The 72,089-nt window shown below is 33.5% G+C and overlaps 4 protein-coding genes and 2 long non-coding RNA genes across 6 annotated transcripts in view; 4 read left to right on the forward strand and 2 right to left on the reverse strand.

Annotated features, from left to right (window-relative positions):
- The first annotated feature begins 5,503 nt into the window (after positions 1 to 5,503).
- On the forward strand, positions 5,504 to 6,972 carry LOC108226687 (uncharacterized). Its single transcript, XM_017401682.2, has 6 exons — positions 5,504 to 5,561; positions 5,693 to 5,797; positions 5,944 to 6,018; positions 6,113 to 6,206; positions 6,536 to 6,604; positions 6,699 to 6,972. Exons 1-5 carry the CDS (start codon positions 5,508 to 5,510, stop codon positions 6,550 to 6,552), a joined length of 345 nt encoding a protein of 114 aa, XP_017257171.1. The 5' UTR covers positions 5,504 to 5,507; the 3' UTR covers positions 6,553 to 6,604; positions 6,699 to 6,972.
- An 18,730-nt stretch (positions 6,973 to 25,702) lies between these two features.
- On the forward strand, positions 25,703 to 33,093 carry LOC108225038 (auxilin-like protein 1). The gene is made up of 7 exons (XM_017399838.2): positions 25,703 to 26,061; positions 27,679 to 30,640; positions 30,749 to 30,838; positions 30,943 to 31,008; positions 31,098 to 31,187; positions 31,716 to 31,892; positions 32,579 to 33,093. Exons 1-7 carry the CDS (start codon positions 25,853 to 25,855, stop codon positions 32,612 to 32,614), a joined length of 3,630 nt encoding a protein of 1,209 aa, XP_017255327.1. The 5' UTR covers positions 25,703 to 25,852; the 3' UTR covers positions 32,615 to 33,093.
- A 193-nt stretch (positions 33,094 to 33,286) lies between these two features.
- LOC108228187 (ornithine transcarbamylase, chloroplastic) lies at positions 33,287 to 37,296 on the reverse strand. Its single transcript, XM_017403703.2, has 5 exons — positions 36,936 to 37,296; positions 35,708 to 36,042; positions 34,398 to 34,529; positions 34,029 to 34,304; positions 33,287 to 33,719 (listed from the first exon to the last, which is right to left on the reverse strand). Exons 1-5 carry the CDS (start codon positions 37,147 to 37,149, stop codon positions 33,537 to 33,539), a joined length of 1,140 nt encoding a protein of 379 aa, XP_017259192.1. The 5' UTR covers positions 37,150 to 37,296; the 3' UTR covers positions 33,287 to 33,536.
- A 12,219-nt stretch (positions 37,297 to 49,515) lies between these two features.
- On the reverse strand, positions 49,516 to 53,503 carry LOC135147011 (uncharacterized). Its single transcript, XR_010284289.1, has 2 exons — positions 52,634 to 53,503; positions 49,516 to 49,938 (listed from the first exon to the last, which is right to left on the reverse strand). It is a non-coding gene; the product is annotated as an uncharacterized LOC135147011 (long non-coding RNA).
- An 8,415-nt stretch (positions 53,504 to 61,918) lies between these two features.
- LOC108224581 (mannan endo-1,4-beta-mannosidase 7) lies at positions 61,919 to 63,938 on the forward strand. Its single transcript, XM_017399251.2, has 5 exons — positions 61,919 to 62,304; positions 62,423 to 62,617; positions 62,757 to 62,879; positions 62,968 to 63,170; positions 63,267 to 63,938. The coding sequence occupies exons 1-5, from the start codon at positions 61,975 to 61,977 to the stop codon at positions 63,724 to 63,726; spliced, it is 1,311 nt and encodes a 436-aa protein (XP_017254740.1). The 5' UTR covers positions 61,919 to 61,974; the 3' UTR covers positions 63,727 to 63,938.
- A 625-nt stretch (positions 63,939 to 64,563) lies between these two features.
- LOC135147156 (uncharacterized) overlaps positions 64,564 to 72,089 on the forward strand; it is a 16,666-nt gene continuing 9,140 nt past the window's right edge. Inside the window, exon 1 of the long non-coding RNA XR_010284692.1 lies at positions 64,564 to 64,955. This is a non-coding gene — a long non-coding RNA (uncharacterized LOC135147156). The remainder of the gene's footprint in view (positions 64,956 to 72,089) is intronic.

The raw sequence follows: 72,089 nt of genomic DNA on the forward strand, positions 1-72,089 counted from the left end.
CCAACATAAGATCCAAACTGCATCAAGACTCTCCACTGGCTGCCTCTATTGATGCTCTAGATAAGAGAGTGTCAGATGTTGAGTGTCAACTTAATCAGGTTCTCATCAATCAAAACACTCAACAGAGATTACTTCTCACTCTCCTCCAAGCTCAGAACATTCGTATTCCTAGTGATGTGCTTGCTGATTCCAAAAAAGGGGAGAAGTCTTCAAGAGCTACTAATACTGTTGCCACTACTTCTGCACAAGTCTCTACTGCACAAGTCTCTACTGTCTCTACTACACCACCATCATCAGCTCCATCTACATCTATCACTGCCACCTCTTCAGCTCTACCATCATCCATCTCTGAAACTCCTCCTGCAACTCTTTCTCTACCTTTCAGAGAACAAATGCCTGCATCTGAGGGGGAGTCACTATCTAAGGGGGAGCAACTTGCTCTTGTCTCAAAATCCAAAGCTCCTCCAGCTGCAAAGAAGAAAAGGCCACCAAAGAAAGCTAAGACTGTTACAGTCAAGAGCATAAAGTGTCAAGGTGAATCCTCTTCAGTAAATGAATTCAAGCCATGCCTGATTGATCCTCCATCCCCAATAAAGCCACATGGTAAGAACAAGTTGGCTATAGATTTCCCTATGCCAAAATCAGATAAATCTAAGCTACTTGGTCTTGCCATTCATATGGGTAAATTTGGCAAGAAGTGGGATGAGACTGAGGAAGAAAAGAGAGAGAGAGAGAGAGAAGGCTGATAAGGAAAGAGCTGAGCAAGAAGCCAAAGATCTTGCAGAAGGGAAGCCTCTCAAGCCAAAGCTAGTTGTTGGCAAATCAGATCAAGATTTTGTGTGGAGATCTGAATTTGCCTACATTACAAGAAACAATGAAGTTATATGTGTACCTCCTGGACACCCCTTGTATGCTAAGGCCAAAGAGGAACAAGAAAGAACCCAAGGGCCTTCTGTAAATGAAGATGCAGACATTGAAAGATTTGCTGCAGAATTGCTGCAAGAACTTGGTGATTTGGCTGATGAGTCCAACATTGCTATTCAGCAACAAATCCTGGATGAAGCCAAGAAGAATATGGAAAAGAAGGCTAGAAAGAAGACTAGGGCTGGTGTGAAGAAAAATGTACCAAATCTTACTGTGGTACATGAAGAAGAAAAAGTCAAGTCTCCAAGACAAGATCCACCTCCTACTTCTACTGCTCAATCAGAACCATTCATCAATCCAGAAGAGCTGAAAGAAGAGCCTGTAGAGTTTGACATCTCATCCATGAACTTCCCAAAAATCTTTGTAACTAAAGAAGATGAGCTGGCAGATTCTCTAAGGCCAAAGAAAACTGGAGGCAAAGCCAAACATGTGCCTGCTAATATCAAAAAGAAAGGAGGAAATCCTAGAAGGCATGATCCAGTTGGGCCTGTTCAAGTTAAGTCTCCCTCAAGAGAAGTGGTGATTCCTCCTGTTCCAGAAATTGTCAAGGTCCCTAAATCTACTTATGCTTATGCATTTCATATCAGTGAACAGCCCCCAATCAATCTGTATCTGAATGAATTGCTAAGTGTAAAGGCCTTGACAAGGACTAAGAAGCTTCCAGAAAGGTTGGAATTCCACTACTCATCTCAGGCAAGAATTGTATGGCCACTAGAAAGGATCTTAGATCAAGACTACAATGATTTGAAGACAGTGTACCTGAAGCTGGACAACAGAACTTCATACTCACAGGGAATCAGAAGTGAAATTCTTAAAAGAATTGAAGATATAAGGAAGAAATGGAATGAACCTTCTGATCTCCCCTTAAGATTGTCCCTTCCTAATACTGGTAGCTGCATTCACAATCATCCCTCAAGACTGATGACTTTTAGAGATGATCAAGGCATTAAAAGATTTTTCAGATTAAAGGATCATGCTAAAAATGCTGATATAGACATCTTGAGGGCAATGCAGAACAAACTCAATCCTAAGATCACAGAAGAGGCCAAGTTCATTGAAGATCTAGAGAGGGAGATAAACAAGAAATTGTCCAGACAGAAGAAAAGGAAACAATGAATATCTGCTCAGTCTAGAGGAGCAAAAATCCAATCTTTGTAAAACTCTTATCTTTCAGCAATTTAAATTCTTCTCTTTAATGCAAAGATATTTGTTTTTCTTTATTTTCTGTTTTGTAATCATCAAGCACCTCAAATTTATATCTGAAATTCCTACAGATATAAATAGGGGGAGACTGTTAGGAATATGTGATGCTTGATGATACAAAGTATTTTATTCTTACTTAGAATAAAATTGCATGTAGCTGATCAATTGATGGCATGCCAAGGCGGTATCAATTGATCAGATTGACCCATCAACGGCTGATGAGGTACTGTAACAAAACTGGAGTATTTTTGCAGTTGATGTAAAAATAATGTGTACTTTTAGATTAGCAGTTGATCTATCAATGGATATTTAGATAGGGTGACATAATTGTAAATATGAGAAGTCATGTAATCTATCCAAGTGAAGTGTAGATTGATCGGTAATTTTAAAGTATCAATGGCTATTTGGAAGGAAGACTATCAACCGCTATATCAACATCATCATTATCCCATAACTCAAAGAAGACTATCAACTGCTATTTCAGTATATCATCAATTGATGATATTAGCAATTGATTATCAGCAATTGACAGCTACAAGTCAGGTAAAAGACAAAGTTCACATGGGTTGATGTGACAGATGCTACACCAGCTTTGGAAGCTAAACCAAAGGGAGTTTAGTCAAATATTGAGAACCTCGAAGCCTACCATTTCTGGCAAAGCAACAAGAATTTCAAGCTGCCAAATGCAGTATCAAGTCCAAGAAATTCTATATTTGTACTAGCTAGAAAGTGAGTAGGAAAATACTTTTACAGACTAGTTTTGTTTGTAGTATATATTCACTTTGTAATTTACATTTCAAAGTATCAAACACCAAGAACTGAAGAGCAAAGCACTAGAGAAAGTTAGCAAGAAATTGTAAGCTTCTGCTCTTCATTCTTTTGTAAGCAGCCAAGTATTTTTACTTGGAAGGTTCTTGATATAAAAATCTCTCAGGTGGATCAAACAATCCACCTGAAATTTTTAAGATCCTTGTTCTTTAAATTTCTATTTTAGTTTTTATGTTCTCTTGTAATTTGAATATAATCTGCTGTGCAAAAGTTGTTCAAATTTTTGTAGATTGTATTCAACCCCCTCTTCTACAATCTAACTTATTGTTTGCATTGTCTAAATAACACCAACATCAGATTTATTAAGAATGTTATTTGTTGTTATGTAGGAGATAATGTATGCGTAAAAATGATGTGGTTTTTTTAGGTGGAGTAGTATTTGTGAACATTTTTTTAACTCATTGTAACTAGTATAAATGGTTATTAGCCCAACATGGTCACATGGATATCTCACTTTATTATTTCAATTTTATTTTTTATAGTATTTTTGGAAATTAATCTATATTTTTTTTGGAGATTTATTTTTGGTTTTTTTAGGCCTTACACCCAACCTTTTCCTTTTATGTATATACGTATCTTTTACTTGTCTCCACATGGTTAACAATTGTTCACCAATGTCCCTTTTCGTGGTATTCTAACAATTGTTCACCAATGTCCCTTTTCGTGGTATTCTAAATCCATGGCTATAATTATACTACTCCCTCCGTCCCACTCATTTCTATACAGTTTCCTTTTTGGGACGTCTCATCATTTCTATACATTCCAAATATAGTAACTTTTTATAATATAAAACACTACTACACCCACTACATTCTTCCACTATCTCCATTCTATAATAATATAAACACTATTCCACCCACTATTTTCCCCCACTATCTCAAATCTATCATTAAATATAAATGGGTCCCACCACTTTACTCACTTTTCATCTCAATTTACTCACTTTTTACACTTTTTCTTGATTTCCGTGTCCAAACCAAACGTATATAATCTATCTGGACGGAGGGAGTAACATTTTATTTGACCGATCAGAATCCAACTATTGGCTTACTTGCGGTAGTTGCTTGAAATTGCATTTTTATATTAATTGTGTCGCATCAATCATAAAATTTACGGTCAGCTAGCTATGCGATTGATTTGCATTTACTTTTCCCAAGTCTTAAAGACCCTACAGGGTGTGTTGAATGACCCCTTGCAGTTTCGACTAGGCCTGGCAATTTGACACGTAACACGCTAACATGAAACGAAACGGCACGAAAAAAATGGATACGAGTTTTGATTTTCGATACACGAAACACGAAAGTACACGGACACGAAATTACACGATAGATTTCGTGTCGGATATGGGTTTTCATTTGGGGTACACGAAATACACGAAAGTACACGAAATATTTGTAGATTATATTTATTATATATATGTAATGATAAATTAAATATATAATTGAGTATAAAGTATATATCTATATGTATGTGTGGATATATATTGTAGATACATTAACAAATTTATAAAGAATTGTATACATGTATAATATATATCATTCACATTTAATAAATTTATAAAGGAAAATATATATTAAATCCATTTTTTGATTAAAAAATATATTAATATTTTTATATATAATATACACGAAAAGTACACGAAATATACACGAAACGATTCGAAACGGATACGGGTTTCAAATTAGGTACACGAAATTAATAACGGGCGGATACGGGTTTCACCTTCGAGTACACGAAACACGAAAATACACGAAATGAAAGTATACGAAACGAAACGATTGCCACCCCTAGTTTCGACCTTCAACATCTCTGCTTGTAGACACATTCCCCTGATCATGAAGCTTAACTTCCTACTGAAATACTCCCTCCATCCCAAAATTAGATGGCTCCGTTGATTTTGGGCACACAATTTAAGGTTCATTGACTGCATAGATACGTGACTTATTTTTAAAATTTTATTTTTGCAAATAAAAATTAAAATATGAAATTTTCATTTATAAAAAAAAAATAAAAAAATAAATTTCGAAAGTAGACGGTCAATGCACCTAAAGTTACGTGCCCAAAGTCAACGGGGGCATCTAATTTGAGATGGAGGTAGTATTTTTTTATGAATACATTTATGTGAACTATCATTCTCTCTCTCCCCCAACTGCTCTCCCCACTCTCTTTTAGACTTTATAATTGCTTTGCGTATATATGATATCAAACCTAACAGTAATTTACTTTTTGTGTGCCCTTTTGTTGGATTTCAACTACAAGTCTCAATTTATGAAGAATGCATCAAATTTTTCGAACCCGATACCTACCTCTACTTATTACTTGCAGTTACTTGTTATTTTTCGAATTTTCGAACACCAAATATATTAAAAATGTTATTTGCAGTTACGTAGGAGATAATATATGTGTAAATGGTGATGTGGTTAGGTGGAGTAGTATCTGTGAACATAATTTTCTTAAAACTCATTGTAACTAGTTTAAATGAATAGTTTGCCCACGTGCCCAGCATCGACCCATGGATATCTCACTTCATTATTTCAAATTAATTCGAAGATATGGGTCGGCCGAATCGTGCAAAGGACAAGGACGGTGATCCTCTTCGTACCCAGGTATGCAATAGACTGATAGTTACATTCTATACAAGGACACACCCTTCCTGACAAAGTTTGAATCTCCAACGTCCCGTGATAGTTTTTCATCTTAGTTTTACTTCTCATCCTCTAAATTTTTGTTTATTCAGAATGGAAAAAGATTGGATTGTCAAAAGTCAATATCAGATCGTAAGAAGGCAAATTTAGATCGTCTAAAAGTTTCAATGCAACGCGCAAAGGCTTTGGGTGGTGAGGTAATTTACTATACTCCTCTTGTTCTTCTTTAATTCGTACTTAAGAAAAAGTTATGCATGGAGACTATAATGTTTCATCGTAGATTGCTGCATTATTCTTTTTTTATCATTATTCTTTTCTTTATCTGATCTTTTTTAATCATCAGATTCCAATATTAAATAGTCTATCCCTTCAAATCCCAACTTCTGATTCTCAATTTCGGATATATCGAAGAACACCGGTAAACTACACACTAAAACTATATTATATATTGATTTATTGTTATTGATTTTTTATTATTTAAATGGATTCAGAATATTATTTTGTTCCTTCAGAGTCTCAGTGAAAGCCAAAGATCAATAGTTGCGGATGCATTGTCTGTTTTTCCACAGAGCCCACAAGTACCTTGGGTAATTTTTTTAAAAAAAGGTAAGTAAGGAATTAATTTACTTTTTGCTAACTCACTTGCCATGATTCCTATTCTCCAGGTAGGATTTACCGCTTATTTCCTCTTTGAATTTACTATATAATTTCAGTTTCTTTTCAAATGTTTATCATTTCCGGAATGTGGGAGGTGCTTCTTTTCTTGTATATGTAATGCTCTATAGTCTATCATCATCTCATGTATAGTTCATTTTTAACTCTTTGTTTTGGAGCTTTTGGTCATTCCATCTGCACTATATAGTTAGGTATTCTGGTATATTATCTTTATATTCTCTCTACATAGTTGTGATTTTAGTTCCTATGTTGTTCATCAGGTACATACTATTACTAGTAATGTTAGTTACTATCTTTGAGCTGGTGGGCATTACTTGGTCTACACACGGGTTTGTTTCTGAACTATAATATTTATCAAGTACACTGCAAAGTAATAAAGTTTTTTGAACTTTATTTCAAATGTTGATCTTTTGTGAATTATAGGCAAGCAACATCTATTCAACTACTCGAGGTAAAGATCCATTTGCTCACCACCATCGACGGAAGGAGTTTACACCAATTGAAGCAGTCATGTTGGAACCGATTGACAGAGAATATGCAATGGCTGTTGGTGGTTTCCGTATGCCGGAAGAATAGATTTACAATCACAATTGTGTTTTCGGGAACTTTCTTTGAAACTTTGGTTTTCATTCCTTTCTTTTAACGAAATGAAGCTTGCATTCTGGGAACAAAGTTATATTTCTTTTTCCCTGTGTTCTTTTTGTGATTCACTCATTTTATCCATATCCTGTGTTTGTAACTCACTATCATGGCAAGTATTAGATTCATCGGAATAGTTTGTGAAATAGTAAATCAACCCACAAAATCTCATGGATTATGATGGGATTTCAAAAACCATAAAATACATTTAACAATCGCACAAATCATTTTATGAATTCCAAAAAAATCCATCATCATATGAACACTATCAGATTTTAATGAATTTTAAATAATTTCAGTTGAATATTATCAAAATTTTAAGCATAATTTAAATTTCTGATGGAATACCACTAGATACCATAAAATTTTAATACATTTATTAAAATTTAGTTGAATACACCAATATTTCATATATGAGAAAAATTTCTTTATAATCCCATTTCAATACACCCATTAACAAGTAACAAACCAGGGTTCGAATACCAAGGTAACAAATTTATTAAAACTTTATATTATTATTTATAAATAATATATGTCATTAATGATAAATTGAAATATACAAGTTTAATTAATGTAAATTATTTATATTAACTTTATTTTGAAAACTAATTAATAGAATTCGAATATACATCAAATTATACATATACTCCCTCCATCCCAAATTAGATGGCCCCGTTGACTTTAGGCACACAATTTAAGGTTCATTGACTGCATGGATACGTGACTTATTTTTAAAATTTTATTTTTGCAAATAAAAATTAAAATATGAAATTTTCATTTATAAAAGAAAAAATAAAAAAATAAATTTTGGAAGTGGACGGTCAATGCACCTAAAGTTACGTGCCCAAAGTCAACGGGGACATCTAATTTGGGATGGAGGTAGTATTATTTTTAACTAATTATAATTTCTATTTTTATTAATTATCTTCAATTTAATATTTAATTTCAATAATTAAATATCAATAAATGTGAATATCAATTTTCTCTCCTAGGCTCTTGACAATAATCTGGTTAGTCTAACTGTGCAAGATGGTATTATAAATAAGAATATGGTTTTAATTGCTTTCCAGTTATGGTTTTGCTCTAAATTCTAGGCTATCAACTGTATTTACAATTTTCTATGAAATTAAAGTCGATTATTATATGCCAAATCTTAAAAAAATTTCAAAGTGGTTTGCTTATGTTTGGTTCTCTTTCTAAAATATCTGTTGTATCTCTTTATTTCGCAAAATAAGATTATGTGCCGACCGTGTTTGACAATTTCAGTGCAAATGTGGTTGTCAATACTCAATGGGGCCACTGTTTTTTTTTTTTTGAAATGCAAGCAACAGATTTCATTAGATAAAAGGAAGTACAGCCCCTGAGAATCAACAGACCATGTCCCGGTCTTTCTTGCTTCTAAACAAAAGAAACCCCTACCGAAGACTTAGAAGCTTAGGTCTACAACTAGAAACTTAAAACTGATTCAACAAAGACCAGGACATACAGGGCTAAATACTGACTAAACACCGTAACCCATCAGGAGCAGAACTTGCTCGATGGTCATGAAATCAGGGTCCATTGCAGGGACAACAACAGGAGCAATCACATGCATGGTATCCGACAGTGCATGGCGAAGCACATCTCTAGCGAGCAGTCCATTCCCCACTGAAGCATTCAGGTCAACCACATCTTTAGTGCACACCTTCGAAGTAGTTGCCAAAGACTTATCTTCCAGCAATCTTATAGCTTGAGAAGAAAGGGGGACCTTGACATGCGTCCCACTGTCATCTAGCATTTTGGCTTTGCCCTTGTCCACACGGGCTAGAGAGAGAGAAGTGGAAGGGCCAGCATGATTTGCAGGTGCAGCTGCCACACTGGGAACGACACAGGGTTCAAAAATCCGCACTCCATGCATTTCAGATGATGTCCCAAGCTTCTGCCTCTTAGAAGGACGAGGGGGGGATGCATCCTCCACTTCGCCATTTCCCAAGTCTGGAATCAGATCGAGGAAGGGCAATGGGAGGGTCCTTCCCATGTCCCTCTCCAAGTAGAAGTGAAGGTCCCCAACCATTTTCGTGGTCTCAGTGAACACCTTCACATTATTTAAGCCATAAGATGACAAATATTGAGCTGCACTGTTCATGTGTGGTGGAATGCATGCAATCTTTCTCTGAGTAGAGCTAGCCTTGAAGTTGTTGACATGGATGGTATTGAACATACCGTAGAACTCTAGTTGATTATCATCCAAAAAGATTTCCTCTTGAAAGCGAATGGTCTCATACACCTGATGGTTCTCAGTTTCAATATGCGATATATCAAGATCCTGTTTGAGTGCTTCAATGCATGCCGCCTGGATGGCCGTAAGGATGGCTTGTTCTTCAGTGCGACCAGTCAATGGGCCAAAAGCCTTCCAGAGATCCTTACCCGTATCATTCCTGATGATTGCTGCCACACTGTTAGTATTACCATTGGCCAAGGGCTCATCAACCGATACAAAGTGGACATTGATCTTAGCATAACCATCTTTGGGAGCCTCCCAAATGACTTCCATGGGTGAGAGGCAAATACAGTAAGATAAATGAGGTGAAAGAGAGACTCTGCGAAGAGAGTTTATATAGAAAGTGTAAGTTGAGCACCGTTGAGACTTACTAGAGCAACAGTTCAAATTTTAAATCTCTTGCATTGAGAACAGCTGGCCAAATCTGAAAAAGATTTACTCTGGAAACCACAAAATAAAACCAATGTCCATCAGGTGCTGTAAGACTTTTGACAAGATAGACAATTTAGGTCTGCTTGTAGCCAGGAAACTCTGTAAACTCAGCCCATCCCCTATAGTACTTTGGCAGTGGCAACCGTACTTTTATTATAGATAGCTGGCCCTTGGGGGGCCAATATTCAGACATAGCAGTTCTATGTAGTCCTGAGCTTGCCAAAGAAATAGCACTCGAATTTAATTCTTCAGGGACAAACTGAATGAAAATATTGGAGTGAATACATCTCTGTGCACCTTCAGGAAGAGATAAATGAGGGAATTCTACATGGACTCCATGATTAACAGCATTTACCGCTCTGATCGAATCTGAACATATTACACTTCGCTTTGAATGCCCATGATTGGAAACTGTTAGGTCCAAAGTATCGTAGAAGGGGGGGTTGAATACGATACTCACTACAATTTAAAATTCTTTCGAATCTTGCGGATAAACAAATTGCAGACCTGTAATGGGTTTCGTGTTCCGGATATTTATTGGGTCAGTTTCTGAGGATATAAAAAAATATTAAACCAACACACAATATTTTCCAAGGTATATCTGTATATTGATAAATACCTCGAAGGGTGCTATAAATCCAAACCCGAAGGTTGGCTACAATGGCTACTACTACTTTCACTCACAAACCCTAGCTTCTAAATATATATATAATACAAAACTAAGCTAGAGTTTATTTGTGTGTAGTAGTGTGCAAGGCACAAAGCCATTCCACCATAAAGGTGGTGGAGAGTGTTACAAATGAGAACAAAATCCATGGGTATTTATAGGCTTTTCATAAACTAACCCTGGTTAACAAATAGTATTGGCGCCAGGATGAAGTTGCGCTAGAAGTTGGCAAAGTAAACTTGCGCCACCTTCATTTATGAACTTGCGCCTACTGTGTCCCTTGTAGCAGTCATGACTTAGAAATTTATCTAAGTCACAATAAACTTGCGCCAAGTACTTTGAAGTTGCGCCTGGAGACCACTGTTCTCTCTCCTTGAACTTGCGCTTGATTAGAGTGTGCCCTAGGGATGGAGTTGGCGCTTGTACATTGTTCTCAGCAAGAAGCGCCACTTAGGGTTTTACTATTCTGCCCATGCAAGTTGCGCTCCATATATCTGTACCCTGTGCTTCCCTGTTCTCTCTCCAAACTTGCGCCATATAGAAGTAGCAGACACCAGACTTAGTTTTTGTTTAAGCAAAAACAAACTTGCGCCTTCTTCTTGTTCCATAGGAGAATATGACTTAGAGATTTTCATGGGAAGGAGGAACTTGCGCCTCACAGTGTGTTCCTTGTGCTCACAGTGAAGAGCAGTACTGCCTTAGTCGATTTTCATAACATACATATACATGCAAAGCCATGCAAACCCTAGAGTGCCCTAGACACATGACATCTCCCAACATGCATGCATATAATATATAATATAATATATTATGTTGTGATTATATTAATAAATAAAAGTATATATAAATATATACACACATATATATTTTATTTATATGAACATATAATAATATATGTACATATATTTAAATATATTCTCATATATTTAAATATATATAATATATAATTATATGTAAATACAAATGTAAATATATATAAATATATATAGATAGATATATATTGTTATTTATAAATATCAATATAAACATAAATATATAAAGAAAAGTATATATAAATATATACATATATATAATATTTATATAAACATATAGTAACATATATATACACATATATTTAAATATATTCTCATATATTTAAATATATATAATATACATATAACTATGTGTAAATATAAATATAAATATATATATATAAAGATATATATAACTCTCTCTAAATATACATATATTTATGCACATAATATAATATATATATATATATACACTTAATTATATAATTGCTTATGTAGAATATAAATACATATATTATATACATATATATATATTTATTTAAATATACATACATATAAATATACATATACATATGTTTAAAAAAAAACATATATACATATATATTATATATATTATATTTAATTAAATATACATATATATAAATATATTTGTACATATACAAATATATAAGTGCACACATATAAAAGATAGGTCACTTCCTGATATGGCTTTGTGTGGAAGCTTGACATATGGCATTTGAGCAGAGACTTTGGCATAGCTGATGGAGACTAGACATTTGACTTGGCTTGGCTTTGGAACAAATGACTTGTTATGACTAGATCAATTCTTCGATCGATAAATACTTTGCAAAGCTCCGTACGTGCTGACGCTTAGTGCACTGGTCTGGTTCACAAGCGACTAACACTGAAGTCAAACATTGTACCGTCTTTGTCGGCAAACATTGATCAGTCGGTTCCGGGTTAGTTTATGCTTCAGTTTGTTGATTATAATTAACCAACCAAGATATATAAAAATATCTTGCTTCAGGGGTTGCACTGAAATCTTTAGAGTACTTGGACAACATCTTCATTGCTTCCACAATCTTGAATACTTCAATCTTTATTCTTCACTGAGGCATGAACATATTAATGAACTTCTTCCAGTGAACTTATTCCTTCAAGACTGTCGATGGCTTCTTCAACCTTTGTCTTCGTATCTTCCGATTCCTGTGCAGGCGTAGTGTTATTTACTTGTCCTGTTCTATTGTTGAGTTATCATCCCTATGTAACAGATAGGGTTGTCTTTACATTTAGACTTACAGAAACGATCCACAGTACCAGATGCAATATAGCAATGATTTCCACTTCCAACTGGACATGAGTAACAATAGGACCTGAGAAAATGTATTGAATTCTCCCAGCCTTATCTTTGACTGCTCCCCCAATACCACCTTTACCAACTTGATATGGTGAATAAATTCCATGTACCTCACAGATAAATTCGAAGGAGCATCCAAGGAAATCCCAATACTTGGTGGTCGCCTTATGGAAATATAAAGCCAGTGCTCCTTGAGGATTAACTCGCCATAGTGGCATATGACCGCTTTTGAAGAAATCTAGCGAGGAACCCCACAGAGAAACCCTGCGAAATATTAGTTCCTCTAGATCAGATTTCTTGATTCTTATATTGCGGAAAATGACCTCATTCCGTGCTAGCCATATAGACCACAAAGTAGCAGAGATAACAAGGTGCCAAACTCGTCGTATTTGTCGCTTGTGAAACATTCTTAGCAGTTTTAACAGCGAGAAACCATTGAAATAAAGACCAGAGAAATTTACATTCCACCACTTACTGGTGAAACTCCAAGCCCATCTTGAGAGTTCACAGTCCCACATCAAATGAGTCAGCGTTTCCTGATTTGAAATGCACCAGGGGCATGATTTTGGCAGATTTTTTATGCGAGCAGCCAGAAACACACGAGTAGGAAGAACCTGCCATAATATTTTCTAGAGGAAAACAGAGATTTTCGGTGGTACTTGAATCTTCCAAATATAAAGCCAATCTTTATCCTGGGAGTTATCACAAAACATCGTGGGGTTCATTGAGTGTTCCATAAGCTGATATGCATTCTTGGTGCTAAACTTCTTATTCCCAATAGACCACTCCATCGTGTCCACTCCCTCTCTCAAAATGACATTCTCCAATAATCCTTTGAGTACTCTCAATGATGCCAACTGGACCTGCGTAAGATTAGATATCCATAGAGAGGCTTCTGCATCGTCACAATTCCAAACAGATAAAACATTTTTAACTGACATGTGTCGAGTTGAAGAACATAGGTACAAATCAGGGAATTTTGCCTTTAAAGAATTATCACTTATCCACCAATCTTCCCAGAACATAACCAATTCCCCACTCCTAACACTCCACTTAAAATTTGAGCGACTGAGAATCGGAGCTACAATCGGGTTTGATTTAAGGTTGATCAGCCCTCTCACAATAGGAGAACATCTCTTAGCATCAATTGAGGCCAGATCATAATTCCAAGATGGGCCATAACGATCAGATAGCAACTTATTCCACCCACTATTCCTCTGGCTATAGGCTTTTCCCCACCAACGCGATAGCATTGCAGTGTTCCTCAACTTCATAGAAGCAATTCCCAGTCCACCTTTTGATCTTGGTTTACAAATTTTGTTCCATGCTAGCAGGTGAAGCTTACGAGTTGAGTTCTGCTTGTATCCCCATAAAAATCTCCTTCTAATTAACTCCACCTGCTTTAGCACCCCTTCTGGTATTTTAAAAAGGTTCATCCAATAAGAAGGGAGATTATCAATAACAGCTTGAAGTATGACAGTCCGCCCTGCTATAGAGATCGATGAAGCGTCTATAGAAATGATTTTTGCTTTAATTTTCCTTAAAAGAGGCTCCCAGAATTTAAGAGAAGAAGGGGAAGAGCCTAACAAGGCCCCCAGGTAGGCCAGCGCACCTTTCCCTACACTGCATCCTAACATTGCTGCCCATGATGCTATACGACTTCCTTCCTGAGAGTATCCATATAGACAACTCTTCGTAAAATTTATTTTGAGGCCAGAAATTACCTGAAAGCATTGTAACACTCTTTTGGCCCCCAAAATTGAATTATCCTGAGCGTCAAAAAACATAACCACGTCATCCGCAAACTGCAAGTGTGTAATTCGAGAACTACATCGTGGAAGTGTTACACCTCTCAGAATGTTCAAATCTTTTGCCTTGTCTACTAGTCTGGAGAAAGCTTCCCCAACCAGATTAAATAGTAGTGGTGACAGTGGGTCGCCTTGCCGAAGCCCCCTAGTGGGGGTAAACTCTGCTGTAGGTGCTCCATTCACCAGGACTGAAATGCGAGAAGAAGTGAAAATTCCAGTGATCCAAGTGATCCACTGCTTGGGAAAATCCATACGGTCTAGAACTTGATACAGGAAATCCCAACGAACACTATCGAAAGCCTTCTCAAAATCAATTTTTAGGACCACTCCCTTTGTTTGCTTGGTCTGAATTGAGTGAGTCACTTCGCTTGCAGATATTATACTATCTGATATCTGTCGCCCCTTAATGAAAGCTGATTGTGATTGCCCGACAAGAGTATTCATTACTTTCGAGAGTCTCCTAGCCAGAACTTTCGAAAGGAGTTTAACTAAAGTATTCATCAAACTGATCGGCCTAAAATCAGAAGGCAACCTTGGAGATTTCTTTTTCGGAATGAGGGAGATGAACGAGGAATTATACCCTGTTGGTATGCTACCAGAATGATGAAAAGAGGCGAAAAAAAGCAAGAACCTCTTCCTTCATGTCAGGCCACAGAGATTTGAGAACCCCTGCATTGAAACCATCAAGCCCCGGGGCCTTGTTGTTACATGTGCGAAAAAGAGCCTCCTCAATTTCAGGTAATGTGAAATCTTTAACCAGGAACTTGATCTCAGAATGATTGAGTTTTGGTAGTAGACCATGATGCAAATCAAAAATTCTATTCTCATTCTTTGTAGTGAGTAGATTCTCAAAATGCTGCTTAAAAATCTTTTTGATTTCCACAGGAGATGAGAAGAGTTTCCCATTAGAAATAGCACAATGAATAGAATTTGAGCTTCTACGGATGGCAAGAGCTCTATGGAAAAACCCCGTATTTCGTTCCCCTTTTAGTTGCCAGTTAAATCTCGCTTTTTGACATAGTATCCCGCATTTGACTTTATACAGATGCGCAAGCTTTTCACTACACGAATTGTCTGATAAATTTAAGCCCTTGTTTTCATCCTCCTTTTCCTGAATGTATTCCAAGAGCTTGATTTGTTCGTCCAAACAGCCATACCTCGTTTTGCTCCATTCTTTCACCATCATTTTCAGGCCTTTGAATTTACCTTTTAGTGACATTCCTTTACCCTTTGCCCATGAATTCTTTAAAAGCGTAACCATATTCTCGTCCTCCATCCAGCTATTAAAAAACTTAAACGGTCTTGGACCCCAGTTGCTCAAATCACATTTTAGTACCAATGGCCTATGATCTGAATTTTGTCTGTGCAAAGCCTCCGCTATCCAGTTCCCATTTAGAACCCAATCTGAAGTCACTAAAAATCTATCCAGTTTACTCTTCTTATGTTCCCGACCATACCAAGTAAAATCAGAATTCGTCAGTTGCACTTCAAACAAACCTGAAGACTTGATGAATTTATTGAAAAATTGGCTCTCAATCTTTTCAAAAGTGCAATTATGCTTTTCACATTGTTTTCTCACCGCATTGAAATCTCCCAGTACAAGAGTTAGCAGATCTCCCCCCTGAATGATTGGGGTTAGTTCATCCCATAACTTCTTTTTCCTTTGAGTGCCCTGTGGAGAGTAAACATTTATGCAAGTGAAGTGCTTACCATTCACCTCGCATTGCCCCTTGATCATGAGCCAGTTACTCGATTTTACAGTTTCAAAAACCGTAAACACCTCCGAATTCCACACCGTCAATAACCCCCCTGAGAGACCTTGAGATGGTAGCTCTGCCCATCCGATACTACTTCCCATGCCCAGAGTTTTAACTGACTTATCCGTCCATGCCAGACTCTTTGTTTCTTGTAAACACAACAACGCTGGTTTGCTAGAGGCAACTAAGTTTCTGACCAGGAACCTACTGATTACATTATTTGCTCCCCTTAAATTCCAAGATACATAAGCTTGTGTATTCATAATAACCACTACTAATGACTAGAGTTGAGTGAGTGCACTACTCCAACCTCTCTCTTATAAGAGAGATCGAGTTCTCCTCTTCATTTAAGAAATAATGTGAAATTTGCTTTAATCCTTCACCCCTCCCTTTCTTTTTCCGCGGGACCTTAAAATGTTTATTAGTTACTTTGGAACTAAGCTTTCTCGGCCTACCTCGCTTCCTCTGTACCTTTAGATTTTCCACGTTCTTTAGAATACTCGAGTGGACATCTTCTGATTCGAAATCAGCATCCGTATAGTTATCCACTTCTGAAACTTCATTGTCACTCAAACTTCTGAGATTAGATAGTGATGATTCGATTTCCCTAGGCTTCCAATTCTTAGTGGCCAGAATTTGTTCTGGTTCTCCCTCCTCCTGTACTATCTCAGGGATTTCTTGCATCCGCTGCAATACTTCTGTCTCACAGACTTGAGGCGTATCATTTTCACCTCTTGGAGTCATAGGATTTATGAGTGAACCATCCGCACTTTCCTCTGAATTGCAAGCCTCATTCTCCCTCTCCATGACTGCTCCAGAGCCACTAACCGCACACTCATTTTCCCCCATGAAGTTTACCTCTGGTCGCTTTAGCTCTTCAGTCACCGGAGATGTCAGACCTTCCTCATAGAGTTCTTCATCTGAGTGTGAGTCACCCACAATATTTGTCTGACCATCTTGCACTTCGATTTCCATTATTCTGATCGTAAAAGTTTGCCCAGAAAGCTTAATTGTCCTAGTGACATCAATTGTTTCTAAGGCCGTCGTTTCTATCATGACTCTTGGGGTTGTGTAAAAGCTTCCGTCATCTAATGTTTTTCCAAAGTGTAGGATTTCCCCCCATTCCTTTACTAGGTTAATGTAATTGTCTTCCGTCCATCCAATGATTGGGAGCCCTCTGAGTTCGATCCAAACCTTTCTCATTGGGATTAGATCTTCCTTTGTCACCTCTCTCACCTCCATAAACCCTATTTTCAAGAAGTCAATATCGCGATCCTTCCAATCAGCCAAATCTTCGAAGTACATTAGTAATTTTTTTTGGATGTTGTAGTGTGCTTGAAATGATTACATGTGAAACAGGACAGGAGGATTACAATAGGTTACGACCCTTGAGTTATCGTGGGACAGACGTGTTCATCTTGACATTCTCTCTCATTAGCAAGGCTAGCTATGAAAATATTTCCATGAAGGTAAGACTACACTTGTTTCACTTAACAAAATTTTCTAACTTTTTTCAATTACCGTCTCTATTCTGTGTTTTGACATCAGCTTTCTTTTTTTTCTATTAGCTATGCCTATTTAATAGTAACGATGCATTCTTTACTCTTAACATTTTTTTTTGGTGCCATTTCAAGTGGATCCTGAGTCGAAACATTATGCACCTGGGTTTCGATAGTTCTTGTTGGAATATTTAAAAGCAATACTTAATTTTTTTTAATTTCTGATTTATAATTTGAAATGTAAAAATTTAAAATTTAATTCGTGTTTATTTAAATTTTCAATTGAAGTTTATAAACATTTTGTAAGGACCATTTATAACAAATTATTATGTTAATATTAAATTCTACTAAATAATATAAATTATCAATATATCTACTCAAAAAAATAATTACAATTTTATTTTTAGAAAACTTCTTAGTTATAAGTAATAAATAAATTTATTAAGTTCATAGTATTGCCAAATATAAAGAACTCATATCTAAAGGTACTTAACATAGTATAAATAGAAATTATTAAAATTATATTAAAAGTCTATAAATTACAATCGGACGCCCCTTCTTGTAATTTTAATCAATCCTCCGTTTATAATATAAATTTATGTCGAAATATTTTAGATATTATATTAGAATGATAGAACTATTTACAATAATTTAACATGATATTAATATGATATTTTTAAAAGAAAAAAAAAAAAAAAGAAAACGGGCTATCAGATTAACCTAATGCAAGCCCATATTCGATATCAGTTTAACGATAATTTTATCCTGCATTCCATACATAAATGGTAATCAATTCATAATCGTTAGTCATATAATTCAAGAATCTTAAACACATAAGTAAATGATGTCCAACGGATAAAGAAGCTAACAATCAACAAATAACACAAATGAACCTGTAAATCAATCAATAGATAAAGACATTTTCAACGCATGAACACATAACTAAGGAAGTGACTTAACACATAACTAACAACTCATATGAGTTGATTACACATTCGTGAACATGCAAGTCAATTGGAACTTAAAAAGATAAAGAAACATCTCAATTTTATGCAAACAAATTGGACCAAAACAATGAACTCAAGTCAAAAAAAAAAAGGACAATTCGAAAGACTTGAATAATACAGAGAATAAAGAAGCAAAGCATACTAGACGTAAAAAATAGGAATATTTAATTTTCTAGTAGGTTTTGTAAAACTTGAGGTATATAACCAAGTTGTCGCAGCAATGTATATAGATGAGAAAATTGTAGCATCTTCGGATTTCTTGAAACACAAAATGCTAAAAATATGTAGTTGTGTATTTGTAAAAATATCACAGATTCTCTAAAGTTTTAATATATTTTATCTCGGGTGGAAAAACAATGCACCCAAAATTTTAAAGTCGTTGTGCATTTTCTTGATTGCTAAACTTTAAAATTTACTTATTCGTTTCTGACCAACTATAAGAAAAAGTTCAAAAATCCTCAAGATTATATTCAATTCTCCTTCTACAATCCCACCCTGCTATTCAGTTAAAATATAACATGTGTTTTTATTTGTCAAACTCAAAGTGCAAGAGATACTTCATAATAGGTTGAAGTCATCCGAACTTACTAGGAAGGCTATGTACAATAAACACATAAGAATGTGATTTGCAAAGAGAAGTAAGGAGAACAACGGGTGACATATAGCCAGAGTTAATCCTCTTACAGAAATACTAGGCCATTTAAATATAATAAAATCTCAGTGAACCTATAGTGATAAATTACCTTACTCAAAGACAGACATGTCAACGATTTCAATTTCAGTCCAAATTCTGAACAACAGCAGATGACATAGAAAGATGTTCCTCATCCCTAAAATCAATTTTTTTTATTAGCGCAGGAATATCATATAAATTTTAATTTTAATTTTATGAGATTGATACTCCCTCCGTCCAATGAATTGTATACAGTTTCCTTTTTGGGACGTCCCATCAATTGTATACATTCCAAAAGTAGTAAACTTTTATAATATAAAAAATCATTACACCAACTACTTTCTTCTACTATCTCTATTCTATAATAATATAAACACTATTACACCCACTAATTTTCTCTACTATTTCAAATATATTATTAAATATAAATGGATCCCACCACTATATCCATTTTTCATCTAACTTTACTCATTTTTACACAATTTCTTGATCTCCATGTCCCAGCCATTTGTATACAAATGACTGGGACAGAGGGAGTACATAAGAATGATCAGATTAAGATATATCACCTGGCTACGCGGCCGTACTAAAAGGAGCCCTACCTATTTTCTTTAACAATACTCCCTCCGTCTCTTATTACTTTTCCTGTTTCTCTTCAGCGCGTTTGCCAATACACAATTTTGATCATTAATATCTTTAATTTCGTATTGGTATTAAATATAAAAACTTCATTGTATTAAAGTACTCGTGAATACGAATCCAACAAGATCACTCACGACTATATTTAGTCTTATAGATTAGACGTAAATTAGTAATTTATCTCATGTTATGAACAGTCCCGACATATGAAACGAGAAAAGAATAAAGAGACGGAGGGAGTACTAGCTTATAGCCGTGCAAGGCACGAAAACTTTTTAATTATTTATAAATTTGTAAATATATTTTAAATGGTTTAAAAAAATTTACTTTATAGATAATAAATTAAAATTGTATGTATCATGTCAAAATATTAAATTTTTTCTATCAAATTTTAAATTGTTTAAGTAAAATATGTGACGCCAACTCCTATTAGATTATATTTATAAATGTATTTTATATTAAAATTATTATAATGGGATTAAAATATTTTTCTAAAAATTTTTATGGTTCGAGATTAAAATTGATAAACACAATTTGTTTTGAATTAAAAAGATGAATCATAAACATGCAATAAGATGGTAGAATTTGTTTTGGATTAAGAAAAAGTTTTTGTATTCGTTTCTCACATAAATCGGGCTTATTAATTTTAAAATATATTAGATAAAAATAATTTTATGACGGCGCGACTTATATGATTCTACAAATAAAATTGGTAGAAAATATTTATTTTCGATTAAAAAAATCATAAACACGTGGAATACAGAATTTGTTTTGGATTCAGAAAAGAAATTATAAACATGCAAGTAGATATTAGTTGTCTTATGGAAGAGAAGTTAATTTTGTTCTAATCTAATGGTGCTTATTTGTTTAATATACGATCCGATGGATAAAAATAATTTTGTAACAGTGTGATTTATACGATTCTACAATTAAAATTTGTAGGAAATATTTGTTTTGGATTAAAAAAAAACCAAAAACACATGAAAGACAGAATTTGTTTTGGATTCAGAAAAGGAATTATAAACATGCAAGTAGATGTCAGTTTCCTTATAGAACATAATTTAATTTTGTTCTAATCTAACGGTGCTTATTTGTTCAATATACGATCCAACGGATGATAAGCTTTTGGACCATAGGACCATGCGACCAAATTATCTCCCTTACGCTTATTATATATAAGTATATAGGCTCTTGCTCAAATGAGAACCCCAACTAATGTGAGATATGAGATTTAATCTCAGCCACACATTTTTATCCCTCAATTAAATCTCAACCACATATTTTAAATTTCTATTTTATCTTTCATCTCTTTCATCCACCTCTCTACCCACCCCCAACCACCATCCACCACACCCACACCCAACCAGCACCACCACCACCACCATCACCACCACGACGCACCAACACCGCACACCAGCTCCACTCCGAGCATCAGATCTACTCATTTCTCTCTCTAGCGCTGCAATAGCGCGGCCTGCCGCCGACATCTGCCATGGCGGCAGTCGCCGCCAACATCTCTGTCACGTCACGCTGCGGCCGACATCTCCAATCGCGACTAGGCTTCCTTCGCCGTCGTCTGAAGCCGCAAGAAGAGAATACAGAGGAGGATAGATCTGAGGTTGAGGTTTGGAAGGAGATCGTGAACCAACCACTGATGACTGGTGGTGTGTTCGCCGGAGATGCTGCTCTTGGTGGTGTGATGAGTGGCGGTGTGATTGTGTATCCGGTTGCTTATGTGGTGATTTTTCTTTTTACGGTGGTGATTTTATTTTGTATTTGGTGATTTTTCAGATTTGTGGGTGGCGGTAGGGCTGGCAATTTCGGGTTTCGGGTCGGGTTCGGGTCGGGTTGACAGTCGCGGGTCAAAAAATTTACCCAACCCGAACCCGACCCGAAATTTTAATGGGTCAGAATATCCAACCCGAACCCGACCCGCACTACCCGCGGGTAACCCGAACCCGACCCGAAAATTAATATTTATTAATAAAAATGTTTTTAAAATATTAAATAAATATTATTTTAAGCCAAAAAATTAATTTTTATTAAATTAAATACTTTTATCTTAAATTTAACTAATAAATTTTATAAAAATAATATAAATAATATAAATATATATAATATTCATATTATATATTAATTTTCGGGTAATTTCGGGTCAATTTCGGGTAACCCGAATTCAACCCGAAAATGACCCGTTTTTTCTGGGTTGATTTTGGGTCAACCCGAATTCGACCCGAACCCGAAAAACCCCAACCCGAATTCGTATTTTGCGGGTCGAATTCGTGTCGGGTTGTCGGGTCGGGTTCAATATTGCCACCCCTAGGTGGCGGTGGTGGTTTTTAGATGGTGGCAGTGTGGTGATTTTAATTTTTTGGTGTTGATTTTTGGTTTTCTAGCGGTGATTTTTGGTTTTCCGGTGGTAATTTTATATTTTACGGTGGTGATTTTATGTTTGCCGGCGGTGATTTTCTGGTGGTCGCCGGGGGTGGTGGTGGTGGTCAGCGGTGGTTGAAGGTGATAAGTAGTTGAATTAGAAGATGATAAAATATTAAAATATTAAATGAATGGTGAGAGATGAATATAATGTATTTAAATGAGTGGCTGAGATTAGATCTCATATCTCACCATAAGAGAAGTTCTCATTTGAGCAAGACCCTAAGTATATAATATGGGCTCCCACTATTGATAAGAAACTTAGAGCGTTAAAGGTAAATACCAAACTCCTCAAGAATATCGAGAACAAAAATATCGATAAGGGGTTCACAGGGCCCAATTTTATATGGACGGTAAAAGTCAGGGACAAGAGCTTCTTTCGACTCAGCAAACATGTCTGGCTACTCATGTTGGGCTTTAAATTGGGCCTAACTCTCGTCGAGAAACGGTACGGCAAGGTAATCGAAACTGAATATTTTGATCTGGGATAATATAGCTTAAAATTAAAGGTTGAAATAATTATTATAAATTTATAATCATCAACGACTCCACCGGCGGCTTTTATGATGGGTTAGCATAAAAAATATGAATGAATAAATTTGTGTGTTTTGTTTGATTTCTACAAAAAAACAAAAAAAAATTAAATAATAGATGATAATGGTTAGTTGACTGATGATCGTTACTGCGGTAGGCGAAACTTTCTTACAGTATTAATAAAAACAAATGAAGGAGATGCAATATGATATGCTGATCTAGTTTCATTATTACTTTTTTATTGCTGAACTAATTTTATAATTTAATTATGCACAGATAAATAATTTATTATTTTCTGTGTTTCTGAATTATATAGGAAAATGACCAGAGACGAATCAAACAGATCTTTGGAATTTTTTTGAAGGTACTTCAAATTAATGGAGTTTCTATAAAACAAATATACAAATGCAATTTGTTCTGCTTGTTCTTTATCCGCGTAAAAACAAACACAAAATGCCAAAAGGAAAAAGGGAATTATTGTACATTGGAGTGTATGTAGAGAAAAGACAATAAATTTAAAATTTTGTAATGATTTTGGTACTTGTTCATTAAAAAGTGTGAGGCTCCATCGATGGTGAAAAAATGCAACTACTCAAGTCCAATATAAGCTGTATTTGCCGGGTAGTTTGGGGTTTTTCTTGGCTTTGTGATGATAACTTTTGATAATTTATTGGTGTAGATTATTATTTTAAAATAAAATCATACTCATGAGTCATTATATTTTATAATATAGCTTGATATTATTTTTATATAATAATATATAATAGGTAGACATGCCATGAGCATACTGTAGTAATACGAATTCTACCTCATGCAGCAGGTTTTCGTTTAAAACGGATAAAAGTTTTATTTAATAGAATATATAACAATTGTTTGAAAAACAAACTCTGTTTTCATTAAAACGGTTTTTCAATTTCTTACCAGACGATTTAAAATAGATTTTAATATTATATTTTAACACCTCTTTTGCCGATATTTATTTACTCGCTACGTCCCTCTCATTTCTAAACATTTTCTTCCACTGCTCGACACATAATTTAATGCGTCTATTAAACATTGTAATTCTATAAATTTTTTTTAAAATTTCTTTTTCTAAATTAAAATTATAATTTTAAATTTTTACACAGGAAAATAAAACTAAAAAAACGTTACAAATATACATTATGGAAACATTTAAATGTGTGCCACACCCCGTCCCCCAATGTTAAGAATCCAAAGGGATGGAGGGAATACATATTAAGGAATTATGTCCGGTTTACATGTTAAAAATATATTTATAATAAAATTGAATATTAAATTTAGTTTACTATAGTTTAATTTGTATAGAATTACACTTCTTGCTGATATTGTTGTTTTAAACTAAAATTTACATGATTTTATAACTAATATTCACTTTAAATAACAATCTCACATTATATTTAGTGGGTGTTTGGCCCCCCTTGTAAGCTCGACTTCTCGACTTATAAGTTAGAAGCACTTATTTCGTACCGTTTGTTTAAGAAGTCAAGAAGCACTTAAAAAAAGTTAGGAATGCTAGCTTTTGTTTCAGGGCTTCTACTTATTTCCCAAACACTTTAATCACTTATAAGTCTCATCTTGCTTCTAACTTCTACTCCACTTATTTATTTTAAGTAATAAACACTTATTTTAAACTCACCCAAACGGCCCCTTAATATTCTAATAAGTACGAATGTGACATTTCAGTGTAAACTACTCCCTCCGTCCCAATCAATTCTATACAGTTTCCTTTTTGGGATGTCCCATCATTTCTATACATTCCCAAAATAGCAACTTTTTATAATATAAAACACTACTCCACCCACTACATTCTCCCACTATCTCCATTCTATAATAATAAAAACACTATTACACCCACTACTTTCCTCCACTGCCTCAAATCTATTATTAAAAAATATGTGGGTCCCACCACTTTACCCACTTTCCATCTAACTTTATTCATTTCTTACCCTTTTTCCTGGTCTCCGTGTCCAATCCCAATGTATATAATTCATTGGGACGGAGGGAGTAAATTATACGCAGAGGTTATTTATCAATTTATAATGATGAAATATTGATTGTTCTGTGTCGGCTTTTCATTTTAATATCACACATCTAAAAATTCAAGTAAGTTCTGCAATTGAGTTGGTTTAATATTTTGTTAGCCCGATTTATAACAAATATTTCAAATACAATCCATTGAATTATCTTTTTTGCTGTATAGTCACATGCCCCACGTTGGCCCACTGGTAAGATACTTGCAATAACATAAAACTGTAGGTCCGATTAACTGCAAAACCCCAATACTTTTGACCATTATTCTTTGTTTTAATAAAGAGTCCATGTCTTGATAAGTTGGATTTTAGTTCCGCTGTTTGTCTCAAGACAAACTATATGTCACCTGTAGCTTACACCTGACTCTTCGTCTAAGAGGCCAAGATAAAAGAGAAGCTGCAACCGTCAATGACCAGAAAATAAAATTTAAAGTTTTTGGCATTTAAATTAATTTTTTGTCATTTTAAATATCTGCCGTTTCTTATAATTTGTTCATTTACTTCATCTATTAATAATTTTATCAAAAATAAATTTTATAATCAGGACGTAATAAAAATGAAATTTTAATCTAGAGAAATGAATAGATATGAGGTGCATGAATAAATACTAGAAAAAGATGTTATTTTTAACGAATTTTTTTAATGTGTGTTTGTGAACAAACACTAACAATCATTTTACAAAAAATTTTATAAAAAATTTTAGATATATAAAAAAGTCACAATTATTAAAAAGATCGAAATCAATAAAAATCTGTCTATCTCATCATCAACACAATAAAAAATCTGATGTTTAATTAATAAACTTATTTACCTACGTTATCTCTTTATCCCTAGTTTAACGTTATACACTTGAAACTCATACGTTACCGGCCCAACCGGTCACCCATTGCAACTCATTGTCTTCCCTCGATTTTCCCCCAAAACACAAACACTTCGAAAACTCACATTACACACTCCCTCACTCCCTGTCTTTGCCATCTCACTCATTCCCCGACGAAAGCGCCGACATTTTCGCGCCGGAGCTCGTAAAATGCAGGCTCCTACAAAACAAGAAGACTACAACGAGATATTTCGCAGCTCAAGCGGCTCTTCCATTCCGATCCTCGAACTTTCGGACACGGATGGTTCGGTTAATTTAAGGAGCTCGGAGATTAATTATAAGGATGTTTTTTCTGGTTGTAGTGAAGATACACAAGCTATTGGTGTCTCTTATCAGGACTTGCTGTCTGCTAATGTCAGGTACTACTACTTCCTTCTTTCCTGTTTATGCAGAGTCGCCCGAGAACACGTTTTAGCGTGAGAACACGGAATCATTATGTATACTTTAATCTGGAAAGTTATTTATTTGTGTATATGTATTTGCTTATTGTAAAGTTTTTTCTGATTCATCTTCAAATTTTGAATGTTGATCATATGTTTTTTGTGCATTGTCTGATTACTGGTTATGTAAGATGAAATTTATTAGAATTTTGCCTCTTTATTGTGTTTTGATGATCTTATTTTGGTGTTATACATTTTAGATTTCGGGTGTTTTTTATGTCAAGTACCTAAGATTTTACTTGTATGAACTTGGTTTTAAATTTATTGGAGTTGAGACGCTAAAGGTACAAAATCACAATGGTGAGAACAAGGTTTTCAATGTTCTATAAGCAACAGGTCTGCACTTCAGTTTGGAATAGTTATTTATATAATTAAAACTGGCGCATTGCGTGCTGCCAGCATAAAAGGGTACTTGTTTGCTAAACCGATTTTGAAGAATTTGGATGTGTGTAAACTAATTTTATAGAATTTTATACTTGTTGACAGTTGGAATGTTGATCGGTTGATGATATTGTAAAGTAGCAGTCATGTCTTATTAGGCATGTTGACTAGGAATTTTCTCATGAACATTTCTTCTCAATTGTGATCAAAATGTACCAAAATAAGGAGCATAATATGTGTACCTAAGATTTTTCGTGTGCATTCAACATTTATTACGTTTCTTGTCGTGTTCGAACACGTATATGTACTTATTGGATGGCTTATTTTTAGTATCAAGTAGGTTTCAATTCTTAACTAGACATATACTTCTTTTAATAGAATTGGACATTGTCTAATCTTCAAATATGATATCAAATATTTTTTTTATATCATTTCATTCTCTAGGTTCTTCACTAACATATTTGCTTTACTAACTGGGCTTTATATGTGGAGTTTTTGTAGTATATGATTATATGTTTCCGGCGCATTGTTTGATTATTGGTTATGCTAGCTGAAATTTGTGGAAACTTTACGTCTCTGATGTGTTTTATTATCTTAATATGGTGTAATAAATTCTGTATAACTTGTTAATTATTTAAATACGTAAAATTTTATATTACCTTAAATTTATTGGAGTTGGGACTCCAAAGATACAATTTTACACTGCTAAGAAAACAGTTTTCAGTGTTCTTTTAGTAGTCACTGCAGTTTAGGACAGTTATTTTATATGAGTAATACTGGCGCATTGCGTTGCCAGCTTAATCATAAAGTTTGAAGGTTATTTTTTAGGCTAAACCAATTTTGAAGAATTTAAATGGCTATACGCTATAGGCTAATTTTACAGAATTTAATACTTTTTGATAATTTATCGGTTGATGATTTTGTAAAGAAGCAGTCATGTCTTGTCAGGCATGTTGACTAGGAGTTTTCTCGTGTGTGTCTCTTCTTGATTGTAATAAAAATGTACCAAAGAAGGGCCAAAAGATGCGTACGTAAGACTTTCGTGTGAATCTCAACATTTATTGCGTTTCTTGTCGTTTTCTGAGCGAAAAGCACATTTTTGTGTGTTATTGATTACTTTGTCATTCTCTAAATTATATATGTTTTTTCCTTCAGGACTCGATCAGCATCAGAAGTTCCATTGAAGAAGTTGGATTGTCCAACATTTCCCAAAGAAAATCAATTGCTTTGCGCTGAAGACTCATCACTGAATTTTGATGATAAAAAAAACTTTAATATGTCCTATAACAAGACTAGTGCAGGAAGCCAAGATAGGTCAAATGGGACAATACATGTTGCTCAATTCCATCCTGAACCCGGGTTCACTACTTTTGTTGACGATAGCAGTCCACAAGAGTCAAAATTTGAGAAGCCAGATCCCTCGGTAACAAGTGATATTCGTCCCAAACTGGATTTCAGTGACAGGAAACCGGAGAAGGCCATCCAACATATTGATACCCAGAGATCTAGTAGAAGAGAAGTTAATTCTAGAAACAAATTCCAGCAGGATGGCTCAATTTCCAACAATAAGCTACTTAATAAAGACGTGGATGATCTTAGACAGCGACTTCCGCCGCTCGTGGAAAAGAATAATAGCAATATTTTAAAGAGATCAACAGTTTCCAACTCTGAGGATCCTGAAGGTATTGCATATGAACATGCTACGGGTGATGATTCTCAGTCTTTCTTTAGTGAGGAACTTCATTTGAACTCGACTTCTGCAATCGCTGCAGCTGCACTTAAAGATGCAATACAGAAGGCTCAGAAAATAATTGAAATTGCAAAGAAGTTGATGGAAAGAAAAAAGAGTGGATTGCACAGTCGGTCAAATCAAGTATTCGAAGATTTTTTTAGGGTTGAAGTTAGAAAACAGAATCCGATTGCACATGAAGAGAAGAGAATTGACAACATTAATGCTAAAGACACATGCGATTATGTTGATTCTTTATTGAATGCTTTCTCTTGGAGATGGAAGAATGCATTTAGGCACGGACAAGATGATTTGTACTTCAGAACTTCTACCTCAGCGAAGGTCACAAATGCACAAAACCATGCTACAAATGTAAAGCGTGAACCAGCAGTTTCCACAGCAAGTAATATATGGAATAACAGAGCAGCCTTACCTGAACAGCAAGTCATCATGAATAAGCATGAATATGATGCCAGGGAGGGGAATTTAACTAGGGAAGCCTTGATGAAGCAAGAAATTAATGTTGAAAAAGAGGAAGATAATGAGAAAGCTTATGAATCAGTGTTCATTAAGCAGAAGGAACATGCTGTTGTAATGGATAGTGAGTTGGAAAGTAGTGCAAATAAATTAGCTAAAGATGTGGGCGTGGACTATTCTCTCGTTTCCCAAGAGGATGGAGATTGTGGGAAGATTCAGCATGAACAGAACATAAAAGATGAACTGAAGTTTAAGTTTGTTTTGTTAGAGAATAGTGATTATGAGAAGATGACATGCAAAACTCAAAATCAAGATCACAACAAACCAAAAGTAAATTTTCAGCAACATTCTGAGAAGGCAACAGAAAATATTAAGGAAGAACCTGAACACAGACCAAAAACCATCTGTGATGAAGGTTTGGAAGAGAAATTTGAAGATGCATTTGAATGGGTACCAAATGAAGATGAACTAAATGATTCTCTGGGCAGTGCAAGTAATGAGAACGAAAAGGAAACCTATATGGCAGAAGTCATTTGGGGTGAGAGGAGACTGGCTGAATTGAATAAAATGACAATTGAGGAGAAGAGATCAACCGATTTTAATGGACATAAAAAAATTGAAGAGGCTTATGGAAAGTCTGAGTTAGGTGGAAGCGGAAATGGTTATGGAAGTTGTAATCAATACGAGAAAACTGAGACTAAACAAACAGGGACCAAAAGGTTGGAAGCACTGCAGCAGTTTGAATATGAATGCACTGTTAATAGAGAACGTGACCCCCTGAGTCGTGAGGCAAGGGATAACATTATCGAGACTCAAAAACCTTTCCAGCCCTTTATGTTTGATGAAAGTTTAAAAGCAGAACAAGTGAATGATAACATCAGAAGCATCGACACAGCTGCCAAAGAGTTCTGTGACTTTAGAGAGGGCAAGGCAGAAGAAGCTAAGGTGATATATAAGGTACATAAACTAGAAGATTTTGAAACTGTTGGCTTGGTTCAAGGAGCTACTGAAGAGAATGAGGATAAGAAAATGAAAAATGTCTTTGAGGTTATTTCTTCTGAAGGCAGCATACCAGGATTTGGTTTAACTGATTCGGACCTTGAACACAAAGAAGATGAGCAAAGAAACAAAGACTTCAAATCAAACATAAATCCTGATAATGGTGCTCAGATTTCAGTTATTGTATCTGCAGAGAAGGAAAATGTTTTTAAAGAGGCTAAAATTAATCGTGATGAGAAAGCAGTAAAAAATAGTCCTGATATATCAAATGGGGAAAGAGATGTGGTGATTTTGAAGAACTTTGAAGCATCTTCTGGATCTGTTGTATCGAGTGAAATTGAGAAAGTCATACAAGTTGATGAAGAGATGACTGATAGACATAATACTCATGTGAATGGGGATAGTTGTAAAACTATTGAAGAGAAAGAAGCATGCACAAAACCAGAAAATGAGATGGAAACAGAAATTGTTGTTGAAGTTGCTGTGGACAATGCTAAAGAAGAGGTTGCTATGAAAGGGACAAAAACTGGGAAGGTAGTTTCAAAAGGAGTGGAAGGATATGAGTGCCTGAAGAAAAATCATGAAGAAAGCAAAAGGGAGAGACAGCGTGGAAAAGATAGGATAGCTGTTGAAACAGCAATTCAGGAAGCTCGTGCACGGGTAGTTGCTGGAGCAAGAGAAAGGGCAGAAAGGGCTGCTGTGGAGAGAGCTACTGCAGAAGTTCGACAGAGAATGATGGCTGAGGCACGAGGAAAGTTCGAGAAGGCTACTACAACAGCTAAACCCCTGGCGGAGAAAACTTTGTTAGATGCGAAGCTTAGATCAGAGCGTGCTGCAGTAGATAGAGCCACAGCAGAGGCTCGAGCACGCGCTCTAGAAAAAGCATTATCTAAGAAGCCTACTGCAACGGAGGTCTTTATCTTTTATCTGACTACTGCATACTCTATAGTTTCACCATCTCCTGCTATCCACGAGGCATGCAGTTACTTTTTAGATGACTGAAAATTAAATTTCCTACAGGATATTCGGAAATCTGATAAAGCTTGTATTGAATCGGCTCTTAGGAGTAAGGCAAGGCTGGAACGGGAAGAGAGAGTAATGGAGCGTGCGGTATGAGTGCCGAATTTTATATATAAATACCACTCCATGGATTTTTTCAGTAAATGCTCTCCGGTCCTTTTATTTATCTAACGCGTCGTTATTCTATCTTTCAGGCAAAAGCCCTAGCAGAGAAGAATATGCGTGATCTTCTTGCACAAAAAGAGGAAGCTGAGAAAAATGTACAAACTTTTTTAGTTAATTTCCAGTTAATGCACTTGCATTTGGTTAAATTTTATATGCCCTAATAATAGTTTATATAAAATTATAGAGACTAGCAGAATCCCTTGATGCCGAAATTAAAAGATGGTCCACTGGGAAGGAGGGGAACTTGCGCGCATTGCTCTCAACCCTGCAATATGTATGTATAAGGCCTTGCTTATTATTGCTGCACAATATACATTATGCTTTGCTAAGAAGTTTTTGTTTTGAGTTTTACACTCTTTCATCTTTAGAAATAGAGGTCAGTCAGGCTGACACTTCCGGATTGCATGCTCCTTAACTAATTAATGGAAAATCTTCCTTGCTCCCAATTTAGATATATTCTTCTTTTTGTGGATAATTCAGAGAGCTAATATGAAGCTCTTAACTAGAGCGGGCATATTATTTCAAGCTTTTGACTTTAATATTAAAAGAATTGCAGGGATTGCAGTTAGTGAGGATTAGATTCCTTCTGAATTGAATAAATTCATCCTATAAAAGCTCCTCATGATTACACCGGTTCCTGATCTTTCAGTGTTATACTGTTCTCCATCCCTTCCTAGAATATCTAATTAGTTAGTCATGAAGTTCCTGCACAAAAGATGACTCAGCATAGGTTAACATTGTTCAAGATTAACAAACTAACTAATTGCAGCCAGCATTTGATTTTCTGAACTTCTGTCTGCAGATCCTTGGTCCTGGTAGTGGTTGGCAACCAATATCCCTGACAGATATTATAATGTCTAATGCTGTAAAGAAAGCTTACCGAAAAGCCACTCTCCATGTCCATCCAGACAAGTTGCAGCAGCGAGGGGCTAGCATCCGGGAAAAGTACATTTGCGAGAAGGTTTTCGATCTCCTCAAGGTTTGTATATAATTCCCTTCAGTAGAAACTACGTACATAATATCATTGACATGGGTAGCAGTAGCACTACTTTGTTAAACAAATTAAATTAGCTAGGGTTTATTGCAGTGACTAAAACACCAATTTGTGCAAACTTAGAGTCTTAGACCTTGAATAATTTGAGAAATGTTTTTACACTGGTGGGTCTGTTTGAGTGACAATTTGAAATTTGATACTTCCGGTTTTATAACCCTCCACCAAAAGCGTCATCTTCTACTTCATGCTTCACAGAAAAAATTGAGCACATTATGTCTCGTATGATTGAGACCGAATTTTGGATTTACCTAGATCTCCATTGAGGACCCTACATATTACAGTACCATGGGTGGCATCCCACAGGCAGGGGACATCCTTCCAGTAAAAAAATAGAAATATAAAGTTCAAAGTGTTGACTTGAAAACGGCTGATATTAATTTGCAACCAGAACAAAAAGCAAACTTCGAATAGTACCAAAAGAGCTGATTAAAACAGTCTGTTACACTAGAATTAAAATTCACCATCTTCGTTTGAAATTTGAATTATGGATTTTCCTTGTGATACAGAGAACAGAACCTTAATGTGACACTTCCTGTATTTCTTGTAAACACAATATTGTGTCAGCTTCCTTTTATCCGGATCTTTCTAACTTTCTTCTTCTGATATAACAGGTAGCTTGGAACAGATTCAGTTCAGAAGAGCGGTGATCAGTTCAGAAGAGAGGTGATCGCAACTTCAGTTAGAGTAGTATGAGGAGGTTATATGACATTTTAGTATCGTAGAGGTCCAACCTTGTGTAAGGGCCGCATACATAAATAATCATATACTGTAAAGTTATCCAACACAAAAAGCTACACACAGGCACTCTGGGTCCGAGATCCAAAGAAGTGCATTACCCAGTCAAGACAATGTCTTTTATGAATATTACTACAATATATTTTGCAAGAACCAAACCTTCGGAAAGGAAAGGGTCGGGTTGAGACTTGAGACACTCTGACCGGAACTAGAGTATGTTCTTATGTTTAAGCTCATCCCAAGGGCAAGGGAAAGCACAATCCCGTTCATTATCTTGAATTCACTTAATGTGACCATACAAGGGAAGCCTACTCGGGACAAAAACTTTAAGGGGTGAATGCTGAATAGGTGTATTGTGCCTTATTGTGAGTATTTTTAACTTTTACTTATAGCTGACAGTTATTAAATCAGTATGCAGTGTTTAAGACAATGGCAAGACGTTTTAGCCAGGTTCAGAGAGTATATAATTACTGAATATATTATGACCGAATAACAACTACTGAAAATCTTCTGCAAATCATGATCAACTTGCAGTTATGATGTTTAAACTTGTTTAAATTAATATTTCATTACTAGTGACGAGATTGAAAGAAACCAGCACATGCACATATATGTCTAAATATACTATGAGACAACAAAGCCGTCACTGTGCCAATTTAATCCATCGTTCATGAACATACCAACACTGGAATCATATATTTCAAATACACAAGTTTTGGTATCTAAAATTTTAAAATCCTTGTTTCGGTCAACACCCTAGACACTGAATACTCAAGTCATGAGACAATGTAGGTCTAGAGCAAACTAATCGCCCAGTATTGTAGGTGGTGGCAACTACAATCCAAGAGAATGAAGCATTATTGCATTCTGTGCGTGCATTCGATTCTCCGCTTGAGGGAAGACAATTGAGTTTGGAGCCTCAATAACTCCATCAGTGACCTCCACGCCTCGTTCTGCTGGTAGGCAATGCATGAAGTATGCATTTGGCCCTGCTAACTTCATGAGTTCTTCATCCACCTAGAGATGATAACATGGACCAACAGGTTAACTTATCTTATGTAAAATTCAACTATTAGCAATTTTATAATACTTTTTTGCCAGGAGATCAATCTTGTTTTAATTTAGCCCAGTGTTAGAACTCTAGATAATTGCAAAGTGACTCTGCAGTCATTCACTGATCAGAATTCAGAGTTCCTAAATATGCGAGTATTAATACAGACTATACAGAGCATAAATAATTTGCAAAGTTGGTCCCCTTCCCTCTTGCTTCATACCGCTTAATTGCAAAAGTGAAGAGTTATAAAGCTATAAAGCAATAAAGCATACCTGGAATCCTTGAAACACTTGGCGACGATGCGCAGCTTCCTCCTTTTGACCCATGCTGGCCCATACATCTGAATACACAACATCAGCACCTTTAACAGCCTCCTTTGGGTCACTGGTTATCTCAATCTTGCTGATTCCAGCTTGTCGTGCCTTTTCAACAGTCTTCTCATCAGGCTCAAAACCTTTAGGACAGGCACACACGAAATGGAAAGGAATGACTGCTGCCAGCAACAACCAAGAATGCACTATGTTGTTTCCATCACCAACATAGACAACCTGTAATATATTATCAGTAAAAAGAAGTTGTAGACGCCTAAAGTCAGGGAAAAAGAACTAGGATAGTCGGTGATCTAATTCAAATATGCTAACCTTCGTCCCTTCCAGTTGACCAATGTGTTCGATTATTGTGAGTGCATCAGCCATAATTTGACAGGGATGATTATAATCTGTCAGTCCATTAATAATAGGGACAGTTGCATATTTAGCAAGATCCAGAAGGTCCTGCAAAAGAAAAGACACAGTGTCAACAATGAAATTGGAGTGCAGAAGAGACGCTTGCAGGAAAAACACTGAAACACGTCTTTCATAATTTGGAATTTTTAAAAAAAACAAGAAGAAGAAGAAGTAATGCAAGATAGTATAGATCTATAGAACTCCTTTCTATGCATCAAAATTTTCCATTCCCATTAACAGTTCCTGTGTTTGCTGCCTGGCTTTGACATGGCCGAACTGAAATAACAATTGATTCAAAATAAAAATGAGAAGTTAACATCAACTCTCTTCCTCATCTGAAACATGGACTCTGCCATACGTTAGTAGCAGATACGGAAAATCATAAAATGTACATATGTAATTCTATCAACGAAGTACAGGGTGTGAAAATTGCCCACCCCCACCGAAGAAAGAAAAAACCTAACACCCTCCTCCCAGTCCTCACAGCAGTCCCCTTGGGTATTTCTAGTGCAGGCGAGGTGGAGCGAAATGAAGATAAATAGCAAAATGCTAAAAATCCTCAGTCAGGAAAAGATAAGGGGGAGGATTTATTCTCTCCAGATAGGGTGAGAGGTCTGCATATCGCGATCTGCCTATAAAACTCAAAGATAGAAGGAAATGGATCTGATTGGTCCCATGCCTTACCGTAGGAGGTCGGAATGCCTAATAAGTAATAACCAATACTACTTACCAGCTGACTAAAACAAAGCTTAAGGTCAAGAATATATTTAAAAAAAATATAGTCTGTCATTAAAATACTTTGATTACAGAATAAGGAAAAGACCTCATGTCAATTTCATTTTCCTAGGAAGGATCACATTGACTTGTTTATTAATTGATGTGCAATTAGGTTTCAGGTTTGACATCGTTTTCCGGCTATAACTGAGCCAAAATTTCTTTTACAGTTCTGCTAACAGCCTTAACAATAAGTATCAATTTAGATAAACACGTAGGCAATTATAAGTAATCATTTTGGCATTTTTTCACGACGAAAGATCTAATTATGATCTATAATATAAAGGAGGACATTAACTTTGAAATAATACAACTTTTCTCAAAGTAGAGCCCTTAAGTGCAGAGTTGATAGAGAGTGGATTACATGTCTACATGTATAGAATATATAAACTGGAAAAAAAATTATACGTATATATACAACAGATAAACACCAAAAAAACTCATTGGCGTACCTGATGTGCAAATAGTCGAGCCATAATTATATCATTATAGCGAGACAGAACTCGAGCAACATCACGAGTTTCTTCTCTCTTACCCATCTGTATATCATTCGGTCCTAAATATAAAGCATGCCCACCAAGCAAGAAGAAACCAGTCTCAAATGAAACACGAGTCCTCATGGATGGCTTAGCAAATATCATCGCCATTGTTTTTCCTTTAAATGGGAGATACGTCTTCTCTCCTGATTTAATCAATGCCTTGACCTCTTTCGCCCGGTCTAAAATCTTCACAATTGTGTCTTTGTCGAAGTCAGTTATGTGCAGGAAATCCTTAAGCCCTGCTTTCTCTGATACCAAAGCACAAAAAATAAAATGTACATATAATATTGATGATAATTTAAATACCATATTGCTGATCTATTACAATTCCACCCATAAAATCAAGTTTCTGAGCTACAAACATGACTACACATCCTTATATTGTTTAAAATACAATTACATAAACACTCACGATGTTGCAAAAAGTTCATGATAAGTTAGAACATAATCATTACCCTAGAACTAGAAGTTAAAATCCGGAACCACAATCGTTAAACCAAAATTTCCACTGTATCAATGTACCACAAAAAGAATAGCTTACATTGCCTCTGAAAGACCACATTGCATTGTAAATGCATCATCTGAAAAGACTTAAACTAATTTAACTCGTGTTACAAAATTACCCTAAACACCACAACTGTTAAAAACCATGAATTCTGCCATATCAATCAAATACAAAAGAATAGCTTCCATTGACTTGCAAACCCCACCTTGACTCATAAGGCCTCATTGGGAAAAAAAAAAATTGAACTATTTTAAATTATTATAACATTAATCCTAAAGATCAGAACAAAAAGTAAAAAACCACAAAACTCGCCATAACAACTGACAACAAAAGAAATAGCTTGCATTGACTTGTAAAGACCATATTGACTCCTAAAGGCCTCACCGGAAACGCATTAAACTATTTGAAATCTCGTTTTAACATTACTACATTTCCCCAATAAATCACATTTGTTAACCACAAACCTTGCTGTATCAATCAAATTAAATCAGAATAGCTTGTATTTACACCAAAATTAAACAATTTAAACAATTCTAACATGATTATTCACTCAAATAAATTAAATTTCAATTTTACTAGCAATCACATACACCAGCAACATAAACAACTATATGTACATAAATGATTTAATTGGACCTTTGACATCGACAGCTGATGACGCTGGTGGAGCGAAAGTGGCGGAGCTTTGGCAATTAATTCGACGAATATTTCGCGCCGGAGACGCGACTGAAATGGCCGGAAAACAGAGAGCATTTCCTAAGCTCCGGCGAGAAGAAATGGATAGAGAAGATGAGTCAGCTGATCGGACGGCTGAGAATGAAGAAGGAGGGTGTGATAGAATCGCGGCCATTGAATTTGAGAGATGCTTTCCCAAGTGGTTTACTGCCCGAAAAAGTGTTTAGTTGGGCTCAGGCGGTGGTTTTATACTGTGCTCCTATTTGTCCGCGTTTCTTAAACCCTAGCTTTTGAGGTTCTTTTGGATTATTATCTTCTTTTCTGTTCAGATTTTAATTTTTCGGAATAAAGTATATATAATCAATCATCAATTAATATCTATTTATCTATTTATATCATAATTCCTGAACGATGCAACGTCAAGAAGTCCACGTAATTCGTTAAATGCCACGTCATAAAGCCACATATTTTAATCATGCCACATCAGCAGCGCCATCTAATCAACTGATTTATATAAGTCAAGTTTTAGACAGTCCCACAAATTATGCATGCAAATTTGCTTTTGATTTTAATTGTCTTAAATAAAAATCATTCCATTCCTAATTTTTAGCATATTTTTTAAATATAGTTATTGACTTCCTCTATCTCTAATTTATGAATGAAAAGACTTCTCAAGTACTCTCCAAGATATGAAACTAATCATCATTAATTATTTCTAAATTCAAAATCAAATCAATTCTTATCATTTATTTTAAAAATTCAAATTCATCTTACCATTTATGGGAAGACTTCCTAAGCACTCTGAAGATTTTATTGTACGATGTTGCATGAAAAATTAAAAATTTAAAAATATAATCATCTCTTAAATTGTTGATTGCCTTTTATTAATATACTAGCTTTTTTGCCCGCGCTCCGCGCACGGGTGTCTTGATATTGTAGTTGTTTTTTCGTGGCATTGTGAAATAATTTTATGATTATAACAGAAAATCAAACCATCAAATAATCCCAAATTAAAATTTAAATTAAATGCCATCTAAAATCAACAGTCTGGATGAAAAGCTCGTAGTCTATAAAGGATTTAAGCATAATCTTCTATACTTTATTACATTATTGTTTCATAAAAATCTAAATATTGTAGTACGATTATTCAGCTGTCTTGTCTTGGAGATGTTATAATCAGAGATCTAGTAGTGATACACATTTATCATGATTAAGCCTAGAACGACATAAAATATTTATAAATTATACTCGTATTGTTTTGAAGTGAAATATACAATTATATGATTCTGTGTGAATGATGAGAAAATTAAAAAAAATATCTATGTCTCATGCTATATTCGTGATTACAACCATTCCTACAAACACGTGGACGTTTTCATAGCAGATTGACAAACGGAAGGATTGAACAATAAAAGTATTTTTAACAAACGGAGAATTATGTCACTCTAACCTGTGTGATTCCGCACGATAGCACTTGACATGATTAATATGACCGGTCGTTCCAACAAATCTTGGTATATAGGATTCACATCATTCGTCAAATATCCCCATAGATGCACACGTAATGATTGACTTGTACACGGGTATAACAACTTGTTTTAGTCGTTAAATCAATTATTAATACAACTGTAGAGGAATTATAGCATTAATATGGGTAATAAGCGGATACATATAATCCATCCCCCAGACTCATTCTAATCAAACGAACATTCCCACGTGGTGTGTTGATAATCAGCAGAGGTTGAATGTTCTCAACAACTCCTATAACATCTGCATAAAATTTGATCACATGTTAGAAAGGATTCTTTAAATTGCCAAAACTTAAACTTACAATAGTCTCACCCATGGGAAATGTCTGATCACTATTGTCTTCCTCAGCACGATGGATTATCTACTCCATCTGCAAAAAATCAAATTTGTACCTTGGTATATCACACTAAAAATCGCTAGACTGGCTGACAATGGTCTGCATACAGAAGACCACGGCCCGACTGGCTGACAGTGGTCTGCATCCTCACGTAAAACGTTGAAAATTCATATATGTTTCCTACTGTAATGTAATTATCGAACAGGTTCATTATCTCAGCCTTGACATATGCATGAACATCTGTACTCTCTAGTAAGGAAGACAAATATTTGTGGTAATATATTATACATCGTGTGTTAAGCCTGAAACAAAAGTTATATCATGTACATGTTCGAGTGTCTAACCTGATTGTCGATCATGATTAGGTTATAACCAGCAACATTCCCGTCAATTGATGTCCTAGGCCAAATTCTTGATAATTGGATCTGGATCCTCCAATCAGTTCTGCTAGTGTTCAAGGTTAATAGCAAGCTGAACATGGCTATAATAGTGCAAATACGAACGATGTTAAATTCTTTCACTCCAAGAAAGAGATAGGTCGAGTTTATACTCGAGAAGTCCTTATTATAGCATAAGTAGCATGAGCTTATTAAAGGAAATTATCTTAGACATTATATAATGAGTCATAAGACATGCTTAAATCATTGCTAATTATAAGAATAATGCATATTTTATGGTAGAAGATTGATATCAATCCAAATAATTTTGCAATTATGTTAGCAATATATTACGTGAGCATATCAATCTAAAAAATGCTTGTCTCAATCAGAAATCTTATAATAAAAAAAAAACCTCTGCTTAAATATTTTGGGCTTCTCTTCATTAAAAAGACATAATTTTAAGATTATTACTAATCAGGCTTATATATTTCTATACTAATAAAGGAAATTATTCACGTAATTTTAAAAAGGAATTTATTGCACATAACATTAAATTTTTAAAGATAATACGGTTGTCAAATATAATTGCAAGTATTAATTATGCACTATTTTAGGAATTTAAAGATATGTGATTGATTCTTCTGACATGCTTAAATAAATAAGGGAAATTATTCACGTAATTTTAAAAGGTATTTAAAATTTTATATTAGATTAGACGAATAAAATAAGTCTCATTATTCTTCATTAAAAACACACAACTTTAATTATATTTTGTTCTTATCTTTATTAAAAAAACATAAGTTTAAGGTTATATTGATCAGGCTTCATATTTCCTTACTAATAATTTGAAGAGGAAATTATTGCACGTAACATTAAATATTAAAAGATAATAACATGATTTTCAAATATAATTGCAGGTATTAATTATGCACTATTTTAGGAATTCAAAAATATATGCAATTGATTCTTCCGATATGCTTAAGTAAATTTGCACATAACATTAAATATTAAAAGATAACATGGTTGTCAAGTATAATTGCAGGTATTAATTATGCACTATTTTGTGCATTCAAATATATGTATTTGATTCTTCTGATATGCTGAAATAAATAAGGGAAATTATTCACATAATTTTAAAAGGTATTTAAAATTTTATATTAGGTTAGACGAATAAAAAAAAGTCTCATTATTCTTCACTAAAAACACACAACTTTATTTATATTTTGGCCTTCTCTTCATTAAAAAAACATAATTTTAAGGTTAAATTATTCTCGTAAATTTAAAGGGTATTTAAATTTTCATGTTATGTTAGACGAATAGAAAAAGTCTCATTATTCTTCATTAAAAACACACAACTTTACTTATATTTTGGGTTTCTCTTCGTTAAAAAAAAAAAATTTTAACGTTATTACTAATCAGGCTTAAATATTAAAAGACTAATAATTTGAAGAGGAAATTATTGCACGTAACATTAAACATTAAAAGATAATAACACGGTTGTCAAATATAATTGCAGGTATTAATTATGCACTATTTTAGGAATTTAAAGATATGTGATTGATTCTTCTGATATGCTTAAGTAAAAAAAAAAATATGTGATTGATTATTCTGACATACTTAAATAAATAAGGAAAATTATAATGACATGGCAAAATCTAAAATATATGGCATTGAGGTGGACTTTTTTTTAAATACGTGGCATTGATGACGTGTCACTGCTCAGTATTTATAATATACATAGATTTAAAATTAAAATTTATTTAAAAAAATTTCAAACAACAATTTTCTTATCTTTATACATTTAATTTATTCACAACTACATGTATATTTTGTATATTTAAAAATATACGTAATTCGTAAAATGCCACATCATAAAGTCACATATTTTAATTATGCCACATCAGCAGCGCCATCTAATCAACTGATTTATATACGTCAAGTTTTAGACAGTCCCACAAATTATGCATGCATTCTTGCTTTTGATTTTAATTGTCTTAAATAAAAATCATTCTCTTCCTAATTTTTAGCATATTTTTTAAATGTAGTTATTAACTTCCTTTATCTCTAATTTATGAATGAAAAGACTTCTCAAGTACTCTCCAAGATATGAGACTAATCATCATTAATTATTTCTAAATTCAAAATCAAATGAATTCTTATCATTTATTTTAAAAATTCAAATTCATCTTATCATTTATGGGAAGACTTCCTAAGCACTCTGAAGACTTTATTGTACGATGTTGCATGAAAAATTAAAATTTTAAAAATATAATTGTCTCTTAAATTGCTGATTGCCTTTTCTTAAAATATTTAAAATTAAAATGTATTTAAAAAAATTTCAAACAATAATTTTCTTATCTGTATACATTTAATTTATTCACAACTACATGTATATTTTGTATATTTACTTATTTCTAATTGTAATTGTTGGCCTATTATCTCTTTCGAATTAAACATGTAAAGACTTCCTAAGCACTTAAAAGATTTTTTGTATGATATTGCATTAAAAATTTAATATATTGAAACAGTGATTACTACCTCTTAAACTGCTAATCGTCTTTTCTTAAAATATTTAAAAATAAAGTAGTGTTAAAATATTTTCATAAGATTATACAAAAAAGAATAAGGTATTGATGCACCATTAAATATGTTATACTTTAAAAAATTATGATTCGACTATTGTTTTGTTAAATTTATTATGTGTTATTGTTTTCTTCATTATTTTATTTTTTTTTCAATTTTAATAAAGTAATTCTTATATATAAAAAATTTGAGATACGTCATTATATATGTTTTACTCTCTAATTTTTTATTTTAAATAAATATGAAATTAGTTCAAATTAATATATCAGAGCAGTAACAGCGCGTCGTAGTGGTAAGGTGTGTGAAGCAGCATTTAGTTGATTTTAAGCATGCTCAATCAGCTGCATAATCGGTGTTTTTTTAAATATTTAATTAGTTTGAATTTTTTTTAACTTTGTTTGAAGAATAATATCTTTTGAGAATCAGAAATTGTAAGCAATTTAGAAGGCACGTGTAGTCAGTATGTAGCTCTGCTTGATTATATGCATGATTGGTGCTTCAGAATGAGAAGAGAGTGAATTTCTTTTGTTTCTTTCTATTACCATCTAAAAATTTGAATTCAAAGTAAGTATTTGCAATTTTGAAATCATATTGATTGTCTCTCTTCAATTTGATATTCAAATTTCCTTGATTATAGCTTTCGTTGAACAATAGTATCACAAGATTTAAAACAATGCTTTTATTTATGGTAATGTGTTTGATTGATTTCATATCTATTTATATGTATATGTCTATATATCTATATTTTTGATAGAGAGTGGGTATATATATAACCTTTATCAAGACCTCATGCCCATATCTTTGATTGTTTGTATTCATCTTTATTTTCCTTTTTTTTCCTTTTTTGACTTTATAGTTTGAGATTTTCATTCTTTTTTCTATATATCTAAGCAATTCTATTAAAATTTCAAACATGTTTTTAATTTACAAGATATGTGGATGTGAATGTTAATGGAATCTCTTTTTACGATTTGTAGCTATCAAAGGCCGAGGAAACTACATTACAATGAAGAAAGCATGGCTGAGACAAGTCGTGAGACTCAAATAACCTAAAGGCATCGTATTTCCTACTACATTCAACTGATTTTTGGTGTTATCATATGTTTTGCTGGCTTGATTATCATATTTATCATTTAATTGACACTAATTATTAATTTTTGTGTATGTGTATATAAAATACTTAAACGACCATTTGTCTGGTCGCTCAGTTGCCGTGATTAGCAACACACCAATCTGGCTATACAGATTCATCTGATACAAATTTTAGAGTTATCAATAAAAGGAGAATGATATATTGTTGTCTCACTAAGTAAATCGAATCTCAGCCTTTTCCGTGCAAGTTTGTGAAAATTTTTATTAATACTTATTTAGATTGATTATATAACAAATGAAATCATTTATTGAAATTTAATATCAATCATTAGAATTTACATATGTATGTATAACTTATGTGTATGTATGATACAATTGCTTCGATAGTTGTCAGTTGTCTACTTAAGCATCTAGAACGGAATGACGAAAGTTTGGGTGCAATTTTAACGATCTCAAAGTATTTTGAAACAACTAATTATTGATTTGAGCAGCAGGTATTCAAAGGAGTTGACGCGGAGACTATTTGGTGTGTGAAACTTTGGTAAAGCTCATAAGCCAGATTCTCAATACAAAGGAAGTAGTAAAGGGATCTGAAATGGTCAGACGGGAGTGAGGAATGTAGACGATGAGGCTAGCAATGCAGTTAACATTGAGGAAGCATCACGTGAGATGGAGAAGTCTGACGAAATGATGTCAATGTAATTGTCTCCCTATTTACATTGGTGTAGTCTTTGTTTATTATCTTGAGAATATATAATTTCGCAAGTTAGTACTTTTAGTCACTCAAGTTCATTGAGAAGTAGTTGTTTTAGTCATAAATTTTATATTGCAAGTTCTCATTTGGCTCATGCATTGTCTCGGGTAAGTTATAGTTTTGATCACATGATCTATTTAAATTAACCATTGACGGGTTTTTAGATTTTTTATCTATTGTTTTTGAAAGAGATAATAAAATTTTCATAATTTGTATTTTATAATATTTTTATAAAAACTTATAAGAACATAAAGGACTTGAGTACAAATACAATGACAATAATGAAAAGAATATGTGTTTTCATGTAAATTTAAGTATAACGTATCCCTTAGATTTATGAAACATTTTAAGTATAGTGTATCCGTTGCAAATTTCAAATTTCAATGCGGATGAAAATATCATTATAATCCGTGATTTTAATTTATTGATTTAATCTCTTATTCATTAAGGTAAAATATATAAGTAACAATGATGTAATTAGTTTACTTCTCTGTTAAAGACGTCTTTATTTTATTTAACACTTAATCAAATGAAGTGTATAAACGAAATCTAGATATATTTATAATAAAAGACATATATATTATATATTTTCTTAGAAAGATTATATTTAAGTCAAGTGAAGTGAATCAATTATATATCTATGTTGACTATCCCTTAATTTATGCATACATTATAGCATTCATATTTAATTGACATACTCTAACTGTTGTTATTTAATTGTCATCTCAAAATGTTTGATGAAATACAAACCCTATATTCTGACTAATACATGGAACAACAGACCTAAATTTCATGGCTGATAATCAATCTGAAGGATCTGAATTGCTAGCTTCTTTATGTATTATTTATTTATTTGTGATAAAATAAAGTGTATAAAAATAATATATATTAAAAAAAATTCATTTTTAAAATATTTAAATTTAGTTAAATAATTCATTAATATTCCCAAAACGATATAATTCATTCGTATGTCAAAATATTATAATTTAGTTAAATAATTCATTTTAAAAATATTATAATTTAGTTAAATTTTTTAGTTAAATATTTTCTATACACATCTAAATACATTTAATTCTCAAACATGTTTGGTGACAATCTATATAACTACAAGAAATATCAGCTTTATCAGCACACCGATATCAAAAGTCGATGTTAATTTAAATTTGAGTGCGGTATATAGCATGAGACATAGTTATTTATTTAATTTGCTCATTTATTCACACAGAATCGTATAATTATATATTTCATATCAAAATAATATGAGAATAATTTATAAATTTTTTATATTGTTCTAGGCTTGATCGTGATGGATATGTATAGCTTCCAGATCTCTGATTATAACATTTCTAAGAATGCTGAATAATCATACTACAATATTTAGATTTTTATGAAATAATAATATAATAAGTATTTGAGATTATGCTCAAATTCTTTATAGACTATGAGGTTATCATCCATACTATGTTTATTTTGGATTATATTTTTTTTTAATTTTATTCTTCATTTGGGATTATTTGATAGTTTAATTTTCTATTCTTAATCACAAAAATTATTTTACTACGCCACAAAAAACCAACTACAATATCAAGACACCCGTGCGCGGAGCGCGGGCAAGAAAAACTAGTAATTATATAAAGGAGAATCAGGGGTGTACCACAGCCCTCCCGCTGGTGGTCCCGTTCTTATACAACGATATCGTAACCCAAAGCTATTGTTCTATACATACGGTGAGGGGACGAATACGCTTTATGAAAAAATTTTCTTTGCCTATTTATCTTCTCCATCTAATACAATAATGAGTTATACTATGATAGATGTTTTGAATAGCGATAGAAATGATTGATTGACAGGAGTAAGAGTTTGTCGGGTGTGGAAGTAGACTGCTATCTCATGAATTTGAATTGATGTTTTTGCGGATAACCAATCCAAAAAAATTGGAGGAGGGAGTCACTTTCCACACATACGGTGAGGGGGCGAATATGCTTTATAAACATTTTTTTTTGCCTATTTATCTTCTCCATCTAATACAATAATGAGTTACACTATGATAGATGTTTTGAATGACGATATAGATGATTGATTGACAAGAGTAGGAGTTTGTCAGATGTGGGAGTAGACTGTTATCTCATGAATTTAAATTAATGTTATTGCGGCTAACCAATCCAAAGAATTTGGAGGAAGGAGTCACTAATATACACCTGCATGGATTGGAATTCATACGTCCCGACATGATTATGTTCGTATAACTAGAACATAATGTTTATCCCTATTAAAACTGGGATGGTTTCGGAGTTACATCTCAATATCTTTTTGACTTTTACGCATTTATGTTGTTGCAAGCTTACTGTCTGTTTTATTGGTCAATCAATATATATGGTTAGATGTCTATCAATCAGTTATGTTAAAGAGCCATATGCTTTTTACATGTAGGGCATGGTGTATATGTCTAAGAACCAGTGTTTGGAAATTAATGACAATGTTAGTGAAAAACATGATTACTTTTAAAAAAAAACACAACTAAAATTAATATTCGTCATACTTTATATCGTTAATTATATGTAGAAATTTATTTTCATTTTTTCAGTCATGAATTATAGTCCAATTTTATAATTTTATTGGTATTGCATCGAGATGTTTATAAAATAAAATTTATTTTATTCTACAAATATTAATTTTGAATCATTAATATAATTTTTATAGTTGGCACACACTTATTTTATCTTACAAATACTAATTTTGAATCATTAATATAATTTTTATAGGCTGCCGCAACGCGCGGCTTCTCAACTAGTATGTATTTATTTTACCCCATTTTGAAGTATAGATTGTTTGATTTCATGACATACAATTCTTAATTCTTTAAAAATATAGTTAAAATTATTATTTTATTTTCCTTTTAAAATTGAAATATTAATCATATATTTTTATTAAAAAATTCAAATATAAAGATTTTAACAATACGGTCAAAACACTAAGAAATACGTGTCAAATAATCCAACGACTTGTATTTTAAAGTAGAGGAAGTAATATTTCAATATTAAATTTCAGAGTGAGCTCGTCGTATACATGGGATCGTAAGAACATATACAAAAATATTATGAGGATATCATAATTATATAATCAATAATTCAGTTTTTGTGAATGAGGATACTAACAATTGCAACAAAATCTATTTATATTATCCATATGTTATATATTTAATATATGATTCTGAGTCTTTCAGCTTTCTTCATTATTGCGCATAATTTTGACTTTTCATTTACATGTATCTCACAAGTTTCAGCCCTATATAAATCTTGTAAATATGTGGTTGGATAGATGAATAAAATTGATTATTTTCCTATTTATTATGTAGCTTTTTTAAAGTTTTATCCCTATAATTATATATTATTTTTAACATGTTATTAGAACGACGTTCTTATATATAGCTTTTCCTCTGGTGGTGGAAAGGAGCTGGGATTTGATCTTTCAAGAAATATGGTTAGCAGTTTCTCATCACATGTTATAAAAGATGAGGAATCTTTTTGTTTGGCGCATAGTGTAACCTTACATATAATATTAAAAAATAAAATTACTGTCGCATCTAACATACGAAGCTAATGTAAATACAATATAATGCTACCTAACAGTACATGTTTATTGATTGAACATGCAATGTTTCCACGCGATCAAAAAAAAATCTTTCATGTTTTAAAGATATACATCACAACAACTATCATATCGAGATGACAAATGAGTATGATAATGTATATTATTTATCACGGGTATAGTCTCAGGGAGTAAACTAGTTATAGAATAACTCCCATCATATAATTCTGGATTATATTATTCCTTTATAAATCCAGTTGAGTCACACAGTCATTAACAAAAAGTCTATTGACCCGATAAAATTTAGCATATGACATGATCGTTTAGGCCATACGGTTCAACAATGATGCGAAGAATTATTTAAAATTCAAATTGACATTACTCAAAGACAAAATTGTTCCATTGTCAAAGATTTTTTATGTGTTGCTTGTTTTAAGGAAAACTGATATTAAAACCATCCCCAGTAAAACTTGCAATTGAATGCCCAAATTTTTTGAAACGAATACAAGGAGTATATGTAGACCAATTACCCCATATAGTGGGTTATTTCAATTCTTTATGGTACTCATTGGTGCATCAACACGATGGTCGCATATTAGTTTATCGTCTACTTTGCTCAAGTAATTTGATTAAGATCATAATTTCTTGATCATAAAATAAAAAAAAATAAGATTGGACAATGGAGGATAATTTACATCCCAATCTTATAATGATTATTATATATTAATTGGGACTAAAGTGGAACATTATGTTGGCCACATACACACTCAAAATGGTCTAGCCGAATCTTTCATTAAGAGGCTACAACTAATTGCTAAATGTAACACCTCAGTCTCACATCGTGAAGAGTGAAGACATCTATTCAGTAACATAAGTAATACTACCCAATTGCACCAACAAATCATGTTCTTTTATGGGTTTGTAGTGGACTTCTGAATTACCCAAGTTGTTGTAATTGAGCTGGTGTATTTCGGCTTATTTTAAGATTCGGAATTCGGGATTTGACCTGATTTTCGTAAAATACTCGGGATTTGACTCGAGTTGTCATATACGGTATCAGAGCCAACTCTTGAAAACTTGAGTCGTCAAGTTGCTGGAGGTGGGGACATGAAGACTAGTGGTATTCTCCCACAACGGCAAGAGTCTGGAGATGGGGACATAAAGCTAGCCCGTATTATCCCACAATGGCTAGAGAGGTACAATCTAGCCTATGAGCTGTCCGTTTCGGCCTGACGAGAATGTTAGGAATTTAAGGAGGAGTGTTTTTAACACCCCAGTCCCACGTCGAGAAGAGTGAAAACATTTGTTCAGTAAGTATTACTACTAATTATACCAACAAATTATGATCTTTTGGGGACCTGCCGCGAGCTTGTGAATCACCCATGTTGTGGCAACTGGGTCAGTATATTTCGGCTTATTTTCAAATTTGAAATTCGGGACTTGACCCGATTTTTAAAAAAAGACTCGGTTTGACCCGGTGTACTTCGTGTCATGTCACGTTGTTTCGTCTTTTCTATGTCGTGTTCGTGTTTCGATTTCAAATTCAAAAATTCATTTTGCGTCATGTTTGTGTCTGAACATCAAATACACGACACAAAAACCACACCGACACACCTTGCCAAATCTACCCCAAAGCGCATTCAATGTCCCGGGTTTTTGGCCCAAAGGAACGTTAAAACAATTAGTGCCAATGTGTTCATTTTCCTCCCTTATTTATCGGGCCTCTTTCGTAAGTTGACATATCCATGGTTTATAAAGATGTTGGCGCCGAATGGGTGGCAAAATATTCCCTCCATTTTATAATAAGGTCATTTAAATTTTTAATATTTTTTTCTATAAATTTTTAACCGCATAACTATTGTTATCATTTTTATAATTTTTTCCGAATTATAATTTTATCATATATTTCTATTGAGAAAATAGAAATTTTAAAAATAGTAATTTTAACTATGCAGTTAAACAATTTAAAATTAAGTTCTAAAATATTAAACGATCTATATTTCAAAATAGAGGGAGAATATATAAAATGTTAAGAGAAATTTTAAAATATTATATCAAATAATAGAAAAAAATATTACGTAGAAACGAGGGGCACCAAGAGAGTATATATGATATATCTCATTTTATACCTTACTAAGGGAAATAAGTTGTACTTTATAAATTGTTTCTTGTGCAATTTTTTCTTAAGATCCTGCTGATATTCTTCTCTACCATATTACTTTCCAACCGAAAGTTTCTTGATTAAACTTTAAATGTATTCAAGTCCACAACAGTATCTTTCAGATGTAATACTCTCTCCATTGTATTCTTTCTTGTCTTCGAAACCCGTTTTGTATAAATATCATACATAAGTTATATACTCCCCCGTCTCTCTCACTATTTTGCGTTATGTGTGACGCCCCCAGATCCACATTCCGTAGGTCTGGTCCGCCACTAAACATCTGGCTCAAAACAACACTTGAATTACATAATCCAACTCCTGCCCCACAAGTCCAGGGTCAATCGTCTTACAACATTACTACCGAGTCTAACTTTATTACATAAAAGGAAGTCTGATTTCAAACCATTATAATAACTATAGCTCGTAGTACCAAGAGGCGTAGTCTAGCAGTCTCAGCTCGGGTGATGTGCCTTTTCCCTGCCTTTGCCAAAAACCCATTTCCGGGCGGTTCTCTTGAGTTGTGCCATACTCACTATTTACTGTTCAAAAAGGAATAAAATAGATGCAAGAATGAGCAATCAAATTGCTCAGCAAGTCCACATAGAACAAAATAACTATCAACAGAATATGCACATAAAGCATAGAAAGCAATTCAAGTCAAAGCAACAAAGCAGCTACCGTCAAATGACAACACAAGTTCAAGTAAAGAAAACGCTGGTCTTCCACCTCTCGGTAACACTACATGGCTCGATCAACACCATTTCGTGAATACCGTTCTCCTGTGTGATCTTTGCAGTCTGATCGTAACCGCACAAGACACACCTACCACTCTCATTTGCTAGCATAAGGGTTAACATTTGTAACCCCAAACTATCTGCCTTACCAGATAGTAAATTCTCAACTCTACCACGAATTTAATAAATTCGTGTTGACCAGCTTGAATAGATTCCTCCGAATACAAGGAAATTCTCCCAAACAAACACCAATCATCACTACTCATCTCTACCAAAGGAGTGCGAACAATGCACCCTTTCAACAAAGATTACCCGAATGTGGAAGTGAAGGATAATTAAAAGAACTAGATTCCAAAGAATAAGATGATCTCCAAAAAGGGAGTAAGTTAATTGTGGTGAGATCATCGCTGCAATGTATTCATATCAAGTTTCGAAGATTCAAAATATTATCGTTATTAGGACCAGCTCATTCCCGAACAATGAGAGGGCTCGGATTATAGAAAGTAATATATGAACAATATCTTTAAAGCCTTCAAAATGAAACGGAGATACTTTCTCGATTCACATTGGTACGAAATGTAATATTTTCACAATCAACACTTTTCACACAATTATTAAATAGGCATGAGAAATTTCACATCAAGAGAGGGATAGTGAACTTGCCTGACGTCCTTAGCTTAAAAAATTATTTTCCGAAATTTAATACTTCAAAGTGGCTCCTCCCAAATATTATATAACTATTTGATGCGACACAAAATAGTGATTTAGAAATCTCACCAAATGAGATAATGGTTTACAAAATTAAATACAATCTCTTAAAATATTACGAGTATTTTTAATCAATAATCAATTTTCCTTTATTAATCTCTTGACGAAAAATTATAGCTTCTTACTTGTATAAATTTTGACTAATATATTGAAGTCTGAATAATAATCACTTCTCTTTTATTAATCAAATAGTCATTTATCCGCTTGACTATTAATAATGCCCTTTTACCCTTTTTAGATAACTAATTATCACCAATTTATCAAATAATAAACTCAGATTACTAAATTGTTTCTATATACTAATTTTCATTTTAAACGTCTCACCCAAATTACTATTTGATTATTAAATCAAATTCTTAAATCCCCAAAATTTACCAACTCAACAATTATTATTAAACTCTTTTCAAGATTTATTTCCACTTCCCTATTATATATTTATATTTATACCTCAAACTAAAAGTTTAATTAATATTCGTACGCTACCTTTTCAATTGAAAATCTTAACACCTAATCCAATAATTTTTTTATTACCCAAAAACCAGCTTATTATACCTTTAGTATTTAAAAACCTCAATCTCTTTCCTTTTATTATTTATTAAAACTTTCAATTATCAAATTACTAAACTACCCACTCCACCATCTCTCCCATCTTCTTCTCTCCACCATTTCTTCCCCCTCCGGCCGGAGTATGGCTCCGGCGACCTGCTGTGCCAACTCTCTCTTGCTCATCTGTTTACTCTCTCTCTCTCTCTCTATCTGTTTCTTCCTTCTGACTTCAGCCACTTCTCCCCTCCACCATTCTGATCAACCACCGCGAGTCACCGTCGGCGAGCTCCGCTCGGCGGTGCTCCGGCCACCACCACCGAAACCATCAACCAAAATAAAAATTCATTCCAACTCAATTACACAATCCTCAAAAGAAATTAAAAATAACCCCAAAACCCTTTATAATTTTTAACCCTAATTTACAGGTGTTGAGGAAAAGACACAAGCTTCTGCTTAGCGAAAAAGTTTATGTGCTGATTGATTTTGTTATCAACTTATCATTACAATTGTATATTAATGCAATAGAGAGTAAGCATGGGGTCCTGTATTCAGTGGAATTCTTGCCATTAAAAGTACTACACTTATTATGCTACTTTATTATATTCAGTGGCGGAATTAGAAATTCATGTAAGGAGGGGCGTCATGTAAATACTTCCTTTATACCGACACGTTATTTACTTTATTTTTAGGAACACATTTTAAGTCTCTTATAATGTTTTTTTTGAAACCAAGTCTCTTATAATATTAGTTTTATAACATTTTATTTTTAAAAAAAAATTCTAAATAAAAGTTTGATGTTTAAAATTTTATTAAAAAAAATAAATAAATTAGAATACCGTTATGAAACTATATTTTATAGGAAGCTCAAAATACGTGCAAATAGTGAACGTAAACTATGTGGTGGGACGGAGAAAACATAATATTATAGTGGTCTAACTTTCATTACATGAAAATTTATACTACTAATTAATTGACTTCTTTATATTTCAGTGTATTATTCATTTTTCATTGAAGTAGAGGGTCTGGATCAGTTTTATTTTTTAAAGCAGGGGCAGCAAACAACATTAATCCACAAGATTAGAACTATATATTTGAGTTAAGCGGCGGCAGCGGAACCCCCAGCCACCATGCTCCTTCCGCCCCTGATTATATTCCATTTAAGTAGAAGATGAAATGGGATAGTTACCTTATTTGTTCTGAATTTCCTATCTTCCAAGCTGTACAAATCTTTTTCCTCCTGATTTACTCCCCGCGAGCTCACTTTTCTTTTTGAGCAATGCTAGGGACCCCAAAATTTGTCCCCAAATTATTTTCCCAAATGACGTGGCAAACATATGGCGGAATTTGGTTGGGTGGTTTATGTGCATACAGGGGGTCCCATTATTTATTAGTATGAGTATAACCAATCACAACTTGCCACGTAGATTTCTTTTTATGCAAATGTAATTAATCTTTTGGCTTTTATACCTACTTCCCTAATTATGATTAAAGCTAATAGTCTCCTAATTTACTATTTGTTTAGTTAATTATACTTGGCCACCACGCATAAGACTTGGCCACCAAGTTGTGTAGCGTGGGCTCCAAGTACTATGACTTGGGCCCCAAGTCCCGACTCGTAAAAAAATCCCGCTCGGCTCTGTTATTCTCGGATAATATCGGAAATAATATTAATTAAATAAATAATTATCGAAAAAGATAATAACATAAATATACTGTTGAATATTTTAATATTTTATTACCAATTCTCGAGTTTATAATATAAATAGAATAATCAACTTGGCTAAGACGTTATATTTATTTATTCACGGGCCGGAATTAGATAACCATGTCTACTAGATTTTTCGTTTATACGCAGCTCTCGATCTAACACATAAATTAAAATATTGGCCCACACTAATTGATATTACATATTTTCTAGAATCCTCGCAACTGTAACATTTTAATTGATACTTTTTGTATCATATATTTTTATTAAAACTAAAATTATAAAAATAGTCTTTTTACACAATAAATAATTAAATAACTATATTTTTGCGTATTTGTAAATTTCACGGTTGTTACATTATGTTTCGACACGGTTTTCACACTCATTTAAAGTATAGTTCCGTAATATACTTTTTATTTTTTTTCTAAAAATAAAAAGTTGATGTTTAAACTTTTATAAAAAAAAATTTGAAAAAAAGTTATGAAACTATATTTTATAGAAGTCTCAGAATGCATGCAAACAGTTAACGTAAACAACCACGGGGGACGGTAGGAGTATTATTAAAATTTATTTTATTTTTTAAAAACTTTAAAATATTTAATATATATTTAACCTTGTTAATTTAATATAAATAATGTTTAGTTAGGGAGAATGGAATGTATAGAATTCATAACAATCTCATAACATATAGAATTCATTTCTCATTTATTTCTTCCCGAATAATTCACCCAAACAAACAAAATATAACATATTACGTATTAGAATACTGAGACGCACGAGGAATAACTTCTAAGTACTTCAGCACCTCATTTTCAGTTCAACATTATAAGCTCAATATGTTAAAATGCGAAATTACCAGAAACGAGGGTTTTCAAAGCAAGCCATCAGTAACATTCAAACAATGTACGCGCCTTCATTTTATTGTGGCTGCTTTCCGTGTGTCTTAAGAAAACTGTAATTTACATTGCATGTCGTTGTTTTGAATATTGAATTACGAGTACGAAAAGTATTACGTTTGCTGCTTCTATTTAGTCGACTACAAATTAATTACGCACAACTGTATTTATAGGCAAGTAACATATCGACATTACACAATTACCTTGTCCAGTCAATCTCAATGTTATATCATCAGCTTAATCGTTTCCTTGTGGTGAAAAAGGTTTCAAATTTTTAGTCTTCGTATTTTATGATCCCTTTATCTCTATTTAATTACTAGAAAATGAATTTCTCATTTTAACTACATTCCGTATCGACTTTAGCTGTATTTCTCCAATATCAATTAAAAAGGCTTTGAAAAATAAAAGAATCCATGCGGTAATATTCTTTCTTTTTATCTTAATTATCATATTAAAATCATAATCAAGATCAACACGCTAGCTTGTTATTTATTCACCAGAATGTACAAAACACATCAATGAAGTATTCTTTTGGATATATAAATACGAGTGATTTAGTTTTTTATAATAAAATTGTCTATATAATAGTAAAGTCATGATGAGTAGCCGGAGCTGATTTTATCCATTTATCATTTCAGTAATTGAAATTTCAAATTTGTAATAGATAGTCATATACTGTTTTCATTCATCCAAAAACTAAGTAATGGTCACTTTTTTAAGAAAAAGAAAATTAGTTTTTTACTCACAAAAGTTTCTCTTAATTACCATTTGCTTGGAATATAAAATAATGTCAGTCTACTCTTTATAAGTTTGAGATTTTTGATTACTAGATTGAAACCAGGTTATAAATTCGAAATTTTACCCATCAAAATGTAAAATGTAAAGGCAAATTAATAAAGTACAGCTACCACCACAGTTAGTACTATTGATACAACTCATACAAGGAGAGAGACCGTCATTTAACACATACTCCCTCCGTTTCTTTTTTCTTTTCTTGTTTGTGATGTCGGTACTGTTCATAACATGAGACAAAAACTAATTTATATCTAATTTATAAAACTAAATATAGTCATGAGTGATCTTGTTAGATTCGTATTCACGAGTACTTTAATACGGTGAAGCTTTTATATTTAATGCTACTACGAAATAAAAGATGTTAACGATCAAAAATGTGTGTTGGCAAACGTGAAAAATACAAACAGGAAAAATATTTAGAGACGGAGGGAGTACTATATTTCTATATCGCCTTTTAGGGTTGTATAACTTGCTAAAAAAAAAATAAGTACGCACAGTTAGCTGTCTTACTGAGTTAGGTACTTGGTATCACAAGTACTGAGTCAGGCTATTACAAAGCAACTAGAGTACTATATATGATTCGGATATATTTATATAGTTAGTCATCTCTTTCTTTGGCAAGTCGATGTTACTTGGAAGTCGGTATTTTTGGAAGCTTCTTCCAGATATTATTAGATATTTTTGGAAACATAGACATATGTGATCAGTGTTCTAAAAATCCCCGATTTAACCGATTAATCCCCGATTAATCCCCTGCAAGGTCGGTCACCGATTCGATTTCTGAAATCCGATTAATCCTTATATATATTTCTTAATCGAAGTGTATATGATAAATATTAAAATTAAAATACTATATTACTTTAAATATGAATAAATATAGAGTTTATAAATATAGTAAATATATTAGTTACTAAATAACCAATATAATAATAATTATATATTAAAATAAATCCGATTTTTACTCCGATTAATCCTTCCGATTAATTCCCGATTTCCGATTAATCCCTGAATCGGTAGCTCAACCGATTAGGTCCGATTCCCGATTTCTGTAACACTATATGTGATTATTGAAATTTAATTATTGGTTTCCACAAAGGTCTAGTTAATTACTACTTAGTTAGGTCTTATACACAAGAACACAATATATATCTCTATCGCGTGTTTGGCCGGATTTAAAAGTCGAGGGTTTACAAGTTGAAAACACATATTCGTACCCGTTTGTCGTTTATGTAAAAAGTGAAAAAGTATTAATAAAAAATTAAAAATACTAATTTTTATTTCAGAACTTCTACTTGTTTTCAACACTTTAATCACTTATAAATCTTAACTTAGTTCTAACTTCTATGATCATTTTATTTTTAAGCTAAGAAGCACTTATTTTAATCACTCAAATTATCCTTATATATATATACACATGAGAATACGTGTCACCTTCAAAACGAAAAAAGAATGAATTTGCGTGGCCTCTCAGATCGGTTTCACAAGTAACATTTGCAATCTGTAGGTTAAAGAGTACCATGAAAAGTATTACTCACGTCCGTTTCTTGTAAACATGAAAGCGTATTACAGTAAAGTAGGTAAAATTTCACTCATGTATAATTAATACACAAGTTTATATTGAAAATTCAATATAATTCAAGGCAAAACTAAGAAGTTACTTCCCAAATGCATTTAACCCAACTTTTTCTCGTGGGTATATATATTTGGCGATTTATTAATTTTTTGGGTCAATAATCTAGATTTTATTAATATACCAAATGTAAATGCGTTTAGCTGGTATATTTCTCGTGCGAGAGACGGTAAGTTAATACGATATTATTCATAAGAATATAGAAAGTTAAACATGAAACATTCAAACACCATACCCGCCTTGTTTAAAATCGTGGCTGCTTTCCTTGTGACATAAGAAAAGAGGGATTCTATTCCTTGCTGTTTGTTTGAACATTGAATTAGAAAGAAAAGAAAAGAATGATTACCGTTTTTAAAGTCGACTACTGCTTCTTAATTACGTACAAGTTTGAAGTTTGTAATTACACATCGACATGCTGCACTTAATTAGCTCCACTAGTTAACTCCGACCAATATTGGGCTGTTACTCCCTCCGTCTCAATTTACAATTTATAAGTCCATTTTAGAATAAACACACATATTAAGGAAAAAGTTAGTTAGATGGAATCTTATCTCATGTATCATTAATTAGTAATTAGTGTATTGATAAGTGAGAATATTGTTGAGTTTCCAAAAAATCACAATAAATATAGGGATTTAGTGCATTGAGAAATGAGAATAATGTTGAGTTTTAAAAAAATCACAATTAATATGTAGATAAATTTGTATTGAAAGAAGAGAGAGACAAGTATTTTGGGACAAATTTTTTTTCCAAACTGGACCTATAAATTGAGACAGAGTATATATTAACATCAGCCGTTCATTGCATTTACTAACCGTTTCTCTTTTGCTAATTACATGAACCGTTTTTCTTGTGATTATCATCTTTAAATTAAGTTTTATGTTTCCTTGTTCAGCGCAGCTTTAACATGTAACGGTTTAAAACCTATAAATTATTAATATTAAAAAGAATTATCATTACTTAAATCTTTAAAAATGACATAAATAAAATAAACTTGCAATAATATAAAGTATAAGGTTTAATAAAATTTTGGGATGAACAGAAATTGGTGAGATAATTTACATCCGTGGCTATTAATGGGATTATTAATTTATATAAAGTTTTATTTAATCCAAGATTCGAACTATATATCAATACAATACAATATTAAGAATTCATATATTTAATATATAGTTTTTTTTTTGTATGGATATATTTAAATATAGTTGAATGTGACTATAATACTATTTATAACTTGCTAAAAAAAAATAAGTACGCACAGTTAGCTGTCTTACTGAGTTAGGTACTTGGTATCACAAGTACTGAGTCAGGCTATTACAAAGCAACTAGAGTACTACTGTATATATGATTTGGATATATATATATAGTTAGTCATCTCTTTCTTTGGCAAGTCGATGTTAATTGGAAGTCGGTATTTTTGGAAGCTTCTTCCAGATATTATTAGATTTCCCCGTTTAGCTTCCCATTAATTCTAGATATACATAGTCGTACTTGTACAAAAAAGATAGGTGTTCGTTGATTACGTGCCCACCAGGCACGAGTTGTTTAACATCGACTAGCTAAACCCGAGACCAGATATACATGCAACATGCAAGCTAGCAGCATATATTAGTTTTTTATTCTTCAGCTTGTCATATTATACGTACTTGGTTCTCTTTTACCTAGAAAAATGCCGAGATTTCCGTCAAAAAAAAAAAAAAAAGAAAAATGCCGAGATTTTTAATCTCTCCGATAGATTTCCAAAAGTTTAATTTCCTCGAGCACAACTTTGTTGTATGTGTGTTAAATTATATTGTGTTTAATTATATCAACAAATAAATTTGAATAGCTTTGAACTCAATAGTTGTTTCATTAAATTATGATTGGTGAATTAATATAATTATTTTATCTTGAACTAATCATGTTTACTGAAAATTAACAGTAAAACATAGACATGTGTGATTATTGAAATTTAATTATTGGTTTCCACAAAGGTCTAGTTAATTACTTAGTTAGGTCTTATACTAAAAAACACATTATATATCTCTCTCGCGTGTTTGGCCGGGTTTAAAAGCCGAGTTTATGGGTTTACAAGTTGAAAACACATATTCGTACCCGTTTGTCGTTTCGGTAAAAAGTTAAAAAATATTAATAAAAAATTAAAAATACTAATTTTTATTTTATGATTTCTACTTGTTCCCAAACACTTTAGTCAACTTGATTTTAACTTCTACTTCTACGATCACTTTAATTTTAGATAGGAAGCACTTATATTAATTTCACTCAAATTATTCTTATATATATATACACATGAGAATACGTGTCACCTTCGAAACGAAAAAAGATTGAATTTGCGTGGCCTCTCATAGGGATGACAGAAAAAACCGATCCGAATGGATACCCGACCGTTTCGACCCGAATGGATCTTACCGAACCTGATATTTTGGATTTGGATTTGGATTTGATTATTAGACCCGAACGAGTTTGGATTTGGATTTGGATACTAGGTATTCCGTATCGAAACCCGACCCGAAATCCGAACCCCATCCAAACCCGATCCAAACCCGAAACCCGAAAAAAAATCCAAATATATATGTATAAGTATATGTATATGTATACTAATATTTTTTTTTTCAATTATTAATCTACTAAATTTTGTTTATATATATATAAGTAGAGTGTGAATGTGTATATTTTTGGGTTATAGCGAGTTTTTTTGTTTAACTAATGAGTTACTTTAAAATTTCATACTCCATATAGTGAAGATTTGTGTTTAGAAATTATTAAATATGGTTCAAGATTTTATTAATATGTAATACTTTATTATTAAAGTAGTTTAGTTTTAAATATAATGAAATTTAAGGGCGAAAAAATCAAAAATAATATTTTTACAATACTATATAAATTTCGGAATTCAGGTTTTGGATAAACCCGAACAAACCCGAACCCGATCCGAAACCCGTGGATTTGGATTTGGATTTGATATGTGAAACCCGATTGGATTTGGATTTGGATTTTAAAAATAATTTGAATTTGGATTTGGATATCTCAAATATCCAAACCGATCCAACCCGTTGCCATCCCTAGCCTCTCAGCTCGGTTTCACAAGTAACATTTACAACCTGTAGGTTTAAGAGTACCATGAAAAGTATTACTCACGTACGTTTCTTGTAAACATGAAAGTGTATTACAGTAAAGTAGGTAAAATTTCACTCATGTATAAATACACAAGTTTATATTGAAAATTCAATATAATTCAAGGCAAAACTAAGAAGTTACTTCCCAAATGCATTTAACCCAACTTTTTCTCGTGGGTATATATATTTGGCGATTTATTAATTTTTTGGGTCAATAATCTAGATTTTATTAATATACCAAATGTAAATGCGTTTAGCTGGTATATTTCTCGTGCGAGAGACGGTAAGTTAATACGATATTATTCATAAGAATATAGAAAGTTAAACATGAAACATTCAAACACCATACCCGCCTTGTTTAAAATCGTGGCTGCTTTCCTTGTGACATAAGAAAAGAGGGATTCTATTCCTTGCTGTTTGTTTGAACATTGAATTAGAAAGAAAAGAAAAGAATGATTACCGTTTTTAAAGTCGACTGCTTCTTAATTACGTACAAGTTTGAAGTTTGTAATTACACATCGACATGCTGCACTTAATTAGCGCCACTAGTTAACTCGAACTAATCATCAATATACTTCGTTCTATTTTTTTAATTTTCAGGAATTTTTGGATGAAAAATATCAAAAATTAGAACCACTTTTTTTAGTTTTGAGTATATTAGAAGCAAGTTTCAGAATCTGATTTTGTTTCAAATTATTTATGGAATATAGTAACTTGAAAGTTTTAATCTGATTTTGTTTCAAATCATTTAATTATGGGGAAGATAAATTATTTATGGAATATAGTAAATTGAAAGTTTTAATCTGATTTTGTTTTATATTATTTAATTATGAGAAAGAGTAGCACCCAAGTCTCTCTGCACTTATAAATACCCCTATAGATTGTAGGGTTTTGGATCATCTAAACACAACCTCTTCTCTCAATACCACAATCCTACCTCTCTCCGGTGATAGTTCTCTTGCTCGATTTCTAACTGGGAAGTGTCGTTCTTCTGCAACGATAAATGAAAGCTGTTTATATAGTATTAAAAAATAAAGGTTGTTGCAAGCAAAGGTAGTTATAGACCGCAATATTAGAGTCGACAAATCCAAACACAAGAAAAGAATATAATCTTGACATGACATTGATGGTTGATATCAATAAATTAACTATAGTGATGTATGTTTGTTGGTTATTTTTTTATAATATTTGTTTTGTTTATCGGACATGTTTGTTGTTGTTAATTTTTATATGATTTACTATGTATACAGGCAAAAATTATTCGTGCATTATCTGTTTGCTCCGTTCAAGCAACTTTTAAGTAAAGGTTGTTTATACAGTATTAAAAAATAAAAGTTGTTACAAGCAAAGGTTGTTATAGACCGCTATTTCACAGATTTAAGTTAGATGTTTTTGTGCATAATTAATCCAAAAAAATTGGGGGAAGGTGACAATGTAAGAACATGATTACTTTTAAAAAAAAAACAAATAAAATTAAGATTCGTCATGCTTTAAATTGTTAATTACGTGTATAAATTTATTTCCGTTTTTTCACCATGAATTATAGTCCATTTTTGCAATTTTATATATTAGTATTGGTATTACATCAAGATTTTTATACTATAAATTTATTTTATCTTACAAATATTAATTTTGAAACATTAATATACTTTTTATAGACAGCCATAAAATTATTTTATTTTACAAATATTAATATTGAATCATTAATATAATTTTTATAAACCGCCGCAACGCGCGGCTTTTCGACCAGTATTATTATATTGGCCTATTTCGTTGCAATTACTAACCGTTTTTCTTTTGCTAATTACATGAACCTTTTTTCGTGTGATTATCATCTTTAATTAAGTTTTATGTTTCCTTGTTCAGCGCAGCTTTAACATGTAACGGTTTAAAACCTATAAATTATTAATTATTAATATTAAAAAGAATTATCATTAGTTAAATCTTTAAAAATGACATAAATAAAATAAACTTACAATAATATAGAGTATAAGGTTTAATAAAATTTTGGGATGAACAGAAATTGGTGAGATAATTTACATCCGTGGCTATTAATGGGATTATTAATTTATATAAAGTTTTATTTAATCCAAGATTCTAACTATATATCAATACAATACAATATTAAGAATTCATATATTTAAATATAGTTGAATGTGACTATAATACTATTATAGTTGATGATATGAATGAAGGCAACCGACTGTAACCATATTAACGTGTACGGTCACATCTGAAAATATAATAGTATCTTCTGTTACAAGTACTCGCTGCCTCGATAAATTTAGCTATATATAGCCATACAGACATAAAGGAAAATAACATTAACTTCTGTTACATACATACAAACATTCTTTTGTTTAAACTTGTTGTAACTAAAGAGAAATGAGGACCTGGGCTCTCCTTTTTTTGTTGCTTCTTTTCTTGTTTGATGATCATGGGATAAATCTTCCTCAGGTTTCAGCAAGCAATGAGTTCATCAAAAGCAGAGGAGGGCACTTCATGTTGAATGGTGATTTTTATTATGCAAATGGTTTCAATGCTTATTGGCTCATGGATGTGGCTTCTGATTTATCTCAGAGAAATAAGGTGTCCTCTGTTTTTCGAGAAGCGGTGTCGAATGGCCTCACGCTTGCCAGAACCTGGGCTTTTAGTGATGGTGGATATCAGGCTTTGCAGGTTTCTCCAGGGGTTTATGATGAGCGAGTGTTTCAGGTGATTATTTTATTTTTCGGGGTCTCGAATTTTATGAGTTTGGTTCATGCATGGGCTGTTGTGGGATTTCTGTTATTGTTTTACTGTTTCTGATATTTTTTTGTGTGTTATGTTCAAGGGTTTGGATTTTGTGATACATGAAGCTAAAAGACACGGGATTAAGCTGATATTGAGCCTAGTGAATAATTACGAAGATTATGGAGGGAAAAATCAGTATGTAAAGTGGGCAAGAGATCAGGGACAGAACATAACGTCGGATGATGATTTCTTTTCGAATCCTTTGGTGAAGGGATTCTACAAGAAACACGTAAACGTGAGTTTTTATTTGTCTGTGATGGTAAAACAAAAATCGTACAGAGTGCACAAGACTTTACACTTGACCATCACAACAAGGTGAAGTATTGTAACATTTAACGAGCATAGGATTGATGGTATCTCTATTTTGTTTGCAGACTATTCTTACAAGGCGGAACAGCTTCACAGGAGTTCCGTATAAGGATGATAACACAATAATGGCGTGGGAGCTCATAAACGAGCCTAGATGCACTTCAGACCCATCCGGAAGGACTCTACAGGTTAATATTTTCATTTTTGTCACTGAATGTTTATAACCTCTGATGAAATTTTCGTTACTGATACTGCAAATTGTTCGTATGCATTCAGGCTTGGATCAAAGAGATGGCCTCTTATGTAAAGTCTGTAGACAAAAAGCATTTATTGGAAGTTGGTTTGGAAGGATTTTACGGACAGTCCGCACCCGAGGACAAGCAATTCAATTTGAACTTTAAAACAGGAACAGATTTTGTAGCAAATAATCAAATCCCAGGCATCGATTTTGCAACAATTCACATGTATCCTGATCAATGGTAAATATAAAATTTCAAATATATATCGCTGACAATAAATTACAAAGACCTGGTCTTTTTTACTTGAACTAATGCATGCTTTGCTCTTATGATCAGGTTACCAGGTTCTGATGAAAAAACCCAACAAACATTTTCGGAGAAATGGATTGGCAAGCACATTCAAGACGCAGAGACAATTCTCCAAAAGCCGCTCTTAGTCACTGAGTTCGGATGGGAAAGATCTGGTTTTGATAGAAAAACGAGAGAGCGTCTATTTGATACAGTTTTTTCAGACATTTACTTGTCAGCAAGGCGTGGAGGTGCTGCTGCAGGTGGCATGTTTTGGCAACTACTCACAGAAGGATTGGACTCCTATCGTGATGGTTATGAAATAGTGTTTAGTGAAAGCCCTTCTATCGCGTCTTTGATTTCTGATCAGTCGAAACAATTGGTTCAGATCAGAGAAAAGTATAGCAGGCAGAGGCATATGAAGAAGGGAGGCCAAACAAGGGACAAAGTTGAGATCAGACAAGTATATTCCAGGCAGAGGCATATAAGAAAGATAATGAAACTATGAACAATAAACTCGGAAATTGTTAGTGTAGACTGAGTGTAACGTAATTTTTACTTAGATTGTAAATAGAAAATCTTTAGTTTTGTAGAAGAAAAACAATCAAGAATTTAAGTGAGAGCCAAAGCTGGCTAACTGCTAACAACATGGTGTCGACCCAAGGTTTGAACGAGAATGACACTGAATTCTATCAAGGAAAAGAGAAAAACTTGCATCTTTGTTGACAATGTTCACATATTCGGTACACTAGGGAATTATGCCCGCGCTACGCGAGCTCCCTTTACGGAATATTAAAATTTATACATCTTATGTTTTATTATGAAAAAAAAAAGAATTTTATGTATATTAATAATATTTTTTGAAAAATATTTGAATCATTCGGAGATACTTATAGCTTACTTTGGAAAATAAATGAATCATGCAAAGATACTTGTAGCACTAGTACAGAAAACACTTTTTGCAACGCACCTTTTGTGTCGCCTTTTTAAAACGCCGTTGCCTAAAACACTCTCCAGCGTCGGTTTTTACATTAACCGACGCAAAAAGTGATTTTACTTGATCTACAGCATCGGTTCTTAAGAAGCACCGACACCTAAAGGTCATCTTTAGCGTCGGTCTTAAAATCACCGACGCCTAAAATTCATTATTTGTGTCGGTTCACAAAACACCGACGCCTAAAAGTCATCTTTTGTGTCGGTTCACAAAAAGGCGACGCAAGTGAGTTGGTAATAAGCATCGCTCTTCGAAACGCCGACGCAGTAGATATATCGTGTTTTAAAAAAATTAAAATTAAAAGTTAAAAATACGAGTAGTACTACTCTGAATATATTGAGTATACTTCAGATATATCGAGTACTCACCCAGCCCTCACTCGCGATAACTGTGTCCAGTCGCATACTTCATCTTCAAATCGCTTCACACAATCTTCATCTTGGTTTTTAAATCACAAACTTCGCTGGGTATCAAGTCACTTCTCTCTCAAATCGCTGCTGGGTATCGATTCGTTGGCTTATATATCAAATCGCTGTTGCGTATCGCTTCTCTCTCAAGTCGCTGATCCGTTCTCTCAAATCACAGGAAGAAGGGTTTACATTCTTGTAATCACAAGAAGAGGAGTTTACATTCTTGTAATCGCTGCTTCGCTGTTGGGTAGCGAGGGACTTCAATTTTGTTGTTGGGTTTCTGCCATATTCATTGGGTCAAATTCACAAGAGGGATCTCTGCTAAATTGCTGGGTATGTTTGTGCTTGTAATTGCTTTTCTTGTATTTTAAACTGCTGGGTTCAAATTTGGTGGGTTCTATTAAAAGAGGGGTTTCTACTATATTTGTTGGGTATATCTTTAATTGCTATATTTGCTTAGCTTTGATTGCTCTGATTGTACTGACATACATATGTGTTGAGTTTAATTATGCTTGTAGTTGCATATGTAAATTGTTCTGTTTTTTCTACCCTGCAAAAATGAATTTTGACCATTTTTGATACCGTGGGTAAAAACTGATAAAGAGACAACTAATCACAGAAAAGAACCTCTGCTTGTAGTTGCAACTCAATTTTCTGCTTGGTCCATTCAATAATTTTCTGTCATTACGATTTTCCAGCATTGCTTGCTCTAGGAGCTTGATAGTTAACTCCGAGGGAACTATCTTTCCCTCCTTGATCATGTCCTTAATCATGAAGTTAGAATTTGTTTATGAAATTTCTTAGCTTAAGTATAATGATATTTGGAAACTTGTAAAGCTTAAGTAAACAGATTAAAGATCTGTAAAGTTGGACATATGTAAAAGTAATAAAAATTTAGGTAGCAAATGCAAATGTGTTGAAACAAGTGCATACTAATAACTAAAGTGTTGAAACACTACTTATTCATATTCGAGTGTTAACATGGAGCAAAATTACGTACACTGCAACTCTTTAGATACAATATATATAGAAATTATAAACTCAGAAAGCCCCACGAAATTATGACGGCTTCTCGCATTTTGTAACATGAATGATTCTGGATCAAGCCTGAATCTTGTGATTTGATTCTTAGCATTAATATCTGCACTGTATGTGTAGCGCAGTTAAACCACTAGGATTAACTTTTACCATTGTGCAAATTGAACTTGTATAACTATCGTGATAATGTCTTTAGATGTCCAAATACATCACTTCCCCTGCTAATTACATTGCTAATCACATCATGCGTACTATGCCAGCTTGCTGCATCATGATGCTGTCGATATTGTGTACCAAACATTCTTCTGCTGCATCTCTAAAATTGTACTGATATCATATAATTCTGAATTTCCTGTTGGATCTGTGGCGCCCTCCAAACCCGGGTCAGAAGTTTGGGGTCCACATCTCAACATAAACCTGTAATTAATGATATAATATATATAGTGACCCTTCACTGTCCTTGGATCGCAACAGGTTAAAGTATAAAACAAGCCACAACACAACTTTAATTATTACAAACCCAAATCCCAAAATAAAAACTTAAATCTTACAAGCTTACACGCCATTTGTGTCTCGTTATTCAAACTAGTACATATATGAAAAGCCAGGTGCTGCTGATAGCTCTCTTCATCTCCTAGCCTGGAATCCTGACCTTACTACTAGCCTGAGGGTCATCGTTACCAACTTTCTCTGCCTTCACTGGAAAGAACATAAAATACCGCAAGAGTGAGCTAACCAGCTCAGCAAGTATAACAATATCAATTTAAAATATTAATCATAAGCTGAAGGAAACCAGTGTCTCAAGGAATCAATCTCAATACCAAGATTTGTTTTTAGAACATTGATTAGAATTGGATATTAAATTTATTTTTAAAAATCAAAGGTTAGGCTGCTGATCAGTCAGACACTAACCCCGAGCAGGTCCCACCATGCTCGTTTATTGGATCCAAGGCACACATTGGCCTAAAGTGACCACTCATCTGGTCTGACCATTCATCTGGTCCAAGTTTAGAAAACTATCCAATTCTATCACAATCAAGATGATCAACAATATTATTCAATAAAATAAGAACATCAATATCATAAATAAATTTTGAAGCAGAAGCAACTACTATTCAAAGTGTCTCAAATGGATCTCAAAGGAGAAATGAGAATTATCTTCATGGTTTTAGCAAAGAATCAGATATTGCCTTATAGGATGGCAAAGCACGTCAAAGTTTCGTGTTTACATGAAGGAGGGTTCTAGGTTCACAAAAAGAATCCAAGTATAAATGAATACTGTTAAGATCAGGAAACTGGAGTTTATGGAAAGAATCAATCAACTGTAAGTTATATGTCATAACAGATGTTATTTGGGGTCGTTCAACTGGTTACGGTCTGAAATAAAAGTGATTGATAACTGGTTGAGGTATCGAGAGTATATTTTTGAAATGAAATTAGGTTGTTATGGTAATCATTTAGAAGTTTTAAAGATGGAAGGTTTACAATTGAAATAAGTTTCGTAGCAGGTATCAAAGAATCGGTCAAAGGTTCAAGAATCAATAAGGTAAGTAATCCATAATATAGTTCAAGAAATCTGGTTGAAGGTTCAAGAATCAATAGGATAAATAATCCATAAAATAGTTCAAGAAATTTGGTTGAAGGTTCAAGAATCAATAGGATAAATAATCCATGCGATAATTCAATAGGTCACAGGACTTCATCAGAAAGTTCACTAAATAATCACAACAGATACAACATATAATTGAAGGAAAGTCTGAGGGAACTTGCCTTATATAGCTGATCTCAAGTTTCAACTACGCTTGCTCGCTATACTACTCTATCACCACTTGCTTTCCCTTCCTACGTCTCGCTTCTTCTGCTAATCACAACAATTCTTTATCAATATATGATCTCATACTATTCTTATCATCCTTTATTCGAAACGAGCTTCTATCTACCCTTCGTTTCACCCAAATCCGATTTACGGATCAAAAGATATGTCAAACACAATTTTATATCAATCACGTAAATACATCACATGTCAATCAGATAGCACATAGCACATATCACATAAAATATTTAATAAAATGTATTTTTCAAAGGAAGTTTGAAGTCAAACGGATTTTTCTGGTATTTATTATAAATTTTTAAACATTTTTCGGAATTAAAACGGTCAAAGAATCATTTTATAAATAAATAATCCATTTCTGGATACTCGAAATCAAGTCCGAAATCATTTGAAATCAATTAACGAGCTTCAATCATATTTTAGAATAATATTTTAAAGCTCGAAACTATTTTTCGGAATTTTAAAATCATTTAAAAATATTTAAAATCATTAAATCCAATTAATAAATCAATTAAAATCAATTAATAATTAATTAAAACAATTAATCAATTAATAATTAAATTAATTGACTAACTATAATAATTAATTACTAATTAAAATTAATTAATAAATTAAATCAGATTTATTTTTGAATTAATAAATAATTAAAAACAATTTTTGAAATTAAATAAATGATTTTCGAAATTAAATTTAAATCAAAAATCATTTTTTTAAACTTTTAAAAAAAAATCCAGGGTTTGAATTGCAAGTTTTGAAAACTACAGGGTTTGATTTGCAACTTTGGAAACTTCAGGGGTCTAAATGTCAAAAATGAAACTTGGGTGGCTAAACTTCACCACCTCCAAAAGTCCAGGGGCCAAACTGCAATTTTGCAGCCGCCGCCCCTGGCTTCGCCGGAGGTGGCGATTCCGGCCACCAATAGCCTCCAAATGGTGCAGATATGGAGTATCAAGCCTCCCCAACTCATCCATACAATCGATTTCACCAGAAACGGCCGGAATCGACCGTAATCGATCGAAGAAACTCGCCGTCGCCGGCGAGTTTTCTTTGAATCGATTCGTTCGATTCACGAACCTCAGCTAAGATTTGAAGCTATGTACACGTTCCTGAGATCACAACCAACATGATGGTATCATCCAATTTCACTTCTACCTCCTAGATTAAATAACCCTAATTTCCAATTGAAAACATTCATCGCGCACATAAACCCTAATTCCTGATTTCGAAGATTAAACCTCAAATTGAACACGTTATTGAACTCCAAGTCAAGCATATGATATACCAAAATGATCAGGAGAAGATTATCTACAACATACAATCATCAAATCACACAAACAACTTCAAAATCAAAAATCCCTAATTTGAGATTATTTACTTCGAATTTAAAACTCAAAATCCAAACCCACCTGATGTTGCTGCACTGATTTTGATGCTAGATTATGATTCTACTTGTTAAAACCTTCAATTTGAGTCCTTGAACGCCAAAATCCGAGTCCGATAACGCGTCCAAATCCTCGTTTGAATCTCAAGAACACGAAGAACTCTCTCGGGAATTTCTCGGTTTTAACTGGTTTTATGATTTTCGTAATGAAATAAAGTACGGTTAAGGATATTTATACTTATAAATAATTAGTACCCCTTTGGATCATATATGGCATGAAAATACAATGTTTAATAGCTTTATACTAATAGAACGGGTCCAATCGGTACCGGTTTTTGAGATAACTATCAAAACGGGGCTTTTTAATCCGTCATTAGTACGCGGGTCCCACCGTCATTATGACAAGATAAGGATAAGTATAAAATATCTAGTTTCACGTTTATCGATACAACCGGATAATTATCGAATACCGAAAGATTCCGCCGGACCGGCTCCGGAACAAACCGTACTCCGGATCGAAAAAGTCAAAACATGAAAAGTGTCCGGAATGGTCAAATTAAGCTAAAGGTGAATTTTGTTGAAATTTTCGGGAAGTAAAATCTCGGTACCGTTACAGGTTGACGGTTTTCGGAAAATCAAAATAATTAGTGATTAATTAAAATATACATAATTAAATCCATAAATCAAATATAAAATCATCAGACAATACATAAATCGATATGAACATATCTAAATAAACTATATTTTGTACTGAACATATAAAAATTGATATTCCTCAAATTTAATCAAAAATACTTAACTAAATTAATAGAACAGGAACCAATTAATTCACAGAAATTCATATAAAATTCATATAATATTCATTAATCATTCAAATAATTACACGGATAATCCCAGATGTTACATCCTTCCCCCCTTAAAAGGATTCTGTCCTCAGAATCGCTTAGGTAAACAAATGAGGGTACTCTTCACGCATATCACTTTCTAATTCCCAGGTTGACTCTTCAACCTTCGGGTTTCTCCACAGTACCCTTACTAAGTTAACTACCTTGTTTCTTAACACCTTCTCTCTCCTATCCAAGATTTCCATTGGCCTTTCTACATATGATAAATCTGCCTCGAGTTCTATCGGCTCATACTCTATCACATGTTTCGAATCTGGATTATACTTCTTAAGCATCGATACATGAAAGACGTTATGGATGTGCTCCATGTGCGGGGGTAACGCCAATTCGTACGCTACTTTGCCTACACGTCTCAAGATTTCAAATGGCCCTACGTATCGGGGACTTAGCTTGCCTTTCTTTCCGAATCTGGATAGTCCTTTCCATGGTGACACCTTCAGTAACACTGCTTCTCCGTCTTCAAATTCTACGTCCTTCCGGAATTGATCTGCATAATTTCGTTGACGACTCTGTGCTGCAATTAGTCGTTTCTGAATAATTTCAACGACTTCCTTTGTTTGTTGTACTAATTCCGGTCCCAATACCTTGCGTTCTCCGACTTCATCCCAATATACTGGTGATCGACATTTGCGTCCGTAAAGAGCTTCATAAGGAGGCATCCCAATACTTGCGTGATAACTATTATTGTATGCAAATTCCACCAAAGGTAGATGCTCGTCCCAATTGCCTTTGAAATCGATTGCACAAACACGTAGCATGTCCTCGATCGTCTGAATAGTTCTCTCACTTTGGCCGTCTGTTTGTGGATGATATGCCGTACTCATTTTTAATTTAGTGCCCAAACATTCTTGAAAACTTTTCCAAAATCTCGAATTGAATCGTGGATCTCTATCTGATACAATGGATACGGGGACTCCATGACGAACTACAATCTCTTTCAGGTACATATGGACTAATTTATCCAAAGAGAATCTCTCATTAATTGGAAGAAAATGAGCTGACTTGGTTAGTCTGTCCACTATAACCCAAATGGCATCATGGTTTGCTTTAGTCCTTGGTAATCCTACAATAAAATCCATAGCAATATGTTCCCACTTCCATTCTGGAATCTCTAAAGGTTGCAATAATCCACTTGGTCTTTGGTGTTCTGCTTTCACTCTTTGACACGTATAGCATTTACTCACCCATTCTGCAATCTCTCTTTTCATGTCTGGCCACCAATAGTTCTTCTTTAAATCTCTATACATCTTAGTGCTGCCTGGATGAATTGAATATTTAGAATTGTGTGCTTCCTGCAATATGTCATTCTTTAACTCTGTCACCGGGGGAATCCATATCCCGGAAGAAAATCTAAAAATCCCTTGATCATCTTTCTGTGTACATAACTCTTCTCCTACTAACTTGTTTACATCCTGATCCATTACCTCTTCCTGGCACTTCTTAATCTTTTCTAATAGCTCTGGTTGAAAGGTCATGGTATACACCGCTATCTCTGTTGGTTCATGAATTCTTACCTCGATTTCCAACTTCTGAAACTCTTTATATAATTCCTCTGGCACAGTCAATACGTTTAACCTCTCCTTTCTACTTAAAGCATCTGCTACAACATTGGCTTTTCCTGGATGATACTTAATCGTACAATCATAATCCTTAATCAACTCTAGCCATCTCCTTTGTCTCATGTTAAGCTCCTTCTGGGTAAAGATATACTTCAAACTTTTATGATCTGTATAAATCTCACATTTTTCTCCGTACAGATAGTGTCTCCATATTTTCAATGCAAATACAATAGCTGCTAACTCCAAGTCATGAGTAGGGTATTTCTGTTCATGAGGTTTCAGTTGTCTAGACGCATACGCAATAACTTTATCATGTTGCATCAATACACATCCTAATCCCTTATAAGAAGCATCACTATAAATCACAAAATTCCCTTGATCATCTGGAAGAGACAATACTGGTGCTGACACTAATCTCTTCTTCAACTCCTGAAAACTTTCCTCACACTTCTCATTCCATATGAACTTTTCATTCTTTCTAGTTAACTTAGTCAGTGGGGTTGCAATTCTTGAGAAATCCTGTACAAACCTTCTATAATAACCTGCTAACCCCAAGAAACTCCTGATCTCTGTGGGGGTCTTTGGTCTTTCCCAATTCATTATAGCTTCAATCTTTGCTGGATCTACCTTGATTCCTTCACGACTCACTATGTGTCCTAGAAATTGAACTTCTTGTAACCAAAATTCACATTTAGAAAACTTTGCATACAACTTCTCCTTTCTTAGTATCTCTAAGGCTGTTCTTAAATGTTC

Source organism: Daucus carota, chromosome 6, assembly GCF_001625215.2.
Source record: "Daucus carota subsp. sativus chromosome 6, DH1 v3.0, whole genome shotgun sequence".
In the NCBI taxonomy this organism is placed as follows: Eukaryota; Viridiplantae; Streptophyta; class Magnoliopsida; order Apiales; family Apiaceae; genus Daucus; species Daucus carota.

Coding starts and splice junctions, on each gene's coding strand:
- LOC108226687 (XM_017401682.2), top strand. CDS start 5,508: ATGGGTCGGCCGAATCGTGCAAAGGACAAGGACGGTGATCCTCTTCGT. Junction 5,562..5,692: donor GTGATCCTCTTCGTACCCAG/GTATGCAATAGA, acceptor TTGTTTATTCAG/AATGGAAAAAGATTGGATTG. Junction 6,019..6,112: donor GGATATATCGAAGAACACCG/GTAAACTACACA, acceptor TTGTTCCTTCAG/AGTCTCAGTGAAAGCCAAAG.
- LOC108225038 (XM_017399838.2), top strand. CDS start 25,853: ATGCAGGCTCCTACAAAACAAGAAGACTACAACGAGATATTTCGCAGC. Junction 31,009..31,097: donor AAGAGGAAGCTGAGAAAAAT/GTACAAACTTTT, acceptor ATAAAATTATAG/AGACTAGCAGAATCCCTTGA. Junction 31,188..31,715: donor TGCTCTCAACCCTGCAATAT/GTATGTATAAGG, acceptor TTCTGTCTGCAG/ATCCTTGGTCCTGGTAGTGG.
- LOC108228187 (XM_017403703.2), bottom strand. CDS start 37,149: ATGGCCGCGATTCTATCACACCCTCCTTCTTCATTCTCAGCCGTCCGA. Junction 34,530..35,707: donor CTCGACTATTTGCACATCAG/GTACGCCAATGA, acceptor TTTCTTTTGCAG/GACCTTCTGGATCTTGCTAA. Junction 33,720..34,028: donor AAGTGTTTCAAGGATTCCAG/GTATGCTTTATT, acceptor TATCATCTCTAG/GTGGATGAAGAACTCATGAA.
- LOC108224581 (XM_017399251.2), top strand. CDS start 61,975: ATGAGGACCTGGGCTCTCCTTTTTTTGTTGCTTCTTTTCTTGTTTGAT. Junction 62,880..62,967: donor CATCCGGAAGGACTCTACAG/GTTAATATTTTC, acceptor GTATGCATTCAG/GCTTGGATCAAAGAGATGGC. Junction 63,171..63,266: donor CACATGTATCCTGATCAATG/GTAAATATAAAA, acceptor TCTTATGATCAG/GTTACCAGGTTCTGATGAAA.